Below are 72089 nucleotides of genomic sequence, written 5' to 3'. Positions count from 1 at the left end.
CTTTTCAGTAGCTAATCACAGATAAGTCAGTGCATTATTTATCATATGATTTGAATTGATAAAGATCTCAAAATGTTCATGATTTAGTTGTCAATTTCCTTCCGCCTTGCTTACGATGGGAAAAATTTGATTTGCATCGTCATATTGACTTTCTTCCTGTGCTTCTGGTGTTGTATTAGATGTCCTAATCTCATTATTTCTTCCTATCTGCAGCATGAAGGTCTTCATTTTATCAGGAATCAACATTACCTTCTGGATTTTAATCTAAGAAACTCAGAAAATAATGCTGCAAACTTTCTTTCGAGAATTGAATAAGAAGTCTTGCTACCCACTTCTTGTCTTCCTAAAGAGAATGAAATACTTATCTTTAATGTTCACTGGTAGAGATATATAATTGTCAAATTGATACAATTTCTTTAGTGTATAGATGTAACAGAATGTTATGTATATCTGTACTCTAAAACTGTACTGAACAGTCCTAACTAGCTAGATTCAGAAGAATTGGTCGATATGCATATTATCCATTTAATTGTATCTCTTGAATGTAATTTCCTATTAATCAATCATATCAGCAAAAAGACAAAGTAGGAAGACAAATTATGTACTATGTACTGTTCAGGACGACAAAACACCGACCACTTAGTACTGCAACCATAAATTACTGGTAAGTGAACATAGCAGCCTTTGACACGTTGATAACTAAGCAGTACAACTTATGAAACCCTGGCAGGTCAGAATGGCTGCTTGTGAAGCACCGGACACTGACCATGGCAGCTTATACAAGACCTGAGTGATGTAACTGATGAGACATTGGTAACTGAGCCTTCCACTTTGTGACCACAGGTTTCTGGGTGTCGTAACCAGTGAAACGCCAGAACGGAACGTTAGGATCAGTGACACTTTGTGACCACACGTTTCTGAGTGTCGTAACCTGTGAAACGCTAGAACGGAACGTTAGGATCAGTGACACAACCAACTGACCAACACTGTCTGTGAAAACACTGGCAGAATATTGTCTCATGTCACCATCTATATAGACCAGTGGACACTGAACGTCACAATGGGTGAAACTTGATAATGAAACACCACAACATGTGGAGGACTGGGGACTGACTGATACAACTGATCATCCGTTAGGCTGAGAAACTGACAGTTTAAGTCAAGAGTCACCATCTCTGAAGGCCCTGAGGAAAATACCATTCTACCTACAGTAGGAAGACGTAAAACATCAGAAACATTATCTGGCTTTTCTTAAGAAGCACCGAGATCTGATGACAGTTATCCTGTGTGTCGAAGACCTTACTTGATATATCTTCAAAGACCAGATTAAGTCGAGGAAATGAGACGTATAGAGGGATCACGGCTTTGATCCAGTATGCATGTAATTATATAGTATTACAACTGAATGATGAATGATTTACATCGACGAACTAGCTATATATATATATATATATATATATATATATATATATATATATATATATATATATATGTTTGAGATTGTGTTGAAGACGAACATATTCTATACCTCTATGAGTTGAAAAATACTTGGAACATCTTTAACGTCGCACTTCATGGCGGAACAGCGACCAGTAAACGGTGTTTTTTACATGTCTGGAAAGTTGGTCATTATGGAGAACTGTTCTGAAGTGTAGAAATCTTCCCCTCAGGCAGCTGCATTACGACGACATCAGCAAAACTAATATTTCTTGCTCAGGATCGCCTGCTGGTAGGTGGCTGCGCTATAATGTTCTGTTATATAGCCAGATGCGTCTCTCTCTCTCTCTCTCTCTCTCTCTCTCTCTCTCTCTCTCTCTCTCTCTCTCTCTCTCTCTCTCTCTCCCCGCTTCACCTCTCCATTCCTCTCTCTTCTCTCATTTCTTAACTCCTCCCTCCTCTTCTCTTGGTTGGGAGTTTGTCGTCATAATGTGGGTCACGCACGTCAGCTCCCACGGGTTCCTGGTGACGAGTTCTTGAATTAATGTAATTACGGCCAATTTTCCCGCTGGAGAAACTGTACTGTCTAGTTCGGACAAGGAAAAAAAAATTATCATTTTAGTTTTATGATATCAGTGTATCGATATGATGCACACACGCGCATACACACACACACACACACACACACACACACACACACACGCACACACACACACACACACACACACAAACACACACACACACACACACAAGAAAATGTATACATAAAATATACAACAATGATCAAATCACATTATCACGGTAGATTACCAAGTACGTGGCTGTGTGGGGATTGTATTTCACGAAATCAGATGTATAGATCTGCAGGAACAGTTGGATTTACCACACCCAGTCAGAACATTCTTGACCTTATGTGTTCATCTATATGGCTGACCAGTGCCCTCCACCCCAGCCTGTGTAAACCATTTGTCGTGACTCACAGTATGGTCACCTGCCACCTCCAGGACTCAACATCTGAGTCACAGTATGGTCACCTGCCACCTCCAGGACTCAACATCTGAGTCACAGTATGGTCACCTGCCACCTCCAGGACTCAACATCTGAGTCACAGTATGGTCACCTGCCACCTCCAGGACTCAACATCTGAGTCACAGTATGGTCACCTGCCACCTCCAGGACTCAACATCTGAGTCACAGTATGGTCACCTGCCACCTCCAGGACTCAACATCTGAGTCACAGTATCAACATCTGAGTCACAGTATCAAGACATATTGGCCAGTTACCTGTTGTACAATACGTCACTTTAGACTGTGTATAGTGCAGTATCCCCGGAGTGAAGTGCCAGGCGTGGATGACGTAGATACTGAGTGTGATAATTACGTCAGCACTATCAAGGAAATCTCCCATTGCTTCTCCCGGGAGAAATATTTAGAGGTAAGGGGAACAGGAAAACATGGAGATACCTCTTGAAAACAGGAGAACGGAGAGTACAGACTGTGTGATGCTGTTTCTAGAGAAAATTGCATTTGATGATATCGATCCTTGATATTCCTTGTTTATCGTTTTAGGATTCGTGTAGTTGTCAGAAAACCCCGCGACGTATGTATCACTAGACTTATGAAACGGTCTCTCAGTAGCTGCTCTCAGGTGTACAGGAGGCGATATGAGCATACTCAGCACCTCCACATAAACAGTGGGAACCACAAAACAAAACGAGAGAGGAAAATGACGCACTTCAGTTTGCTGACGTGATTGTTAGGTCAAAAACACAATTTTCTTGATAGTGAAGAGCGTTCCATACAGTAGAGCCTGCTACACCTCCTCAGTGATGGTACATTACTGGTGACTTTAACAGACACATGACTCGGCAAAGCTGAGGACAAAAGGCGATGCAACGTTGCCAAGCCTGACAAATGGTGTCATAACCTTAAACCCTCTGAGTTTTGGAACCCAGCTGATACCTGCAGTAGATGACGGCATCATTTCCTGCTGGTGGGAAGGAGGAAGATTCGTGCAGAGTATATCATGAAAGTGAGGTACTGGTTTGTCATGTGTGTTGTGGATTGGTCTTGACCTGGCCAGGGTCCGTCGTGGAGACTCAGTACTCCCGGTAGTGCAGGTACCATATCCCAGGTCACAGGCCTGGACTGCCCTACGTGAGATGTCAGTAGGTGTTCGTGTTCGGCGAGGGACCCGGACCAGCCCAGGTCCGTCGCGAACATAATGATTTTATCGTCGTACAAATGTTACGGAGGAGATGGCTGAGAGATCATGGTTATGGCCAGGACCGTCGCGACTGTATGACTGGCCAACGTGCCTTGGCCAGACGAGAACCATCCAGTGGCCAAGGTTCTGGCCAACGGCCTTTTGGGGTATGGGGCCATATGGAGCAGGAACAGGAAGTCTCGCCATTGTTGTGGTACTGGACATGAAATGTCGATCAATGGAACTTGGCCTGAATCAGTCCTCTGGTGGTGGTATCAGGTTAGAGAACGAGAGTTGGTCTATAAAGTTTCAGGCAATCACAAAGTGTGCCACCGTGATCACCAAAACACCCTCTATTACCCGATGAAATACGCCACACGTAATAAGAAAATAATCCTTCCCGAGCTACAAAATTCACCCCTGGCGACACTCTTCTCTCTTCCCTTAAACACGCACGTAAAACAGCTAAAAGAAAACCCTGAAAAGTCTTTAAGGGGTCAGTATATCATCCATAATTGTTCATGCTATGGACGACACTAGAAACCTTTCCCATTAAAGAATACCATTCTGGGAGCCACACTAGGCACAAATCTTGAGAGGAAATTCATATTTCTAAGTACATTATCATGTAGACATACGGCCATTTCTCACGGTATTGTGGTATATCACCTACGTGTTCTATTCACAACACTCAGGAGTCTGCCCTTCAGAAGACAAACCATGACTAAACACTCGTTCTAGAGAGCATGGAGGGAACAAACTTTTCTTCCTCTGAGATCTGATAGTTACCTAGAAGAAATGTCATGTTTTTCTCTGAACTTGATAAAGAATTATATCTTAATGTGGGAGGGGTTCATGATCGAACATGGGGCCACTCTTCAGTGGATCCAGGATCCCTTGGAAGATGTGTTGTGATAGCTTTGTAAAGTGAACAAACTCGAAGAACCAGAATTTGAATATGTTAGTTGATCTCCACACCAGTGAGATCCTCATATAGCATTTGGAAGAGAGAAGAATGCCACAAATGCAGACGCACGCAGAGAAACAAAGACAAAAACATAGAGAGATTGAGAAAGTTCAAAACGACACACACACACACACACACACACACACACACACACACACACACACACCCACGGCCTAAGACTAAGTATTTAAGCTACTTGGTGGACCAGAAGTTTTAGAGACGAGGTCCCGCGAGTTTAGAACTCTCTCTCTCTCTCTCTCTCTCTCTCTCTCTCTCTCTCTCTCTCTCTCTCTCTCTCTCTCTCTCTCCGCCCCGCGCACAGTACAATTAAGTAATTATGTATCTGGGCAGCAAATTACGAGTCAGGCTGTGAGAGGGGGTGGGGACTCAGGAGTTGACATCACGTCAAGTTTGTCACAAGAACATTACATAAGCTCCACAAATTATATCTCGGTCGTTGTCAAAAATTCCTTCGAGCATTTTGGCAGTGAGGAATTCAACAACATAGGCAAGATGTGTCTGGGACACAAGTTGGAGTGTGTCTCAACTAAAGACCTATAGAACTGATGAAACCCGTTAAAAGGAACCCGACGAATGATACAAGTTTTGAGTAAATTGAGCTATAAGGTAAGGAATGAAGTGTTTGATCTGCCTACTTTGAAACAAGTAGGGTAAGTGAAGACAAGATATCACATAGAATCGTAAGAGGCTGTAACGACGTTTGCATGGAACGGCACTCTTAAATCAGAAAAGAAAACAGAATATGAGGACATTACTGAAAGTTGGGTAAGAAGAGTATGAACAAAATGTGGAAGAGTTCCCTCCTCAGTAGAGCTGCGAAGAAAATGAGATTGCGAAAAGTACTGGAAAACCAAGAAGCTATGTGACAGAAAAAAGCAATAGCCAGAAGTGAGGCTCAGGAGAGTCATGTAAGATGGTACTCATATAAGAGGTATCAGTCATTTTGGACGTCACCCATCTCTAGTATTTAACATATGCCAAGTGATTTAAAAGAGTTAGAATAACCTATTTGGTAACTAAACCAGACGCCATATAGTTACAAGGAAGAATGAGGGAAGTCTACGCTCCAACGCGTTTCCGTATACCACGCAAAAGGTCCTCGGTTCGAATCCTGGCCGTTGGAGTGTATGATATGTGATGTACGCATATGTATACTTGATGTGTTAAAGCAGGAAAGGCGTAAAGGCCTGTCTACACGAGCGGGCCTGATCGGCGGGCTTGCCCGTTAACGGGCAAATTCTGGCGGGCCTGCCCGTGAATGTTGTCCACACGACCGAAGTGATGAACAGCCGGGCCTGCCCGACGATGTTGCCAGTAGCGGGTGGAGTGCGGTACGAGAACCATGGTGCCTAGCATTGTCAAGAAAAAGATTTTGTGCTCTATGATAATAGCTTTGTGTCTCAAGAAGAAAAAGAAGAAAAGGATATGGTGTAAAGATACATGAGTTATCCTGGGCTGCCATCGTTAAATGTTCACTGTGCTACTATGCCGTGGGATGAAGGCCCGATGTGGGTTCACGATATTATCTTGCGTCTGGCAGGGTAGAAACTCCAGCTACCGGGCACCAGCTCAGTGATTTCGCTCGGCGGGCTTTCGGGCAATTTGATCGTTTGCCCGTCAAATATGCCCGTTAACGGGCAAGCCCGCCGATCAGGCCCGCTCGTGTAGACAGGCCTTAAGACTAGGAAGGTGACACATATTCAGTGGCAACACTGGAAAAAGGATGAGCTCTAGGAGTAAACATATGGAAATGAGAATGTGAACTGTTCGATGTCAAGTTCAGAATAAAGATGATGATCTTGAACAGTTAAATCGTTTTGTATAACAAGGATCGAGACTTTACTATAGTTATTGTTATCATAAGTTATCATTATCGTAAGGATTGTTATTATTATTGTTATTATTATTATCATTATTATTATTACTGTTATAATAATGATAATAATAATAATAATGATAATAATAATAATAATAATTGTTATCGTTATTATTATTATTATTATTATTATTATTATTATTATTATTATTATTATTATTATTATTTTCATCATCATTATAATCATTATTATCATTATTATTATTGTTAACATTAGTATTATGATTATTATCTTTTATTATTCAACTAACTTTTGAGTAAGTCGTTGAGAAGTTTAACTACAGGGAATCGTGAAGCTGGATGACAGTATAGGCCAAGAGGCATGGTGTGTACCCAAACATATATCCTGCTTCATTAATAGACTCCTGTGATCACCCGACCAAAAGCGTCATTACATTGATGAGGTAAAGTGTTTGTGACACCAGACTCTAATACAGCCACACCGTAAGGTGAATGGCCCCTCTCTGGCGTCTGAAGACCCCGTAATTCTTCCTAAGTGGTGGTGCATCGCCCGGGAGGTGAGTGGCCCCTTCCTCGGTGTCTGTAGCCTCCATAAGTCTTCTCCAGTGGAGGTACATCGCTCGGGAGAGGTGAGTGGCCCCATCCTGGCTCTCTGCCGACATTGAGCTGCGGACACAAAACGCTGCCTCAGGTTAAACATATGTTGCCATTAGCATAAACTTACTGCTGGAGCTGCAGTAGTTGACGATGATGCTAGATCCTGGGAAGACGAAGTGGGTGAGTTACTGGCCGATCAGAGGTGATGGTTGAGGTGTCTTACCAGGGCTACATACATCTTAGCAGGACTAGCTAGATCCGTCTTGCAGGTCTTATATCTGGTACTGAAAGCGCTGCCTGAGGAGTCTTGACTTCCAGTTCGACCGTTCTGCTTGAGGTGTCAACATAGCAGTTAGTCGATGAGTTAGTTGAGTGTTCTTGGTCTCTTGCAAGGAGGGTGTCATGCGAGGGGTTCTTGTCCAGGTCTGGATCATGTCATCACTGTTGCCACCAACAGTTATGGGATTGGTGGCCAGAGTTCTCAGCCAAGAGAGAACTTTCATAACGATGTTGTGACCACCGGTAAGGGAGGTGATGGTCGAAGTTGTGACCTGGACAATACCGTCTTGGCGACAAGCGCAGACCAGGGGGTCTTGGTGTTTACCGTCCCCTTCATACCAGAGTCAGAGGGCAAAGGTGGGCTTATGAAACCAGTAATTACGCCCCAGATAGCCACAAAGTGGGCCCCCCTGAACACCAAAATGCTCCCTATTACGAGGCAAATTACACGCTTCATCTTACCAAAATGCTTGCTCTTGAAATGAAAAATACCTTCCAGGGAACAGGAAAATTACCTAATATTCTCATTTAAACTTGGCTACAGAACCTCTCTCACACCAGTTGTTGATCTGATCCATATTGGGTTGTGCTTCCCTGGGGGAGGGAAAGGTCAGGATCCGTCTGACACGCCTGTTTGAAAAGCACAAAAGGCTCTGTCGTGCGAAATGAAATTCTTATCTTCACTCTTTTCCCACCTGAAACATAGCTGCGATCCTTGGTAAATCCTGGAAGCCCAGTACGTCAACAACGTACGAAACATTCTGACAAGTTTTGGTCCAAGAGAGTCTGGTGAGGACGAGTTGTCCTCTCTTCCTGTGTTATAACGTGTGCTCTTAATGTGCATTTTGCAGGACCTGGGGCTCATGATTATGAAGATGAAAGGCAGGAAACGTTCGTCAAAGAGGAAATATTTACGTTCCATAAGCCTATCAACGTAATCTTGCATTAGAGATTTTCATCATCTGATTGCGGATGCGACGTACAAAGCGTGGAACCACCATTAGCGTCTTGTTAAAGATTTTAGAATATTTGCGTTTTATATTTTCCATTTTTTTTTCGTAAGCGGGTAACAGGTACGTGAGCTGAGATCTACTTGTAGATCTATTTTAGACTTAGAGATAAAAAGAAACTTTAAAGTCATTAAAGAGATGCAGAAGACTGCTGTAGTCAGTTTATATATATATATATATATATATATATATATATATATATATATATATATATATATATATATATATTTTTTTTTTTTCTTTTAAACTATTCGCCATATATATTTTTTTTTTCTCTCTCTTTCAAACTATTCGCCATTTCCCGCATTAGCATGGTAGCGTTGAGAACAGAGGACTGGGCCTCTGAGGGAATATATATATATATATATATATATATATATATATATATATATATATATATATATATATACATATATATATATATATATATATATATATATATATTTTTTTTTTTTCTTTGTCGCTGTCTCCCGCGTTTGCGAGGTAGCGCAAGGAAACAGACGAAAGAAATGGCCCAACCCACCCCCATACACATATATATACATACGTCCACACACGCAAATATACATACCTACACACCTTTCCATGGTTTACCCCAGACGCTTCACATGCCCTGATTCAATCCACTGACAGCACGTCGACCCCGGTATACCACATCGATCCAATTCACTCTATTCCTTGCCCTCTTTTCACCCTCCTGCATGTTCAGGCCCCGATCACACAAAATCTTTTTCACTCCATCTTTCCACCTCCAATTTGGTCTCCCACTTCTCGTTCCCTCCACCTCCGACACATATATCCTCTTGGTCAATCTTTCCTCACTCATTCTCTCCACGTGCCCAAACCATTTCAAAACACCCTCTTCTGCTCTCTCAACCACGCTCTCTTTATTTCCACACATCTCTCTTACCCTTACGTTACTTACTCGATCAAACCACCTCACACCACACATTGTCCTCAAACATCTCATTTCCAGCACATCCATCCTCCTGCACACAACTCTATCCATAGCCCACGCCTCGCAACCATACAACATTGTTGGAACCACTATTCCTTCAAACATACCCATTTTTGCTTTCCGAGATAATGTTCTCGACTTCCACACATTCTTCAAGGCTCCCAGATTTTCGCCCCTCCCCACCCTATGATTCACTTCCGCTTCCATGGTTCCATCCGCTGCCAGATCCACTCCCAGATATCTAAAACACTTTACTTCCTCCAGTTTTTCTCCATTCAAACTTACCTCCCAATTGACTTGACCCTCAACCCTACTGTACCTAATAACCTTGCTCTTATTCACATTTACTCTTAACTTTCTTCTTTCACACACTTTACCAAACTCAGTCACCAGCTTCTGCAGTTTCTCACATGCATCAGCCACCAGCGCTGTATCATCAGCGAACAACAACTGACTCACTTCCCAAGCTCTCTCATCCACAACAGACTTCATACTTGCCCCTCTTTCCAAAACTCTTGCATTCACCTCCCTAACAACCCCATCCATAAACAAATTAAACAACCGTGGAGACATCACACACCTCTGCCGCAGACCTACATTCACTGAGAACCAATCACTTTCATCTCTTCCTACACGTACACATGCCTTACATCTTCGATAAAAACTTTTCACTGCTTCTAACAACTTGCCTCCCACACCATATATTCTGAATACCTTCCACAGAGCATCTCTATCAACTCTATCATATGCCTTCTCCAGATCCATAAATGCTACATACAAATCCATTTGCTTTTCTAAGTATTTCTCACATACATTCTTCAAAGCAAACACCTGATCCACACATCCTCTACCACTTCTGAAACCACACTGCTCTTCCCCAATCTGATGCTCTGTACATGCCTTCACCCTCTCAATCAATACCCTCCCATATAATTTACCAGGAATACTCAACAAACTTATACCTCTGTAATTTGAGCACTCACTCATATCCCCTTTGCCTTTGTACAATGGCACTATGCACGCATTCCGCCAATCCTCAGGCACCTCACCATGAGTCATACATACATTAAATAACCTTACCAACCAGTCAATAATACAGTCACCCCCTTTTTTAATAATATATATATATATATATATATATATATATATATATATATATATTTTGAAAGGGTGTTTTGAAATGGTTTGGGCACATGGAGAGAATGAGTGAGGAAAGATTGACCAAGAGGATATATGTGTCGGAGGTGGAGGGAACGAGGAGAAGAGGGAGACCAAATTGGAGGTGGAAAGATGGAGTGAAAAGGATTTTGTGTGATCGGGGCCTGAACATGCAGGAGGGTGAAAGGAGGGCAAGGAATAGAGTGAATTGGAGCGATGTGGTATACAGGGGTTGACGTGCTGTCAGTGGATTGAATCAAGGCATGTGAAGCGTCTGGGGTAAACCATGGAAAGCTGTGTAGGTATGTATATTTGCGTGTGTGGACGTGTGTATGTACATGTGTATGGGGGGGGTTGGGCCATTTCTTTCGTCTGTTTCCTTGCGCTACCTCGCAAACACGGGAGACAGCGACAAAGTATAAAAAAAAAAAAATATATATATATATATATATATATATATATATATATATATATATATATATATATATATATATATATATATATATATATATATGTGTGTGTGTGTGTGTGTGTGTGTGTGTGTGCGTGTGTGCATATGTTATGAGTCTAGGATGTGTTGTGTTCATGACTATCCTGTATGTTGTGTCTTTTCTACCCAGTCACCTTACAGTTTAATAGCAGTTAACCAAACCTTATGACATCATTGCTCTTACATTTCCTTACCTCCAGAACTTTATTATGTTCAAAACATTATCATCATGACTCTCTCGTTGCCTTAAAGACATATCTACCGATATGTAACTATTCTCCAGTGTTCTGAATATCACGAATATCAAGAACTCATTTGGCCGTCTTGTCATCGTCATCAGTGTCCCAGTGTGAATAAGTTTTGAGGTAAATGCTACTGACAGACTCAAATAGTCGAGATTTTTTTTTTTATATATATATATATCAACTGTTCTGTGTACGTTTTGTTCCTTTACTTAACCGAAACGTGTTATCACGACTGCCTCTACATGAGATGTACCTCCACTGTGGATCATTGTGTCAGAGAGGGTGTACAAGAGTGTGAAAGATGTTTCTTATGGCCTTTATTAATGACCAGTACTAAATGGACGCTACGTAAGACTCTCTATCTACTTCCTGTGTTACGTTACATGATCTCCAGGTACAATGAAGAGCAGAAGTTGGGCTATATGATAACGGTACGGAATCTAATCATAATTTTCAGTGTGACTGTGAGGTAAAATCTTTACGCTAGCACGAGGCCAACTTTAAAGCCAACATGATGAGCAACTATTTCATGATTAACTTTAAATTAAATAACATACACATACCAGCAGGTCCATGTAGGAGAATATATCATATTATTATCTTTTTAATGTTGTTAGCTATATTTTATTTTAAACTTTCAAGAGTTCTTTAGTTATAGGACCATAACTTCATTTTCTGTCCCAGCAAATGTGTATGTCAACTTTTGGTTACACATAGTTACTGTAATGATTAGTTTTGTCACTATTGTTTTATGCTGTTCATTAATCAGCTGTGTTTAACATCTATTTCAAATGCCTTAGATTATTCTCTCTCTCTCTCTCTCTCTCTCTCTCTCTCTCTCTCTCTCTCTCTCTCTCTCTCTCTCTCTCTCTCTCTCTCTCTCTACGTCATTTCAGGGTTCATGTCTTACTTTTCACGTGTTTGGGACTTCGAAGTTAATCCTGGTCGATAGATGAATAATGTAACATTTGCTTCTTGATCCATCAGCAAAATCACCTTTAACTTGAATCTAATGTTTATAACATCTGTAACCTGATGATGTGTGTCTATATGTTGTGTGCTGGAAGATTGTCCTCGCTCCCAATGAACATATCAACCTTTACATTTATTAACATGATATCTTTCATCACAGTTCACTGTACAGAAACAATCTTTGGCTACGAGATGAAGGGCACTACTACATAGTGTTATCAGGTTACATCGACAATGATAGTCCATCTTGAATGTAAACTCTCAGTATTCTATCATCTGTTCTCTTTTTTCCTATCACTGAACTGTGGCCATATACTTGGTATCTTGTTCTTAGAAGAACCTCAAGGCAACGTAATTTCTTTGTCTACTTTATTTCTAATGTGTTCAGCTGTGCCTACCACTCGCTTTATGGAAATGAAGCTTGTACGTCCATTAACAATGACAGATTTTCCAATCATGATTGCTGTGTTAAAGGTATCAGTTGTTCGAATCTAATTTGGCTGTAGATATTGAATGGAGATCATGTACGTAATGATTTCTACATCATTACACAGGGATAGCATTATATCTATTTCAGTCATGATGATGTGAGACATTTATATGATATATTCTGATTAAAGAAGTATATTACTATGATAGTTTTGTGCTCTGACTCACCATCACTGTAACCGGTGGTCAGAAGTGTTGGACGCTCTCCTAGATAAATTTCTATGTACCATGCTTCTGCCTGGTGATAAAAATTGTGTTTATAGTGTCATGGCAGGTAATAACAGCCTGGTTTGACGCATAAAAGCTGGCGAGTAAAACCAGGATGATAAAAGAAAGTTCCTTTATACACGAGGCATTGTATAACCATAAAGATGTAAAAGCATTATTTCGATTAATGGGTCTCTTTACTGTAAAAGAGGGTGTAAAAGATACATATTTACAACACCCATATACACAATAATAGGCACATGTACACACATATACATAAACACAAACACATACACACACACACGCACACGCACACACACACACACACACATATATATATATATATATATATATATATATATATATATATATATATATATATATATATATATATATGTGTGTGTGTGTGTGTGTGTGTGTGTGTGTGTGTGTGTGTGTGGAAATAAAAAGAGTGTGGTTGAGAGAGCAGAAGAGGGTGTGTTGAAATGGTTTGGACATATGGAGAGAAAAAGTGAAGAAAGATTGACAAATAGGATGTATGTGTCAGAGGTTAAGGGAAGGAGAACCGGGAGACCAAATTGGAGGTGGAAGGATGGAGTGAAAAAGATTTTGAGCGATCGGGGCCTGAACATACAGGAGGGTGAGAGGAGTGCAAGGAATAAAGTGAATTGAAACGATATGGTATACCGGGGTCGAAGTTGTGTCAGTGGACTGAACCAGGGCATGTGAAGCGTCTGGGGTAAACCATGGAAAGGTCTGTGGGGCCTGGATGTGAATAGGGAGCTGTGGTTTCGATGCATTACATATGAAAGCCAGAGACTAAGTGTGAACGAATGTGGTTTTTTGTCTGTCTTCCTGCCGCTACCTCGTTGAAGCAGGGAGAGAGAGAGAGAGAGAGAGAGAGAGAGAGAGAGAGAGAGAGAGAGAGAGAGAGAGAGAGAGAGAGAGACAGAGAGAGAGAAAGAGAGAGAGAGAGGGGGGGGGGGGGGAGGGAATGCTACCTCCTGTGTGGCGCGGTGGCGACAGTAATGGATGAAAGCAAGGCAGGTATGAATATGTACATGTGTATATATGTATATGTCTGTGTATGTATATGTACATGTTGATATGCATTTTTTGTATATGTGTGTATGGGCGTATTATTCTATTTCTCATTATACTTTGTCGCTGTCTCCCGCGTTAGCGAGGTAGCGCAAGGAAACAGACGAAAGAAATGGCCCAACCCACCCCCATACACATGTATATACATACACGTCTACAGACAGCACATATACATATCTATATATCTCAACGTATATATATATATATATATATATATATATATATATATATATATATATATATATATATATATTTTTTTTTTTTTTTTTTTGCCGCTGTCTCAAGCGTTTGCGAGGTAGCGCAAGGAAACAGACGAAAGAAATGGCCCAACCCACCCCCATACACATGTATATACATACGTCCACACTCGCAAATATACATACCTACACAGCTTTCAATGGTTTACCGCAGACGCTTCACATGCCCTGATTCAATCCACTTACAGCACGTCAACCTCGGTATACCACATCGATCCAATTCACTCTATTCCTTGCCCTCCTTTCACCCTCCTGCATGTTCAGGCCCCGATCACACGAAATCTTTTTCACTCCATCTTTCCACCTCCAATTTGGTCTCCCACTTCTCTCGTTCCCTCCACCTCCGACACATATATCCTCTTGGTCAATCTTTCCTCACTCATTCTCTCCATGTGCCCAAACCATTTCAAAACACCCTCTTCTGCTCTCTCATCCACGCTCTTTTTATTTCCACACATCTCTGTTACCCTTACGTTACTTACTCGATCAAACCACCTCACACCACACATTGTCCTCAAACATCTCATTTCCAGCACATCCATCCTCCTGCGCACAACTCTATCCATAGCCCACGCCTCGCAACCATACAACATTGTTGGAACCACTATTCCTTCAAACATACCCATTTTTGCTTTCCGAGATAATGTTCTCGACTTCCACACATTCTTCAAGGCTCCCAGGATTTTCGCCCCCTTCCCCACCCTATGATCCACTTCCGCTTCCATGGTTCCATCCGCTGCCAGATCCACTCCCAGATATCTAAAACACTTTACTTCCTCCAGTTTTTCTTCATTCAGACTTACCTCCCAATTGACTTGACCCTCAACCCAACTGTACCTAATAACCTTGCTCTTATTCACATTTACTCTTAACTTTCTTCTTTCACACACTTTACCATGTTTACCAAATGGCGTCCTAGCTTCGTCTCTTAGATGAATATAAACTGACTGTTATATTTCTCTCTGGTGTCTCCTCTGATGATGTGATTATTACACGAAATTGCACTTGGGAGCTTTTCATGTTTCATTTTCCCCGTGGACTCATAGGAATATCTTGATCAAACGCAAAATTGTGATCCTTTCCAACATATATATATATATATATATATATATATATATATATATATATATATATATATATATATATATATATGTATATATATATATATATATATATATTTATTTATTTATTTTCCTTTCTCGCTGTCCCCCGCGTTAGCTAGGTAGCGCAAGGAAACAGACGAAAGAATGGCACAACCCACCCACAAACACATGTATATACATACACGTCCACACACGCAAATATACATACCTATACATCTCAATGTATACATATATATATACACACAGACATATACATATATACACATGTACATAATTCATACTGTCTACCTTATTCATTCCCATCGCCACATTGCCACACATGGAAAAACAACCCCTTCCCCCTTCATGTGCCCGAGGTAGTGCTAGGAAAAGACAACAAAGGCCCCATTCGTTCACACTCAGTCTCTAGCTGTCATGTAATAATGCACCGAAACCACAGCTCCCTTTCCACATCCAGGCCCCACAGAACTTTCCATGGTTTAACCCAGACGCTTCACATGCCCTGGTTCAATCCATTGACAGCACGTCGACCCCGGTATAGCACATCGTTCCAATTCACTCTGTTCCTTGCATGCCTTTCACCCTCCAGCATGTTCAGGCCCCGATCACTCAAAATCTTTTTCACTCCATCTTTCCACCTCCAATTTGGTCTCGCACTTCTCCTCGTTCCCTCCACCTCTGACACATAAATCCTCTTGGTCAATCTTTCCTCACTCATTCTCTCCATGTGACCAAACCATTTCAAAACACCCTCTTCTGCTCTTTCAACCACACTTTTTATTACCACATATCTCCCTTACCCTATTATTACTTACTTGATCAAACTACCTCACACCACATATTGTCCTCAAACATCTCATTTCCAACACATCCACCCTCCTCTGCACAACTCTATCTATAGCCCATGCCTCGCAACAATATAACATTGTCGGAACCACTATTCCTTCAGACATACCCATTTTTGCTTTCCAAGATAATGTTCTCGACTTCCACACATTCTTCAACGCTCCCAGAACTTTCACTTCCTACCCCACCCTATGATTCACATCCGCTTCCATGGCTCCATCCGCTTCCAAATCCACTCCCAGATATCTAAAACATTTCTTCTCCAGTTTTTCTCCATTCATACTTACCTCCCAATTGACTTATCCCTCAACCCTGCTGTACCTAATAACCTTGCTCTTATTCACATTTACTCTCAACTTTCTTCTTTCCCACACTTTACCAAACTCGGTCACCAGCTTTTGCAATTTCTCACACGAATCATCCACCAGCGCTGTATCATCAGCGAACAACTGACTCACTTCCCAAGCTCTCTCATCCATAACAGACTGCATACTTCCTCCTCTTTCTAAAACTTGCATTCACCTCCCTAACAACCCCATCCATAAACAAATTAAACAACCATGGAGACATCACACATCATATATATTCCCTGCGTGTCGTAGAAGGCGACTAAAAGGGAAGGGAGCGGGAGGCTGGAAATCCTCCCCTCTCGTTTTTTTTTTTTTTTTTTTTTTTTCCAAAAGAAGGAACAGAGAAGAGGGCCAGGTGAGGATATTCCCTCAAAGACCCAGTCCTCTGTTCTTAACGCTACCTCGCTATCGCGGGAAATGGCAAATAGTATGAAAGAAAAGATATATATATATATATATATATATATATATATATATATATATATATATATATATATATATATATATATATACACACATGTACATAATTCATACTGTCTGCCCTTATTCATTCCCGTCGCCACCCCCCACACATGAAATGACAACCCTCTCCCCCCGCATGTGCGCGAGGTATCGCTAGGAAAAGACAACAAAGGCCACATTCGTTCACACTCAGTCTCTAGCTGTAATGTATAATGCACCGAAACCACAGCTCCTTTTCCACATCCAGGCCCCACAAAACTTTCCATTGTTTACCCCAGACGCTTCACATGCCCTGGTTCAATCCATTGAAAGAATGTCGACCCCGGTATTCCACATCGTTCTAATTCACTCTATTCCTTGCACGCTTTTCACCCTCCAGCATGTTCAGGCCCCGAACATTCAAAATTTTTTTCACTTCATCTTTCCACCTCCAATTTGATCTCCCACGTCTCCTCGTTCCTTCTACCTCTGACACATATCTTCTTTGTCAGTCTTTCCCCACTCATTCTCTCCATGTGACCAAAGCATTTCAAAACACCCTCTTCTGCTCTCTTAACCACACTATTTTCATTACCACACATCTCCCTTACCCTTACATTACTTACTCGATCAAACCACCTCACACCACATATTGTGCTGAAACATCTCATTTCCAGCACATCCACCCTCCTCCGCACAACTCTATCTATAACCCACGCCTCATAACCGTATAACATTGTTGTAACCACTATTCCTTCAAACATACCCATTTTTGCTTTCCAAGATAACGACTTCCACAAATTTTTCAAGGCTTCCAGAACTTTCCCCCCTCCCCCACCCTATGATTCACTTCCGCTTCCATGGTTCCATCCGTTGCCAAATCCACTCCCAGATATCCAAAATACAGCAGCGCTGTATCATCAGCGAACAACAACTCTCATCCACAATCAGCTCTCATCCACAACAGACCGCATACTTGCCCCTCTTTCCAAAACTCTTGCATTCACCTCCCTGACAACCCCATCCATAAACCATTTAAACAAGTATGGAGACATCACTCACCCCTGCCCAAACCTACATTCACTGAGAACCAGTCACTTTCCTCTCATCCTACACGTACACATGCCTTACATCCTCGATAAAAACTTTTCACTGCTTCTAACAACTTACCTCCCACACCATATATTCTTGATACCTTCCACAGAGCATCTCTATCAACTCTGTCATATGCCTTCACCAGATCCATGAATACTACATACAAATTCATTTTCTTTACTAAGTATTTCTCACATACATTTTTCAAAGCAAACACCTGATCCACACATCCTCTACCATTTCTGAAACCACACTGCTCTTCCCCAGTCTAATGCTCTGTACATGACTTCACCCTCTCAATCAATACCCTCCCATATAATTTCCCAGGAATACTCAACAAACTTATACCTCTGTAATTTGAGCACTCGCTCTTCTCCCCTTTGCCTTTGTACAATCGCACTATGCAAGCATTCCGCCAGTCCTCAGGCACCTCACCATGAGTCATACATCAAATAACCTTACCAACCAGTCAACAATACAGTCACCCCCTTTTTTTGATAAATTTCACTGCAATACCATCCAAACCTGCTGCCTTGCCGGCTTTCATCTTCCGGAAAGCTTTTACTACCGCTACTCTGTTTACCAAATCTTTCTCCCTAACCTTCTCACTTTGTACACGACCTCAACCAAAACACCCTATATCTGCCACTCTATCATCAAATACATTCAACAAACCTTCAAAATACTCACTCCATCTCCTTCTCACATCACCACTACTTGTTATCACTTCCCCATTAGCCCCCTTCACTGATGTTCCCATTTGTTCCCCTCTCTTATGCACTTTATTTACCTCCTTCCAAAACATCTTTTTATTCTCCCTAGAATTTAATGATACTCTCTCACCCCAACTCTCATTTGCCCTCTTTCTCGCCTCTTGCACCTTTCTCTTGACCTCCTACCTCTTTCTTTTATACATCTCCCAGTCATTTGTATTATTTCCTTGCAAAAATCGTCCACATGCCTCTCTCTTCTCTTTCATTAATAATCTTACTTCTTAATCCCACCACCCACTACCCTTTCTAATCTGCCCTCCTTCCACGCTTCTTATGCCACAAGCATCTTTTGCACAAGCCATCACTGCTTTCCTGAATGCATCCCATTCCTACCCCACTCCCCTTACGTACTTTGTTCTCACCTTTTTCCATTCTTTATTCAGTCTCTCCTGGCTCTTCCTCACACAAGTGTCCTTCTCAAGCTCTCTTACTCTCACCACTCTCTTCACCCCAACATTATCTCTTCTTTTCTGAAAACCTCTACAAATCTTCACCTTCGCCTCCACAAGATCATTAATGATCAGACATCCCTCCAGTTGCACCTCTCGGCACATTAACATCCAAAAGTCTCTCTTTCGCGCGCCTATCAATTAACATGTAATCCAATAACGGTCTCTGGCCATCTCTCCTACTAACATACTTATACTTATGTAGATCTCTCTTTTTAAACCAGGTATTCCCAATGACCAGTTCTTTTTCAGCACATGAATCTACAAGCTCTTCACGATTTCCATTTACAACACTGAACACACCATGTACACCAATTATTCTCTCAACTGTCACATTACTCACCTTTGCATTCAAATAACCCAACACTATAACCCAGTCTTGTGCATCAAAGCAACTAACACATTCACTCAGCTGCTTCCAAAACACTTGCCACACATGAACTTTCTTCTCATGCCCAGGTGCATATGCACAGTGATCCCCCCATCTCTCTCCATATACTTTCAGTTATACCCATATCAATCTAGTCTTTGCGTTCTTACACTTTATCACATACTCCCATCACTCCTATTTCAGGAGTAGTGCTACTCCTTCCCTTATTCTTGTCCTCTCACTAACCGCTTACTTTACTCCGGAGTAGTGCTACTCCTTCCCTTAATCTTGTCCTCTCACTAACCCCTGACTTTACTCCCAAGACATTCCTAAACCACTTTCCCCCTTTACCCTTGAGCTTGTTTCACTCAGAGCCAAAACATCCAGGTTCCGTTCCTCAAACATACTACCTATCTCTCCTTTTTTCTCATCTTGGTTACGTCCACACACATTTAGAGACCCCAATCTAAGCCTTTGAAGAGGATGAGACTCCCCGCATGACTCATTCTTCTGTTTCCCCTTTTAGAAAGTTAAGATACAAAGAGGGGAGGGTTTCTAGCCCCCCGCTCCCGTCCGCTTTAGTTGCCTTCTCCGACTCGTAGAAGGCGATTATATAAAGTTTTTATCGAGGATGTAAGGCATGTGTACGTGTAGGAAGAGAGGAAAGTGATTGGTTCTCAATGAATGTAGGTTTGCGGCAGGGGTGTGTGATGTCTCCATGGTTGTTTAATTTGTTTATGGATGGGGTTGTTTGGGAGGTGAATGCAAGAGTTTTGGAAAGAGGGGCAAGTATGAAGTCTGTTGTGGATGAGAGAGCTTGGGAAGTGAGTCAGTTGTTGTTCGCTGATGATACAGCGCTGGTGGCTGATTCATGTGAGAAACTGCAGAAGCTGGTGACTGAGTTTGGTAAAGTGTATGAAAGAAGAAAGTTAAGAGTAAATGTGAATAAGAGCAAGGTTATTAGGTACAGTAGGGTTGAGGGTCAAGTCAATTGGGAGGTAAGTTTGAATGGAGAAAAACTGGAGGAAGTAAAGTGTTTTAGATATCTGGGAGTGGATCTGGCAGCGGATGGAACCATGGAAGCGGAAGTTAATCATAGGGTGAGGGAGGGGGCGAAAATTCTAGGAGCCTTGAAGAATGTGTGGAAGTCGAGAACATTATCTCGGAAAGCAAAAGTGGGTATGTTTGAAGGAATAGTGGTTCCAACAATGTTGTATGGCTGCGAGGCGTGGGCTGTGGATAGAGTTGTGCGCAGGAGGGTGGATGTGCTGGAAATGAGATGTTTGAGGACAGTATGTGGTGTGAGGTTGTTTGATCGAGTAAGTAATGTAAGGGTAAGAGAGATATGTGGAAATAAACAGAGTGTGGTTGAGAGAGCAGAAGAGGGTGTTTTGAAATGGTTTGGTCACATGGAGAGAATGAGTGAGGAAAGATTGAGCAAGAGAATATATGTGTCAGAGTTACAGGGAAAGAGGATAAGTGGGAGACCAAATTGGAGGTGGAAAGATTGAGTGAAAAGATTTTGAGTGATCGGGGCCTGAACATGCATGAGGGTGAAAGGCGTGCAAGGAATAGAGTGAATTGTAACGATGTGGTATACCGGGATCGACGTGCTGTCAATGGATTGAACCAGTGCATGTGAAGCGTCTGGGGTAAACCATGGAAAGTGTGTGGTGCCTGGATGTGGAAAGGGAGCTGTGGTTTCGGTGCATTATTACATGACAGCTAGAGACTGAGTGTGAACGAATGGGGCCTTTGTTGTCTTTTCCTAGTGCTACCTCGCACACATGAGTGGGGGAGGGGGTGGTTATTTCATGTGTGGTGGGGTGGCGATCGGAATGAATAAGGGCAGACAGTATGAAATATGTACATGTGTATATATGTATATGTCTGTGTTTATATATATATGTATTAGTTGAGATGTATAGGTATGTATAATTGCTTGTGTGGACGTGTATGTACATGCATGTGCATGTGGGTTGGTTGCGCCACTCATTCGTCTGTTTCCTAGCGCTACCTCGCTAACGCGGGAGACAGTGACAAAGCAAAATAAATAAATGAATATATATATATATATATATATATAATTTTTTTTTATTCTTTTTCTAACTTTCCAAGAGAAGGAACAGAGAAGGGGGCCAGGTGAGGATATTCCCTCAGAGGCCCAGTCCTCTGTTCTTAACGCTACCTTGCTAATGCGGGAAATGTGGAATAGTTTGAAAGAAAAAAAAAAAAAAAAAAAAAATATATATATATATGTATATATATATATATATATATATATATATATATATATATATATATATATATATATATATATATATATATATAAATATATATATATTACCTGGGGATAGGGGAGAAAGAATACTTCCCACGTATTCCCTGCGTGTCGTAGAAGGCGACTAAAAGGGGAGGGAGCGGGGGGCTGGAAATCCTCCCCTCTCGTTTTTTTTTAATTTTCCAAAAGAAGGAACAGAGAATTGGGCCAGGTGAGGGTATTCCCTCAAAGGCCCAGTCCTCTGTTCTTAACGCTACCTCGCTAATGCGGGAAATGGCAAATAGTTTGAAAGAAAAGAAAAAGAAAATATATATATATATATATATATATATATATATATATATATATATATATATATATATATATATGTATATATATATATATATATATATATATATATATATATATATATATATATATATACGTGTATGTATATACATGTGTATGGGGGTGAGTTGGGCCATTTCTTTCGTCTGTTTCCTTGCGCTACCTCGCAAACGCGGGAGACAGCGACAAAGCAAAACAAAAAAAAAAAGAAAATATATATATATATATATATATATATATATATATATATATATATATATATATATATATATATATATATATATATATGAGAGAGCAGAAGAGGGTGTTTTGAAGTGGTTTGGGCACATGGAGAGGATGAGTGAGGAAAGATTGACCAAGAGGATATATGTGTCGGAGGTGGAGGGAACAAGGAGAAGAGGGAGACCAAATTGAGGTGGAAAGATGGAGTGAAAAAGATTTTGTGTGATCGGGGCCTGAACATGCAGGAGGGTGAAAGGAGGGCAAGGAATAGAGTGAATTGGAGCGATGTGGTATACCGGGGTTGACGTGCTGTCAGTGGATTGAAGCAGGGCATGTGAAGCGTCTGGGGTAAACCATGGAAAGCTGTGTAGGTATGTATATTTGCGTGTGTGGACGTATGTATATACATGTGTATGGGGGGGGGTTGGGCCATTTCTTTCGTCTGTTTCCTTGCGCTACCTCGCAAACGCGGGAGACAGCGACAAAGTATAATAAAATAAATAAATAATATATATATATATATATATATATATATATATATATATATATATATATATATATATATTGGAAAGAATCACAATTTTGCGCGTGATGAAGATATTCCCAAATGCACTTTCATGTAATAATCACATCATCAGGGGCGACACAAGAGAGAAATGTAACAGTCAGTTGATATACATCGATGAGACGGAGCTAGGACGTCATTTGGTAAACATGCGACAATCGCATGTTTACCAAATGGCGTCCTAGCTTGTGTGTGTGTGTGTGTGTGTGTGTGTGTGTGTGTGTGTGTGTGTGTGTGTGTGTGTGTGTGTGTGTGAGAGAATGTTTCCTGGCGCTACCTCGCTGGCGCGGGAAACAGCGATTAATTATCATAAATGAAATGATAAATAGACAAATTAATTTTTTTCCCATACATGTTCGCCTTTTCCCGAATCAGCGAGGTAGCGTTAAGAACAAAGGATTGAGCCTCATAGGGATTATCCTTACTTGGCCCCCTTCTCTGTTCATTCTTTTGGAAAATTGAAAAAAGAGGAGGGGAAGATTTCCAGCTCCCCTCTCCCTCCCCTTTTAGTCGCCTTTTATGAAACGCAGGGAATACGTGGGAAGTATTCTTTCTTCCCTATCCCCATGGATAATGTATGTATATATATATATATATATATATATATATATATATATATATATATATATATATATAAAGCAGGTAGAGCTAAACTTCCTCGAAGGCCTAGGTAAGAGTATCTAAATTATGTAGATGTAAGCAAGATGAAAAGAAAGGTGAGATGGTTAGTATTGTTTGAAGATATAAGCCTGGGCGTTCGGGTTCTGAGTGAGCGATCCAGGGTAAAGGGGAAGACTGGCTTGGAAATGGTTTAAGAGAAAAGGCAGGGGTTGGAGAGATGACAAGAGCTAAGGAAGGGGCACCACTACTGCTAAAGCAAGAGTTGTGGGAGTGTGTGACTTAGTGGTAGGAAGTGAGCTCTATAGTGATTTGGGTAGAAATGAAATAGGATTGCGATAGACTGCTGATCATTAGTGCTTATGCACCTGGCCATGAGAAAAAAAATCACTAAAGGCAAGTATGTTGAGAGTAGCTGAGTAACTATGTCAGTAGTTTTGATGCAAGAGACCGGGTATTTGTAATGGGTGACTTGAATGCGAAGGTGAGCAATGTGGCTGTTAAGGGTATAATTTGGAGGCATGGTGTATTCAGTATCATGAATGGGAATGGTGAACAAATTGTGGTGTTGTGTGAGGATAAAGGAATGATAATTGAGAATACCTGGTCTAAAAAGAGGGACATACACAAGTAATCGTATGTGAGTAGGGAAGATAGCCTTTGAGAATTATTGGATCATATACTCATTGACAGGCGTGCAAAAGAAAGGATTTTAGATGTGAATGTACGGAAAGGGGCAATTGAGGGAAGTCTGATCATCATCTTGTGGATTCTGGGAAGATTTGTAAAAGTTTTCGCAATAGAAGAAACATTAGGGTGAGTTGAGAGTGCCAAGAGTTAGTGAGCTTGAAAAAGAGACCCGCATGAAGAAACACCGGGAAAGATTGAATGTAGAATGGCAATAGATAAGAGTTAAGGAAGTTAGGGTAGTGGGTAAGGAACAAGAGATATTTAGGAAGGGACGCTGGTATGTGCAAGAGATGCTTGTGGCATGCGTAAGGTGGGAGGTGGGCACATTAGAAGGGGTATTGAGTGGTGAGATAGCGAAGTACAGTTGCTAAAGAAAGAAAAATAGATGATTACAGGGAAGTAGTGCAAATGACTGACAGATGTATAAGAGAAAGCGGCAAGAGGTAATGACGAAGGTGTAGGAGTTGAAAAAGAGGGCAAATAAGAGCTGGGGTGAGTGAGTTTCAGTAAACTTCAGGGATAACAAGATGTTGCGGAAGAAGGTTAATAGTGTGCGAAAAACAAGGGAAGAAATGGGAACATCGGTAAAGGAGGCTGATGGGGAAGTGGTAAAAGGTAGTGATGAAGTGAGTGGGAGATGAAGTGAGAATTTTGAAAGACTTTTGAATGTGTTTCATGATAGGGTGGCAGATGTAGGGTGTCTGGGTCTGGTGAAGGAGTCGGGGAGAGTGGTTTGGTGAAGAAAAAAGGTAGTGAAAGCCTTATGTAAGATCAAATGTGGCAAGAAGGCTGGATTGATGGGTGATGCAGTTGGAAGGGGGTGACTGCGTTGCTGATTGGTCATTTAAGATTTTCATTGTATATATGGATCCTGGTGAGGTGCCTGAGGGTTGGTGGAATGCATGCATAGTTCCACTGCATAAAGGTAAGTGGGATAAAGGTAAGTGTTCAAACTAGGGAGGTACAAGTTTATTGAGTGTACCTGGTAAGTTGTATGAGGAAGTAGTAGTTGAAAGGGTGAGGGCATGTACAGGGCATCATACTGGGAAGGAACTAAGGAATACGTAGGTTAGGTGTTTGCTTTAAAGAATGTGTGAGAAATACTTATAGAAACAGAAGGTTTTGCATGTGGCACTTAGGGAGATGGAGAAAGCATATAATAGGGTTGATAGAGATGCCTTGTAGAAGGTCTTAAGAATATATGGTGTCGAAGGAAAGCTGCTAGTAACAGAGAAGCTTTGTCAGGGGTGTAGGGCATGTGTGCGAGTAGGAAGAGTCATGTTGGCAGCGATGCACGTCCACCTCTAATTCTCGACACCAGAACCTAGAACCTGGGTAAATTAACGAGTGAAACTCCAGCCAGAGCTTCTCTCGGGGTTCATTGCTCTCCCTGATGGTTCTTGATGCTAAGATTCACCAGGACGTTTTTGATCATATTTTTTTTCCTATTCATAACTGGTATCAATAATTAGCTTCGTCAGTTGAGGCACTCCCAGTTTTGCTGCTGGAGAGTCCAGAGGGGTTGATGAGGAAGGAGACCTAAAGTGGAGTAAGTTCATAAGTACAGTCGCTCTCGATATTGAATGACAAGTAGCCTCTCCGTGGATCTTATGTTCTCTTACAGGAGGAGAAAACATCTGCGGTGTTATGTTCTCAGTCAGTACTGCCTCGTGTTGGTGAAATTCAAGCAGACTTGTGTAGAATGTCACTCCAAAACACTTCACATACGGATATGGAATATCGCAGGGTTGTTTATGATGATGTGGGGTTGCACTGTCTTCCTCTGGGGTTTTAACAGTGAAAGACCAATATGTCTTGCTAGTCTTATGCCCAGTGTATGTCAGGAGTCAGCCTCTTGGGGGTTTGGGAATGTTCTGTTACCAATTGCAATATACCAGTGGGAGGCCAGGGGTCGGTATAACATGAATGCTTAGGGTATATTCCTGTTTACCATTAGCGATATACGGTGTCTAGTCGGGGCCAGGGCGTTGGTATAGCACAGAAGGCTAGGGTATGTTCCTGTTACCACTGGCAATATACCAAGAGGAGACCATGGTGTTGGTATAACACGAAAGGTTAGGGTATATTCCTGTTTCCACTGACAGTATACGGTACTTAGAGGGTGCTAGAGTGTTAGTATAACACAGAAGACTTGGATATGTTTCTGTTACCACTGGCGATATACCAATGGTAGGACAGGGAGATGATATAACAGCAGTTGGGTATGTTCTTGCTACCATAGGCATTATAACCCGGGAGGGCTAGGATGACCTTATGACAAGAAAAGAAGGTTCTTATCTTCTATTGAGTTTTCTGTGTCTGGAAAAGAACTCTTATGTGGTTCTTTGCTATTTTCAAATATCTTATCATGCAGTGGCGCATGACACACTTCAGAATGAGTGTATGCTGTATGAAGCGTGAGGTGGGAGCGTGTGAACCCAGCCTTGTACCTACATCATATATTTGTGACGATGTCTCTCCTATATAGATCAAATTTAGCGTTACCTTCTGCTCGACTCATCAGATAGATCCTTAACGTGTAATTCAGCTAACTCAAATATTCCTGAGATTAGAAATACTGATAAACAAATGTGGTGAAGAATGAGACCCTAATAATGTCAAGCTTGCGTGAATATTTTGTAACTGCGGGACTCTTATGTCAAGCTTACTCGTGTTCCTCATGAATGTGGAACTCTTACATTAAGCTTACCCTTGTAGTCTAAAAATACAGCAAGAGATTGTGCAGGATTCATGGACGACATATCTCATGATCCCTGACCTGGTGCTTCACCTACTTTATTTTATCAAAGTTTCCCACAGAACAGGAGAATTACCATGTTACCCTGTTGCTCCGGTTATGGAACATAGAGCATGTGAGGCACCATGTTACTCTGTTGCTCTGGTTATAGAACATAGACCATGTGAGGCATCATGTTACTCTGTTGCTCTGGTTATAGAACATAGACCATGTGAAGCACCATGTTTGACCATGTGAAGCACCATGTTACTCTGTTGCTCTGGTTATAGAACATAGACCATGTGAAGCATCATGTTACCCTGTTGCTCTGGTTATAGAACATAGACCATGTGAAGCACCATGTTACTCTGTTGCTCTGGTTATGGAACATAGACCATGTGAGGCATCATGTTACTCTGTTGCTCTGGTTTAATGACACATTTCCCACAACTTTATAAGGGACTGGAAGTTCAGGTTGTTACAATCAAATCTGTTTGGTTTGGATCGTATGAGATCAAACGCTTTCCTAAAAACCATATCATTACTGTGACCTGTACTAATATCATGGGGATTAAAGTCAGTGAAACTACTAAGATAATCCCTGGCTTTAAACCTTAATGAATGACACAGTCACCTAACTTTTTTTGTGCCCACCTAGCCAATGTGTTCTTTTATATATATGACTCATTCAACAAGGACGGGTTAAAGTGTTGAGATAGATAGGTATAGATAGATAGATAGATAGATGGATAGAGAGAGAGAGAGAGAGAGAGAGAGAGAGAGAGAGAGAGAGAGAGAGAGAGAGAGAGAGAGAGAGAGAGAGAGATCAAATCATCCACATGGGTATAAGACATACGAACCTGTCTTATATCGGAGAGATCAACTCATCTGCTGCAGAAGTGATCACAATAATGATCTTTTCCTCTGACAAGGCAGATCAGCAATCACAGTCCATCTGCTCCGAAGCCTCACAACTATTCATTGCTTAACATTAGATACATTTCTTTTAATCTTTGTTCTGCCTCTACGCTGACCGGCAACATGATTGGTTCAATCAAATTTCAAAAGAAAATTATTAATAGAGTTTTTGTATTGGAAGCTGCTCTCCTTTCCTGGCCACAGAACCAGAGTGTCATGTTCTACAAGCTTGGCAGGCGAATACATAACAGGTTAGAAGGCAGCATCGGAAACCGAAAGCAAAAGCCAAGAAGTTCTTCATCTCAACTCGTTTCGACAACGTCTTCTTTAAGAGAATGATACATTGTCACTCACATGTCACAAGGCAGCTGTTCTCACAAATACTGTACATTCTGGTAAATAAGTCAGCTGTGGTTCAGGGACTTTCATCTCACCTTCCTCCCGACCCTTCGGCACGAGGCTTTGAATGTGACTTTGTGCATCAGTACTCCTATTGGTCTCGGGCCACCCTACCAATCGTCCTGCACTGGAAATGTGCCAGCTTTTACTCTGTTCTTATATTTCTAGAGGGTAACTTGTGGTTTTAGCTATTCAACTTGTTTTCCCAGCTTTAACAGGTCCGGAACTTTGTTTCCACTGCATGAAATGCTGTGTAGCATGTATACCAAATTTTATCGTCATCGCTGGAAAATTGTGAGTGTGACTACCTATTTGTATCTATCTACATGTACTACACGGGGAGGGAGTTTCACACTCGTGGGACCCCATGTCTTGATCTGGAACCCCCAGTATGTGTGAAATTACCTATTTGTACTGTCCATGTAATTACGTATAGGGCTCCATCCCCGGAACATGCCTTACTATTGTACATCTGAAAATATTATTTCGCTCAGACAGGAACAGGCTAGAATTTATTGAACTGTTAAGTGGTCTTAGGAAATGTGTTTTGGTGGGGAACTACAGTCGCTGCCTCAGCTGTACCTTATTGTTATTTGAACTGCAATTGCCGAATGTTACTGTCATGACGACATTTTTTAAAGGAAAACTGAATTTCAAGGCACTGGAGAATTCCTGAACCTATGACGCACCTTGCCGCTCCAAGCGAAATGTGTTATACATTTTATCTAAGGTGCTTATATGGTGTATGTGTGTGTGTGTGTGTGTGTGTGTGTGTGTGTGTGGGTGGTCATTAGTCACCCCTGACGGACGACATGGCTCAGGTCAGCTCGTCATCTTCCTGCGTACAGTTGACCTGTGTTACTGTTGCCGCCGATGAGCCTGAGGGTCGCCTTACGCCGCCTCCCTGGCCCCTGGTGTGTATCCAGTGGACACAGGCCACAAACTTCTCCGCCAGATGGAGACTCATGGTCTGGATGGGGCCTCAGCCACTCGTGGACTGGAGCCACTCGGAGATCCCGCACTCACAGCTAGTTTTGCATTGGCTTGATTTCCCACGAAGACCAATGATTGTGGGGAAGAGTTAGAGCTGATCTTCCATCTTGAAAGAGAAGCTATAGCAGACGGTCGACGTCTGTAAGGCCAGTAATGCTGCTGGAGACGTCACAATAGGTGAACTGCTTGCATTGGCAAGGGAGAGGAGCTGTAACACAGTTTCACTTGACACAACTCCGATTCGACACCCTCGACATATCATAAGACTGTTATCTTGAATTTACATTATTCTGTTCCAATATTGTCATGGGAACGCATCAGGGTGCTATAACTCATACCTAATACACAATTCTCTCAGTAGAGCCACCAGGCGTGAAACACAAATTGATTTTACCATATCATTAGGCGTGAAGCTGGTGGGAACATTAGCCTCCTTGGAATCCCCAGGCGTTGTACTACACCATCAATAACAACAACAACAACAACAACACTGAAAGGATCAAAGAACCGCAGACCTCCACAACAACACCAACAAAAGCGATCAAAGTCAGTTAATGGGTCATTACCCAGGGTGATGGAACTACAGCACGAACGACCACAAGAGCAACCGCACGTGTGAGCTGGAGAACGTTCATGTTGAGTGATTCATGCCCTTGTGTCACACCATAAGAACAACGTCGAACAATACTTTCCATCATACCACACCTTAGTGTACGGCAACTTCAGCTAAACATATATCAGCGACCTAGAATAATCAGAAGGCATTATTGGCAATGATTGAGCGACGGTCAAAATTTCAACAGATACGATAACAGTAAGAGTATCAGTCGTCCCAGGGTCATGACGTGGAGGATGAGGAAGAGCAGCAGTACGAGAAGAGGACCCACAGTACAAGTTGAGGAAACCAAGTTACCTCCAACCTCTCCGTGCACTGGTGGTACCTGGGTAGTTAGTATGTGTAATGCTCAATAAGGCAAGAACTAGAATTTTGTTTTTTCTTACTTGCTTGACAAAAACGGCACTAAATTCGACCAAATCTAACGTGATCAAAGCTAAATTTCATTGCGCAACATTTTTCAGTTTAGTAAAACCACTCTAGCTTATGTTTAACAACTTATACTGAATCACCAGGAGTACTCTCATTCGCTAGTTTTGGGACTACCTGCCTCCATTTTCATTGGTTGCCATCGATTTCTTTTTGTTATAATAAGAAAAACGAAACGTGAGTGTCTGTTGGTATACTGTCATAGACGTGTGCCGGAGGTAGAGGGGTACTGTCCACATGACAGAATTTGCTTTCCGCGCAGTTCATGGAGAAACTGAAGGAATGATTTATCAGAAGATTTGGAAAGTAAAGTTTTTAGTTTTGCCTTTTATTTCCCACATCTTAAAGTGTGACTTTCCTCTTCAGTGATCGCAAGGACAGCACTTGATGCTCCATCTGTCATATCGCAAAGTTTGAATTAAGTCACAGAGACGAAAAATTAGATAATTAATCTTTGACCACTCTTTTCAGTAAGTTACTTTCTACGGGAAAAGTTGCAAATGAATGGAAGTTTGCCAAAAAAATGGTGATAAGTCACTGCCTTGTAATTATCGTCCAATTCACTTAACTTTTTCAGTTGGAAAACTTCGATATGGAATCGTAAACCATTTAGAGGAACACCACACGATACAAGATTCTCAACATGGTTTTTGACGATATATCTCATGTTTGATAAAACTACTAGATTTCATTTATATTATAATCAACATGTGCGACGAGAGTGAAGCAGCAAAGGTTACTAGCAAAAATTAAGTCACATACGATTAATGGGGTTGCATCTCGCTGGCTAGAAAAATGGTTGACTGGCCGTAAACGTAACAAGTCGAGTGCTACAAAAACCAGTCGTAGCACCGGTCCTCTTCCTCATATATATATATATATATATATATATATATATATATATATATATATATATATATATATATATATATATATATATTTCTGATATTGATGATGAGCTGCATTGCATGATATCAAAATTTGCTGATCTTACAAAGCTGAGAGATAGACATATATATATATGAGCTTGAACTTTCCAGCCTCAAACTGACATAGACAAACTGATGGACTGGGCTTAAATGTGGCAAATGAATTCTGACGTCTTTAAGTGCAAAGTTTTTCAAATCGGCAGTAGAATCGAAAAGGGAAACTACGCCATGGATTTTGCTGAACTGCAGAAGGTAGATGAAGAAAACGATTTAGGCTTAATAATCTCTGGTGACCTAAAGCCAAGTAAGAAGTGCACAGAAACAGTGAAAACAGCGAACAAAATTCTTGGATTCATACTCTTCACATGTTATTGGTTCGTCCACATCATGAATGTTATGTTCAGTTTTGGTCATCCTACTTAAAAAAAGAGACAGAATAAAGGATATGAAGTGTTTATCTGCCAAGATGATCCTCGGGATGAGACACAGATCCTTCCAGAACAAATGAAACAACAACTTAGAAAAGAGAACGTTAGGACGTGATATTATACAAGTATTCAAAGTGATCAAAGACTTAGATTTTGATATATTAGGTTACTTAAGACTTGATTTGTCTGATTTCACTCATCGTAATGGGTATAAACTCGTGAACCAAACGTTTTACCTCGAATGAGATAAAGTACTTTTTCTTCAACAGGATTGTTAACATGTGGAATGATTGCTCAATTAGATTTGTTGCAAGCATTACTTTAAATGCATTTCAGGATAAATTTGGCAAATATCTTGCTCGAAGTCCACAACTTATATCATTTGCACCTCCATAGTAAAGATGACATTTTGTAGATTATTTTGTCTGAATTATCTGAATGCCTTCTGACTTTCACTACACTAACTTGTGAGTTTCTGATATTTTCCACTATCGCAAACAGCCCCGAAAGGACCCAGTGGTCTGTTGTTTGAATTCCTCTGTATCCCATTAAAAGTCAGCCAGGTGAAGGTTGAGGAGGGGGGATTATGATATGACCAGCGGCACACACTAAGGTGAAAGTTGAGGAGCTAGGAGAAGGTAGTACAGTATGGTATGACCAGCATCACACATTGCCAAAGTGGGAGTTAATGACATGGGAGGTGGAAGGTGGGAGTAGAACATGGCCAGCAGCATGCATTACGAAGGTGAAGGTTGAGGAGGAGAGACAGGAATACAGTATAATATGACCAGCAGCATACATTGTCAGGCCCCAAAAGGGCATCATAACCCACCCTGGGACCGTTCCTTGCCCACTTACCATACACAACTCCTGAAGAGGAAGTAATGCGGCGCCACACGGCTTTATGTGCCTCAATAGTTGTATGTTCTTGACCTGTGTTGACCTTCACCGCTCTAGAGATATGATATTAGATACTTGTTAGGTTGTACCAAGACCTGGGTAATGTTGGTTACATGTTAGGTTGTACCAAGACCTGAGTGATGTTGGCTAGTGTTAGGTTATACCAAGACCTGGGTGATGTTGGCTAGTGTTAGGGGCACCAAGACCTGGGTGATGTTGGTTACATGTTAGGTTGTACCAAGACCTGAGTGATGTTGACTCTTGTTAGGTTATACCAAGACCTGGGTGATGTTGACTAGTGTTAGGGTGTACCAAGACCTGAGTGAAGTTGACTAATGTTAGGTTGTACCAAGACTTGGATGATATTGGCTATATGTTAGGTTGTAATCAGATCTGAGTGATGTTGGATTCATGTTAGGTAGTTCCAAGACCTGAGTGATGTTGGCTAGTGTTAAGTTGTACCAAAACCTGTGTGATGTTGGCTAGTGTTTGGATGTACCAAGACCTGCTTGATGTTGGTTACATGTTAGGTTGCACCAAGACCTGGGTGACGTTGGCTATATGTCAGGTCGTAGAGTCACGGTCTAAGGTTCGCAGAGACAGACCTGGAGGTGTATGAAGTCTGAATCTCTAGGCTTTTGAGTCTGAAGCTTCATAAGAAAGTTAATCTGTTTACCAGATGATGGCGCGCTTCCCTGAGTAGGTTTCGGTGTGTGTGTGTGCGTGTGTGTGTGTGTGTGTGTGTGTTTGTGTGTGTGTGTGTGTGTGTGTGTGTGTGTGTGTGTGTGTGTGTGTGTACAGTTATAATAGATTAGATCATATCGATTATATTTGACACATGTATATGAACCGTAATGTCTGAACTTGTTTATCAAAGAACATTGAATTTGGTATATGATAAGTTTCTTTGCAACATTATAACCCGATGCAAATGTTGAATACAGAACGAGGTTCTAACAGCTAACAAACGATAGCTGGGTCGATATGTGTGTGTGTGTCTGTGTGTGTGTGTGTGTGTGTGTCTATGTGTGTGTGTGTGCAGGAAGAAAGAAGCTGTTTGTGCATAATAATTAATGATACTCTAAGCCGCTATGTTTGTGAAAGGATCATACTATGATATAGAGAACGTGTGGATTATGTATGTATATGTAGTTATGTAACCTGATGCCTCCCTCCCTTCTTCTCTAAGGGAGACGGTGAGGGTTGGGTGTGGATTAACTATGCAAACACAGAACTCACTCAGAATGATAGAATAACTAACTTATGATAGAAAGACGATGGAGGAAATTTCCATATATTTGTATTCTGGATTCAAATTTCATTTACTGATGATGTATCCATGTGAAATATCACTTCCTCAATATATATATATATTTTATTTCATTTATTTTATATATTTTGTTTTGTCGCTGTTTCCCGCGTTTGCGAGGTAGCGCAAGGAAACAGACGAAAGAAATGGCCCAACCCACCTCCATACACATGTATATACATACAAGTCCACACACGCAAATATACATACCCATACATCTCAATGTACACATATATATACACACACATACACATACATATATACACATGCACACAATTCACACTGTCTGCCTTTATTCATTCCCATCGCCACCTCGCCACACGTGGAATAACATCCCCCTCCCCCCTCATGTGTGCGAGGTAGCGCTAGGAAAAGACAACAAAGGCCCCATTCGTTCACACTCAGTCTCTAGCTGTCATGCAATAATGCCCTAAACCACAGCTCCCTTTCCACATCCAGGCCCCACAGAACTTTCCATGGTTTACCCCAGACGCTTCACATGCCCTGATTCAATCCTCTGACAGCACGTCGACCCCAGTATACAACATCGATCCAAGTCACTCTATATATATATATATATATATATATATATATATATATATATATATATATATATATATATATATATATATATATGTATACGTTGAGATTCATAGTTATGTATATGTGCGTGTGTGGACGTGTATGTATATATATGTTTATGTGGGTGGGTTGGGCCATTCTTTCGTCTGTTTCATTGCGCTACCTCGCTGACGCAGGAGACAGCGACAAAGTAAAACAACAAAAATACACACACATACACACACACACACATATATATGTATATATATATATATATATATATATATATATATATATATATATATATATATATATATATATATATATATATATATATATATATGCATCATATTAATACAGTGGGATGGGAAAAATATATCTCGTTTATTTTTCTAAACTGAACATCTTTTGTTTGACAATTGTTATGCAGGTGGCTGCACGAGTTATGGTGAAATATTTATTATTAGTGACATACAATAAAGTATAATAATTGATGAAGTGGAACAGGGTTTTGAATTATATATCGTTAAAGTATTCGAGCATATATATATATATGTATATATATATATATATATATATATATATATATATATATATATATATATATATATATATATATATATTAATATATATATATATATATATATATATATATATATATATATATATATATATATATATATATATATATATATATATATATATGTATATGCTCGACAGGAGACAGGAGACAGCGACAAAGTAAAACAAAAAAATACACACACATACACACACACATATATATATATATATATATATATATATATATATATATATATATATATATATATATATATATATATATATATATATGCTCGAATACTTTAACGATATATAATTCAAAACCCTGTTCCACTTCATCAGTTATTATACTTTATTGCATGTCACTAATAATAAATATTTCACCATAACTCGTGCAGCCACCTGCATAACAATTGTCAAACAAAAGATGTTCAGTTTAGAAAGATAAACGAGATTTATTTTTTCCATCCCACTGTATTAATAGGATGCATGTTATGCCCTTTGGGTCTGGAATGTGATATGTATCGTTCATGGTGACCAGTAGAAGCTTCCGTCGACCCCTATGGCCTAATACTCACAGTGGCCCTCTTTTACTTACCCAGAGATTCACATGAACGTGCATGATTGTTTGCAAAGTGAGCAGCGACACCATCTTTAAGTAAAGAAAAAGGGATAATTTAACTCTTCTCGTCTGATATGTTTAGAGGTCATTATTGTATTGAGTCCTTTCATGATAGGAAGGAAGAGAAGTTGATATTACCCAAAATGAACAATGTGTTTATATTATGGTGATCAGTAGCCACTGTCCAGAGAACATTTGAGTCACGCACGTAATACGTTGTCTGATGAAAGTGATATATTTACTGCGTTTGCGGCTTACGTAGTTACCAACGTTTTATGTCCCGTATTAGAACAATACATTAACGAATGGCTTATATTGTCTTTATTATTAACATCAGTTGTCGGCTTCAGGATCACAAAACACACACACACACACACACACACACACACACACACACACATATATATATATATATATATATATATATATATATATATATATATATATATTTTTTTTTTTTTTTTTTTTTTTTTCTTAATTTTCCAAAAGAAGGAACAGAGAAGGGGGCCAGGGGAGGATATTCCCTCAAAGGCCCATTCCTCTGTTCTTAACGCTACTTCGCTAATGCGGGAAATGGCGAATAGTATGAAAAAAGAAATATATATATATATATATATATATATATATATATATATATATATATATATATATATATATATATATATATATATTCACTCCAAAAGTCCCCCATTTTCCTGCCACTGGATACTTAGCACAACCTTCAACCTACAAGATGTCCTACAAAAGAGGTCTTGAAATAAAATCAGGTCCCTTTAAAAAAAAAGGGTTCCCTCCACCTCTGATACATATATCCTCTCTGTCAATATTTCCTCACTCATTCTCTCCATGTGTCCAAACCATTTCAGTACGCCCTCTTCTGCTCTCTCAACCACACTCTTTATTACCACACACCTCACTTACCCTTTTATTGCTTACTTGATCAAACCACCTCACACCACATGTTGTCTTCAGGCATTTTCATTTCCAATTTGTTCAACCTCCTCCGCACAACTCTATCTGTAGCCCATGCCTTGCAACCTTATAACATTGTTAGGACCACCATTCCTTCAAACATCATTTTTTGCTCTCCGAGATAACGTTCTTGCCTTCCACACATTCCTCAACACTTCCAGAACCTTTGCCCCCTCCCCCACCCTGTGACTTACTTCCACTTCCATGGTTCCATCCGCTGCTAAATCCACTCCCAGATATCTAAAACACTTCACTTCCTCCGGTATTTCTCCATTCAAACTTACCTCCCAGTTAACTTGTCCCTCAACATTACCGAACCTAATAACCTTGCTCTTATTCACATTCACTTTCAGCTTTCTTCTTTCACACACTTTACCAAACTCAGTCACCAACTTCTGCAGTTTCTCACCTGAATCGGCCACCAGCACTGTATTATCAGCAAACAATAACTGACTCATTTCCCAAGCTCTCATCCACAAAAGACTGCATACTTGCCCCATTCTCCAAAACTCTTGCATTCACCTCCCTAACCACCCCATCCATAAACAAATTAAACAGCCATGGAGACATCACGAACCCCTGCCCCAAACTAACATTCACTGGGAACCAATCGCTTTACTTTCCTTCCTAGTCATACACATGCCTTACATCCTTGGTAAAAACTTTTCACTGCTTCTTGCAACTTACCTTCCACACAGGCTATAGATATGGTTGTGTGGAGGAGGGTGAATGTGTTGGAGGTGAGATGCTTGAGGACAGTATGTGGTGTGAGGTGGTTTGATTGAGTAAGTGGTGAGGGGTGAGAGAGATGTGTGTAAAAAAAAAAAAATGTGTGGTTGAGAAAGCAGAGGAGGGTGTGTTGAAGTGGTTTGGTCACACATGGAGAGAATGTGAGGAATGACTGACAAAGAGAATATATGTGTCAAAAGTAGAGGGAAAGAGAAGCGGGAGACCAAATTGGAGGTGGAAGGATATAGATATGTATATATATATATATTTTTTTTTCTTTTAAACCATTCGCCATTTCCCGCGTTAGCGAGGTAGCGTTAAGAACAGAGGACTGTGCCTTTTTTGGAATATCCTCACCTGGCCCCCTCTGTCCCTTCTTTTGGAAAAAAAAAAAGGCGAAGGGGATAACAGTGAGTGCTCAAATTACAGAGGTATAAGTTGGTTGAGTATTCCTGGCAAATTATATGGGAGGGTATTGATTGAGAGGGTGAAGGCATGTACAGAGCATCAGATTGGGGAAGAGCAGTGTGGTTTCAGAAGTGGTAGAGGATGTGTGGATCAGGTGTTTGCTTTGAAAAATGTATGTGAGAAATACTTAGAAAAGCAAATGGATTTGTATGTAGCATTTATGGATTTGGAGAAGGCATATGATAGAGTTGAGAGAGATGCTCTGTGGAAGGTATTAAGAATATATGGTGTGGGAGGCAAGTTGTTAGAAGCAGTGAAAAGTTTTTATCGAGGATGTAAGGCATGTGTACGTGTAGGAAGAGAGGAAAGTGATTGGTTCTCAGTGAATGTAGGTTTGCGGCAGGGGTGTGTGATGTCTCCATGGTTGTTTAATTTGTTTATGGATGGGGTTGTTAGGGGGGTGAATGCAAGAGTTTTGGAAAGAGGGGCAAGTATGAAGTCTGTTGGGGATGAGAGAGCTTGGGAAGTGAGTCAGTTGTTCGCTGATGATACAGCGCTGGTGGCTGATTCATGTGAGAAACTGCAGAAGCTGGTGACTGAGTTTGGTAAAGTGTGTGGAAGAAGAAAGTTAAGAGTAAATGTGAATAAGAGCAAGGTTATTAGGTACAGTAGGGTTGAGGGTCAAGTCAATTGGGAGGTGAGTTTGAATGGAGAAAAACTGGAGGAAGTGAAGTGTTTTAGATACCTGGGAGTGGATATCTGGGAGTGGAACCATTTAAGCGGAAGTGGATCATAGGGTGGGGGAGGGGGCGAAAATTCTGGGAGCCTTGAAGAATGTGTGGAAGTCGAGAACATTATCTCGGAAAGCAAAAATGGGTATGTTTGAAGGAATAGTGGTTCCAACAATGTTGTATGGTTGCGAGGCGTGGACTATGGATAGAGTTGTGCGCAGGAGGATGGATGTGCTGGAAATGAGATGTTTGAGGACAATGTGTGGTGTGAGGTGGTTTGATCGAGTAAGTAACGTAAGGGTAAGAGAGATGTGTGGAAATAAAAAGAGCGTGGTTGAGAGAGCAGAAGAGGGTCTTTTGAAATGGTTTGGTCACATGGAGAGAATGAGTGAGGAAAGATTGACCAAGAGGATATATGTGTCGGAGGTGGAGGGAACGAGGAGAAGAGGGAGACCAAATTGGAGGTGGAAAGATGGAGTGAAAAAGATTTTTTGTGATCGGGGCCTGAACATGCAAGAGGGTGAAAGGAGGGCAAGGAATAGAGTGAATTGGACCGATGTGGTATACCGGGGTTGACGTGCTGTCATTGGATTGAATCAAGGCATGTGAAGCGTCTGGGGTAAACCATGGAAAGCTGGGTAGGTATGTATATTTGCGTGTGTGTGGACGTATGTATATACATGTGTATGGGGTGGGTTGGGCCATTTCTTTCGTCTGTTTCCTTTCGCTACCTCGCAAACGCGGGAGACAGCGACAAAGCAAAAAAAAAAAAAAAAAGATATATATATATATATATATATATATATATATATATATATATATATATATATATATATATATATATATACATATATATATATAAATATATATATAAATATATATATATATATATATATATATATATATATATATATATATATATATATATATATATATATATATATATATATATATATCCCTGGGGATAGGGGAGAAAGAATACTTCCCACGTATTCCCTGCGTGTCGTAGAAAGCGACTAAAAGGGGAGGGAGCGGGGGGCTGGAAATCCTCCCCTCCCATTATTTTTTTTTTTTTAATTTTCCAAAAGAAGGAACAGAGAAGGGGGCCAGGTGAGGATATTCCCTCAAAGGCCCAGTTCTCTGTTCTTAACACTACCTCGCTAACGCGGGAAATGGCGAATAGTTTGAAAGAGAAAGATATATATATATATATATATATATATATATATATATATATATATATATATATATATATATATATATATTTTTTTTTTTTTTTTTTGGTTTGTCGCTGTCTCCCGCGTTTGCGAGGTAGCGCAAGGAAACAGACGAAAGAAATCGCCCAACCCACCCCCATATACATGTATATACATACGTCCACACACGCAAATATACATACCTACATAGCTTTCCATGGTTTACCCCAGACGCTTCACATGCCCTGATTCAATCCACTGACAGCACGTCAACCCCGGTATACCACATCGATCCAGTTCACTCTATTCCTTGCCCTCCTTTCACCCTCCTGCATGTTCAGGCCCCGATCACACAAAATCTTTTTCACTCCACCTTTCCACCTCCAATTTGGTCTCCCACTTCTCCTCGTTCCCTCCACCTCCGACACATATATCCTCTTGGTCAATCTTTCCTCACTCATTCTTTCCATGTGCCCAAACCATTTCAAAACACCCTCTTCTGTTCTCTCAACCACGCTCTTTTTATTTTCACACATCTCTCTTACCCTTACGTTACTTACTCGATCAAACCACCTCACACCACACATTGTCCTCAAACATCTCATTTCCAGCACATCCATCCTCCTGCGCACAACTCTATCCATAGCCCACGCCTCGCAACCATACAACATTGTTGGAACCACTATTCCTTCAAACATATGCATTTTTGCTTTCCGAGATAATGTTCTCGACTTCCACACATTCTTCAAGGCTCCCAGGATTTTCGCCCCCTCCCCCACCCTATGATCCACTTCCGCTTCCATGGTTCCATCCGCTGCCAGATCCACTCCCAGATATCTAAAACACTTTACTTCCTCCAGTTTTTTTCCATTCAAACTCACCTCCCAATTGACTTGACCCTCAACCCTACTGTACCTAATAACCTTGCTCTTATTCACATTTACTCTTAACTTTCTTCTTTCACACACTTTACCAAACTCAGTCACCAGCTTCTGCAGTTTCTCACATGAATCAGCCACCAGCGCTGCATCATCAGCGAACAACAACTGACTCACTTCCCAAGCTCTCTCATCCCCAACATCCCCAACTTGTCTCCCACACCATATATTCTTAATACCTTCCACAGAGCATCTCTATCAACTCTATCATATGCCTTCTCCAGATCCATAAATGCTACATACAAATCCATTTGCTTTTCTAAGTATTTCTCACATACATTCTTCAAAGCAAACACTTGATCCACACATCCTCTACCACTTCTGAAACCACATTGCTCTTCCCCAATCTGATGCTCTGTACATGCCTTCACCCTCTCAATCAATACCCTCCCATATAATTTACCAGGAATACTCTACAAACTTATACCTCTGTAATTTGAGCACTCACTCTTATCCCCTTTGCCTTTGTACAATGGCACTATGCACGCATTCCGCCAATCCTCAGGCACCTCACCATGAGTCATACATCCATTAAATAACTTTACCAACCAGTCAATAATACAGTCACCCCCTTTTTTAACAAATTCCACTGCAATACCATCGAAACCTGCTGCCTTATATATATATATATATATATATATATATATATATATATATATATATATATATATATATATATATATATATATATATTACCCTTGATTGCCGTTCCCTGCGTTAGTGAGGCAGCGCCAGGTACATGGGAAGAAAGATCGCATCAGCTCACATTCATTCTCCAGCTGTCATGTGTAATGCACCAAAACTCCAGCTCCCTATTCATAACCATGCACCCCGGACTTTTCCATGGTTTTTCCAGGACGTTTCACATGCCCTGGTTCAGTCCATTGACAGCACTTCGACCCTTTTATACCATATCGTTCATGTTCGCTCTTTACCTTGAACGCCTGTCACCATCCTGCATGTTTAATCCCCGATCGCTCAAAAATTTTTCTATTCCACCCTTCCATATCCAGTTTGGTTTCCCCGTTCTCATTGTTCCCTCCACTTCCGACACATATATAATCTTTGTCAACCTTTCCTCACTCAATCTCTCCATTTGTCCAAACCATTTCAACACACCCTTTACTGCTTTCTCAACCACACTCAACCACACATTTCCACACATCTCTCTTACCCTTTCATCACTTACTCGATCATATCCAGAACATCCACCTTCATCCGCACAGCCTTATCTATAGCTCATGCCTCTCATCCATACAAAATTGGTTGGACTACTGTACATTTAAACATAACGATCTCTAGATATTCTTTAGCGCCCCCAGAACCTTCAGTCCCTTACCCACCCTATGACTCACCTCCACTTCCATTGTTCCATTCGTTGCCATGTCCATTCCAGTATACCTAAAACATTTTATTTCCTTCAGTTTTTTCTAATCACACTCACATCTCAGCTAACCTGCCCCTCAGCTCTGCTAAAACTAAAAATATCTGCTCACTTTGTATGGTTGAAAATTATTATCAAAGATATTTGATGTTTTGCTTTTTGGTTTTGTAATATCGTTTTGTAAATCTGTCGTTATCAAACACGTCCACCAGTCGTTTTAAGGCATTTTTCAGTTTTTTTCAGACCGATGTATTTGTATAAACTGTATATATTTTTTCATAATTTTTTTATCAATGTTGTGATTCATTTGTATACCCATGGGTAACTATTCAGACAATCATTTGTCATTAAATGTTTCAATAGGTATGAAAATGTGTGACATGTTGTTTCATTGTTATTGAAATCAGTATGCTGTTCACCCTCCATGCGAGTCAGCAATATTATCAAATCGTGTTGGCAGCGAACTGACTAAATCGAGGCAGATATTTGGACGGTGTCTCATTAACTCCCATACCTTCCCTGCATTATTTACTGTGGTTTGTGTGTTCTGGGCCTCTCCCACTCCCGACACATAATAACCCACAGGTTTTCGATAGGGTTCAAGTCACGCTCTTTACTTGGCCAATCAATCAGCTCTGTGTCCGGATGATGAGATGCCCAATCCTTAATTGTATCGCTCATATGAAGCGAACTTCTGTCATGCCCCAATGTAATGAGATTTGGCTGTGGGATCGCCACAGTTCTCACTGTCGACTGTAGCACATCCTCATGTATTTCAACATTGTTCCTGTGAATCTTCGGTCCATTGTAACGAGCTCCGTCAACCTATACGGCCACATCCATCATCAACATGAAGTGTTTATTCTCAAGTATTGTCGTGCTCCAGCCTTCACAGTTGTGAGAAACGTCTCTGTGAATGTAATAGTTCTTCAGCAGTTAGTGTCTACGCCGTGATGCCATATGGCGAGCACCAGACAGGTATCCGTCTGCACCTTTGCGAGCTGGTCTTTTCGTGCCGGGATGTGTTAGTGTATGTTAGTGTGGTGGAGGTGTCGTCTGGTCGGTCGTTGATAGGAAGGTCACGTGTAAGCTGCGCAGCTAAGGTCAGTTGCCGTTGTTGTATTGATGCCTTCATAATCCTCTGATCGCCCTCACGCGTCGTTGTACGTGGTCTACCGCTGAGTATATTGTAATAATATATATGAAGAGCACATGGTAAATAATCATGTTACCTATCAGAACACTTATAACCCTTCCTCCTTACTATTCAATTCTAGGCTGACAACTGTATGGAGTGTGATATTCCTGGTGTGGTGTCACCTCGCTTCGCCCTTACAGCCCCCTGCAAAACACACACACACACACACACACACACACACACACACACACACACAAAGTTTGTCTCATTTAACGTTCATCATATGTTAGAAATTCGTTCTTCGTGTATTACAGCTAATTACAGTGTTACTCCGGAACAAATCGTATACATGCTATTTTTGTCTTTTGACGCACGCGTTTTGAGATTAAGGTTCATATACATACGTTATTATAACCAACATGGTCTACTCTGTTGTATCTTCATCTACACACGCACCTACGCACTTTCATGCACGAACACACGCATATACACCTACTGTGAGAAGCACGCCTTCAGTCACGAAGCAGATTAACTTGTTTATGAAGATTCAAACTTCTAAGCAGGGAGATTCAAAATTCATACACCTCCAGGTCTTTCTCTGCGAACTTTACTCCGTAACTGTACCAAGAACTGGGTGATGATGGTTATAGGTTGTACCAAAATCTGGGTGATGATGGTTATATGTTAAGTTGTACCAAGATCTGGTTGACGTTGTCTGTATGTTAGACTTTACCAAAACCTAGTAGTTGTCTGTGTGTTAGAAACTGGGAGTCCCGTTTAGACGTCGATTCTTCTCATCTGAGCAGTTGCTCCGTTTATACAGTGGATTGATTCGCCCTCGTATGAAGTACTCCTTTTACATCTGGGGTGATTCTAGCTCTGCTTCTTAACTTGAGAGTTGGGTGGAAAGCGGTCCGACATATAAATTGGCTCAGGGTAACTTCCAAACTTGACCCCTTGCCCTATGCCGCAATGATGGTTCACTTTCCCCTCTTCTGTAGGTATCATTTTGGTTTATGCTCTCGAGAGCTGGCTGCTTGTGTACCTCCACCACTAGGTAGACCACGCAATACTCGGCAAGCTGCTGCCTTACATGATTGTTGTGTGGCCATCGGCAACTCAAGGATGGACCGTTTGATACCTACTTTTTTCCCTACACGTCGAAGCTCTGGAACTCTCTACTCTCTCAAGTCTTTCCCAGTTACTATGACGTAACACATTTCAAAAGACAGGTCATTCACTTTCTCAAAAAAAATCGTAAATACTTTCCCTTGTCTTTTCCTTTTCCGTGTCATATTTTTGAGTTTCAATTAACGCCCAGTCTTGATGTGGATTTTGTCCGTAACTAGGTGATGTTGTCTATATGTTAGGTCGTACCAAGACCTGGTTGATGATGGTTATACGTTGGGTAGTACGAAGACGTGGGTGATGTTGGGTAAATGTTAGGTTGTACCAAGACTTGGATGATGTTGGCTAAGTGTCATACTGCTTCCGAGCATTAATGCTGTTAGGTTTACTATAAATAACACTTAAGGAAAAAGTTTGAAAAATCAATCTAAATGAACTGTGATAATATTTTCGATATCTAGATTAGTATTTAATGTTTATGACCTCAAGAGTGCGGTTTCATGATCAGCTTAAGCCTAAATAGTTTTTTGTGAGGGAGCGACGCTGCAACATCTTCGGAAATGGATATTGTATCAGTAACATCACAGATGATCTGTATACACACACACACACACACACACACACACACACACACACACACACGCACCAGACGTCCCCACAGTCACCAGCATCATCTTGACAAAGCAGTATTCTCCCATGGGTCAACATAGTATTCTGTTATGTGATAAGTAATTGAATAATGAAACTAATGAATCGTCAGATACTTATGGAACCAAGGATGTTTGGGTTGTTAGTTATTAGAGACACATGCCTAACATCTGAAGAAAGTAAATCTTGAAGAGTCTCTGACTGATATAAAGCGATGAATGAACATACACAACAAACCAGGGGTGAACGATCCTCAGTGACACCCTTCCTCACGAGGGATTCGTCTTCATTCATAATGTATCGGTCTTGATAAATGAAACACCTTTGTTACGTATTTTCCGGAGGGACTTGATATTTTTAGAAGGATGAAAATCATCAGCAATTATTCTCATTAGAATTTCTTATTTTGTTGCCGTTTTGAATGTGGAGTTAATCTTCGCTGACAATCTGTTTGGAATTTGTCGGAATTTCCAAACTAAATATATTCAGGCTCTGCTCTTGCTAAACACACTCCATAAAAAAAGTAATGTGTGGATAATCTGACATATGTATTATAGCAACACCTTAGAGCTTATGTATGTGACAGTTATTATAGGGCCAGCTTGTCCTTAGGAATTTCAGCATCATTAGACTTCTAATCTGATCCAAAATACGTTATGTGCTGACAGTTATAACGAAATATCACAAAGAACCATCTGCAATTTAGAATTCCTATTTGTGATCGAGGACATTCATTTAAAGGATAGGTGTGACAATTTAAGTAATTTTTGTTTCCTTTTACGTTTTCTTTCCTTCTATGACGACTGAGGTTGTAATAACGTTGAAGATACACATGCTGATATTACTGGTTATGTTTATTCAGGAAATAACTAAGGTAAATAAGATGAAAGAAGAATAATATCCTTATCTTCAAGGATATATTGTCTACATATTAAGATTTCCAAGTTACTGGGAAGAAATTTATGTAATTTCACATACAATAAGTTTCCATCTAAACAGTTTATGAATGACTGGAAGCATAAGTCCTCTTTAGCTATTCACTTGTGACCCCGAGACCAATAGGATGGAAAAAGACAAAGTCCTATGTTCGATCCCTCATTCTTTCTCTCGACGGATTCGAGAAACGTCGCCCATAATACATACAAACATACACGAAACAATGGTATTACGAGTAGTGCTAATGGTCTCTTTCCTCTTTGTTTTACTGGTATCTTTTCTCTCTATTTTTTTCCTTTTGTTATTGAAGGGGAAGCTGTTGTAAAGGAAACACACATACGAGTATTATTGTGGCAGCAAACATTATATGTATTAGATATGTCCATTGCACATGACAGCTAGAGAATGGATGTGGGCGAATGCGGCCTTTTCTTCGTCTGTTCCTGGAACTACCTCGCTGACGCGGGGAACGGTGGATACTAAGATATATATATATATATATATATATATATATATATATATATATATATATATATATATGTATATATATATATATATATATATATATATATATATATATATATATATATATATATATTATCCCTGGGGATAGGGGAGAAAGAATACTTCCCACGTATTCCCTGCGTGTCGTAGAAAGGCGACTAAAAGGGGAGGGAGCGGGGGGCTGGAAATCCTCCCCTCCATTATTTTTTTTTTTTTAATTTTCCAAAAGAAGGAACAGAGAAGGGGGCCAGGTGAGGATATTCCCTCAAAGGCCCAGTTCCTCTGTTCTTAACACTACCTCGCTAACGCGGGAAATGGCGAATAGTTTGAAAGAGAAAGAAATATATATATATATATATATATATATATATATATATATATATATATATATATATATATATATATATATATTATATTTTTTTTTTTTTTTTTTTTTTATACTTTGTCGCTGTCTCCCGCGTTTGCGAGGTAGCGCAAGGAAACAGACGAAAGAAATGGCCCCACCCCCCCCCCCATACACATGTACATACACACGTCCACACACGCAAATATACATACCTACACAGCTTTCCATGGTTTACCCCAGACGCTTCACATGCCTTGATTCAATCCACTGACAGCACGTCAACCCCGGTATACCACATCGATCCAGTTCACTCTATTCCTTGCCCTCCTTTCACCCTCCTGCATGTTCAGGCCCCGATCACACAAAATCTTTTTCACTCCACCTTTCCACCTCCAATTTGGTCTCCCACTTCTCCTCGTTCCCTCCACCTCCGACACATATATCCTCTTGGTCAATCTTTCCTCACTCATTCTTTCCATGTGCCCAAACCATTTCAAAAGACCCTCTTCTGCTCTCTCAACCACGCTCTTTTTATTTTCTCACATCTCTCTTACCCTTACGTTACTTACTCGATCAAACCACCTCACACCACACATTGTCCTCAAACATCTCATTTCCAGCACATCCATCCTCCTGCGCACAACTCTATCCATAGCCCACGCCTCGCAACCATACAACATTGTTGGAACCACTATTCCTTCAAACATACGCATTTTTGCTTTCCGAGATAATGTTCTCGACTTCCACACATTCTTCAAGGCTCCCAGGATTTTCGCCCCCTCCCCCACCCTATGATCCACTTCCGCTTCCATGGTTCCATCCGCTGCCAGATCCACTCCCAGATATCTAAAACACTTTACTTACTCCAGTTTTTTTCCATTCAAACTCACCTCCCAATTGACTTGACCCTCAACCCTACTGTACCTAATAACCTTGCTCTTATTCACATTTACTCTTAACTTTCTTCTTTCACACACTTTACCAAACTCAGTCACCAGCTTCTGCAGTTTCTCACATGAATCAGCCACCAGCGCTGCATCATCAGCGAACAACAACTGACTCACTTCCCAAGCTCTCTCATCCCCAACATCCCCAACTTGCCTCCCACACCAAATATTCTTAATACCTTCCACAGAGCATCTCTATCAACTCTATCATATGCCTTCTCCAGATCCATAAATGCTACATACAAATCCATTTGCTTTTCTAAGTATTTCTCACATACATTCTTCAAAGCAAACACCTGATCCACACATCCTCTACCACTTCTGAAACCACATTGGTCTTCCCCAATCTGATGCTCTGTACATGCCTTCACCCTCTCAATCAATACCCTCCCATATAATTTACCAGGAATACTCTACAAACTTATACCTCTGTAATTTGAGCACTCACTCTTATCCCCTTTGCCTTTGTACAATGGCACTATGCACGCATTCCGCCAATCCTCAGGCACCTCACCATGAGTCATACATCCATTAAATAACCTTACCAACCAGTCAATAATACAGTCACCCCCTTTTTTAACAAATTCCACTGCAATACCATCCAAACCTGCTGCCTTACATATATATATATATATATATATATATATATATATATATATATATATATATATATATATATATATATATATATATATTTTCTTTCTTTTAAACTATTCGCCATTTCCCGCGTTAGCGAGGTAGCGTTAAGAACAGAGGACGGGGCCTTTGTGGAACATCCTCACCCGGCCCCCCTCCGTTCCTTCTTTTGGAAAATTAAAAAAAAATGAGAGGGGAGGATTTCCAGCCTCCCGCTCCCTCCCCTTTTCGTCGCCTTCTACGACACGCAGGGAATACGTGGGAAGTATTCTTAATCCCCTATCCCCAGGGATAATATATATATATATATTACCCTTGATTGCCGTTCCCTGCGTTAGTGAGGCAGCGCCAGGTACATGGGAAGAAAGATCGCATCAGCTCACATTCATTCTCCAGCTGTCATGTGTAATGCACCAAAACTACAGCTCCCTATTCATAACCATGCACCCCGGACTTTTCCATGGTTTTTCCAGGACGTTTCACATGCCCTGGTTCAGTCCATTGACAGCACTTCGACCCTTTTATACCATATCGTTCATGTTCGCTCTTTACCGTGAACGCCTGTCACCATCCTGCATGTTTAATCCCCGATCGCTCAAAAATTTTTCTATTCCACCCTTCCATATCCAGTTTGGTTTCCCCGTTCTTATTGTTCCCTCCACTTCCGACACATATATAATCTTTGTCAACCTTTCCTCACTCAATCTCTCCATTTGTCCAAACCATTTCAACACACCCTTTACTGCTTTCTCAACCACACTCAACCACACATTTCCACACATCTCTCTTACCCTTTCATCACTTACTCGATCATATCCAGAACATCCACCTTCATCCGCACAGCCTTATCTATAGCTCATGCCTCTCATCCATACAAAATTGGTTGGACTACTATACATTTAAACATAACGATCTCTAGATATTCTTTAGCGCCCCCAGAACCTTCAGTCCCTTACCCACCCTATGACTCACCTCCACTTCCATTGTTCCATTCGTTGCCATGTCCATTCCAGTATACCTAAAACATTTTATTTCCTTCAGTTTTTTCTAATCACACTCACATCTCAGCTAACCTGCCCCTCAGCTCTGCTAAAACTAAAAATATCTGCTCACTTTGTATGGTTGAAAATTATTATGAAAGATATTTGATGTTTTGCTTTTTGGTTTTGTAATATCGTTTTGTAAATCTGTCGTTATCAAACACGTCCACCAGTCGTTTTAAGGAATTTTTCAGTTTTTTTTCAGATCGATGTATTTGTATAAACTGTATATATTTTTTCATAATTTTTTTTATCAATGTTGTGATTCATTTGTATACCCATGGGTAACTATTCAAACAATCATTTGTCATTAAATGTTTCAATAGGTATGAAAATGTGTGACATGTTGTTTCATTGTTATTGAAATCAGTATGCTGTTCACCCTCCATGCGAGTCAGCAATATTATCAAATCGTGTTGGCAGCGAACTGACTAAATCGAGGCAGATATTTGGACGGTGTCTCATTAACTCCCATACCTTCCCTGCATTATTTACTGTGGTTTGTGTGTTCTGGGCCTCTCCCACTCCCGACACATAATAACCCACAGGTTTTCGATAGGGTTCAAGTCACACTCTTTACTTGGCCAATCAATCAGCTCTGTGTCCGGATGATGAGATGCCCAATCCTTAATTGTATCGCTCATATGAAGCGAACTTCTGTCATGCCCCAATGTAATGAGATTTGGCTGTGGGATCGCCACAGTTCTCACTGTCGACTGTAGCACATCCTCATGTATTTCAACATTGTTCCTGTGAATCTTCGGTCCATTGTAACGAGCTCCGTCAACCTATACGGCCACATCCATCATCAACATGAAGTGTTTATTCTCAAGTATTGTCGTGCTCCAGCCTTCACAGTTGTGAGAAACGTCTCTGTGAATGTAATAGTTCTTCAGCAGTTAGTGTCTACGCCGTGATGCCATATGGCGAGCACCAGACAGGTATCCGTCTGCACCTTTGCGAGCTGGTCTTTTCGTGCCGGGATGTGTTAGTGTATGTTAGTGTGGTGGAGGTGTCGTCTGGTCGGTCGTTGATAGGAAGGTCACGTGTAAGCTGCGCAGCTAAGGTCAGTTGCCGTTGTTGTATTGATGCCTTCATAATCCTCTGATCGCCCTCACGCGTCGTTGTACGTGGTCTACCGCTGAGTATATTGTAATAATATATATGAAGAGCACGAGGTAAATAATCATGTTACTTATCAGAACACTTATAACCCTTCCTCCTTACTATTCAATTCTGGCTTGACAACTGTATGGAGTGTGATATTCCTGGTGTGGTGTCACCTCGCTTCGCCCTTACAGCCCCCTGCAAAACACAAACACACACACACACACACACACACACACACACACACACAAAGTTTGTCTCATTTAACGTTCATCATATGTTAGAAATTCGTTCTTCGTGTATTACAGCTAATTACAGTGTTACTCCGGAACAAATCGTATACATGCTATTTTTGTCTTTTGACGCACGCGTTTTGAGATTAAGGTTCATATACATACGTTATTATAACCAACATGGTCTACTCTGTTGTATCTTCATCTACACACGCACCTACGCACTTTCATGCACGAACACACGCATATACACCTACTGTGAGAAGCACGCCTTCAGTCACGAAGCAGATTAACTTGTTTATGAAGATTCAAACTTCTAAGCAGGGAGATTCAAAATTCATACACCTCCAGGTCTTTCTCTGCGAACTTTACTCCGTAACTGTACCAAGAACTGGGTGATGATGGTTATAGGTTGTACCAAAATCTGGGTGATGATGGTTATATGTTAAGTTGTACCAAGATCTGGTTGACGTTGTCTGTATGTTAGACTTTACCAAAACCTAGTAGTTGTCTGTGTGTTAGAAACTGGGAGTCCCGTTTAGATGTCGATTCTTCTCATCTGAGCAGTTGCTCCGTTTATACAGTGGATTGATTCGCCCTCGTATGAAGTACTCCTTTTACATCTGGGGTGATTCTAGCTCTGCTTCTTAACCTGAGAGTTTGGTGGAAAGCGGTCCGACATAGAAATTGGCTCAGGGTAACTTCCAAACTTGACCCCCTTGCCCTATGCCGCAATGATGGCTCACTTTCCCCTCTTCTGTAGGTATCATTTTGGTTTATGCTCTCGAGAGCTGGCTGCTTGTGTACCTCCACCACTAGGTAGACCACGCAATACTCGGCAAGCTGCTGCCTTACATGATTATTGTGTGGCCATCGGCAACTCAAGGATGGACCGTTTGATACCTACTTTTTTCCCTACACGTCGAAGCTCTGGAACTCTCTACTCTCTCAAGTCTTTCTCAGTTACTATGACGTAACACATTTCAAAAGACAGGTCATTCACTTTCTCAAAAAAAATCGTAAATACTTTCCCTTGTCTTTTCCTTTTCCGTGTCATATTTTTGTGTTTCAATTAACGCCCAGTCTTGATGTGGATTTTGTCCGTAACTAGGTGATGTTGTCTATATGTTAGGTCGTACCAAGACCTGGTTGATGATGGTTATAAGTTGGGTAGTACGAAGACGTAGGTGATGTTGGGTAAATGTTAGGTTGTACCAAGACTTGGATGATGTTGGCTAAGTGTCATACTGCTTCCGAACATTAATGCTGTTAAGTTTACTATAAATAACACTTAAGGAAAAAGTTTGAAAAATCAATCTAAATAAACTGTGATAATATTTTCGATATCTATATTAGGAATTAATGTTTATGACCTCAAGAGTGCGGTTTCATGATCAGCTTAAGCCTAAGTAGTTTTTTGTGAGGGAGCGACGCTGCAACATCTTCGGAAATGGATATTGTATCAGTAACATCACAGATGATCTGTATACACACACACACACACACACACACACACACACACACACACACACACACACACACGCACCAGACGTCCCCACAGTCACCAGCATCATCTTGACAAAGCAGTATTCCCCCATGGGTCAACATAGTATTCTGTTATGTGATAAGTAATTGAATAATGAAACTAATGAATCGTCAGATACTTATGGAACCAAGGATGTTTGGGTTGTTAGTTATTAGAGACACATGCCCAACATCTGAAGAAAGTAAATCTTGAAGAGTCTCTGACCGATATAAAGCGATGAATGAACATATACAACAAACCAGGGGTGAACGATCCTCAGTGACACCCTTCCTCACGAGGGATTCGTCTTCATTCATAATGTATCGGTCTTGATAAATGAAACACCTTTGTTACGTATTTTCCGGAGGGACTTGATATTTTTAGAAGGATGAAAATCATCAGCAATTATTCTCATTAGAATTTCTTATTTTGTTGCCGTTTTGAATGTGGAGTTAATCTTCGCTGACAATCTGTTTGGAATTTGTCGGAAATTCCAAACTAAATATATTCAGGCTCTGCTCTTGCTAAACACACTCCATAAAAAAAGTAATGTGTGGATAATCTGACATATGTATTATAGCAACACCTTAGAGCTTATGTATGTGACAGTTATTATAGGGCCAGCTTGTCCTTAGGAATTTCAGCATCATTAGACTTCTAATCTGATCCAAAATACGTTATGTGCTGACAGTTATAACGAAATATCACAAAGAACCATCTGCAATTTAGAATTCCTATTTGTGATCGAGGACATTCATTTAAAGGATAGGTGTGACAATTTAAGTAATTTTTGTTTCCTTTTACGTTTTCTTTCCTTCTATGACGACTGAGGTTGTAATAACGTTGAAGATACACATGCTGATATTACTGGTTATGTTTATTCAGGAAATAACTAAGGTAAATAAGATGAAAGAAGAATAATATCCTTATCTTCAAGGATATATTGTCTACATATTAAGATTTCCAAGTTACTGGGAAGAAATTTATGTAATTTCACATACAATAAGTTTCCATCTAAACAGTTTATGAATGACTGGAAGCATAAGTCCTCTTTAGCTATTCACTTGTGACCCCGAGACCAATAGGATGGAAAAAGACAAAGTCCTATGTTCGATCCCTCATTCTTTCTCTCGACGGATTCGAGAAACGTCGCCCATAATACATACAAACATACACGAAACAATGGTATTACGAGTAGTGCTAATGGTCTCTTTCCTCTTTGTTTTACTGGTATCTTTTCTCTCTATTTTTTTCCTTTTGTTATTGAAGGGGAAGCTGTTGTAAAGGAAACACACATACGAGTATTATTGTGGCAGCAAACATTATATGTATTAGATATGTCCATTGCACATGACAGCTAGAGAATGGATGTGGGCGAATGCGGCCTTTTCTTCGTCAGTTGCTGGAACTACCGCGCTGACGCGGGGAACGGTGGATACTAAGATATATATATATATATATATATATATATATATATATATATATATATATATATATATATATATGTATATATATATATATATATATATATATATATATATATATATATATATATATATATATATATTATCCCTGGGGATAGGGGAGAAAGAATACTTCCCACGTATTCCCTGCGTGTCGTAGAAGGCGACTAAAAGGGGAGGGAGCGGGGGGCTGGAAATCCTCCCCTCTCGTTTTTTTTTTAATTTTCCAAAAGAAGGAACAGAGAATTGGGCCAGGTGAGGGTATTCCCTCAAAGGCCCAGTCCTCTGTTCTTAACGCTACCTCGCTAATGCGGGAAATGGCGAATAGTTTGAAAGAAGAAAAGAAAAATATATATATATATATATATATATATATATATATATATATATATATATATATATATATATATATATATATATATATATATACTTTTCTCCAATATGACAAGAAAAGCATACTTACAGACACCATGATACAAAGGGAATGATACAACATTCATTTGTAAACACTGATAACGTGTCATGTTTTTGAACTAGAGTTTCACAAAGACATTGTCAATTTGTATTTTGCGTTATGGGCATCTGAGACAAACCAGCAGCCAAGTGATATGAAAACATTACCTTGTGTTCCCAGACAGTCTTTGTTTTGGTTCTTGCAGAGAACGACGAAAAACTTGCATAACCATGAAACTTATGGGTTATAAGTGACGTCTGAGCATGGTGGGTGGTGAAGGTGGTGGTGCTCAGGGGTGTGGGACCTGATGGTATGGTGGGTGGTGAAGGTGATGGTACCAGCTCAGGGGTGAGGGACCTGATGGTATAGTAGGTGGTGAAGGTAGTGGTGCTCAGGTGTGTGGGACCTGATGGTATGGTGGGTGGTGAAGGTGGTGGTGCTCAGGGGTGTGGGACCTGATGGTATGGTGGGTGGTGAAGGTGGTGGTACCAGCTCAGGGGTGAGGGACCTGATGGTATGGTGGGTGGTGAAGGTGGTGGTACCAGCTCAGGGGTGAGGGACCTGATGGTATAGTAGGTGGTGAAGGTGGTGGTGCTCAGGGGTGTGGGACCTGATGGTATGGTGGGTGGTGAAGGTGGTGGTACCAGCTCAGGGGTGAGGTACCTGATGATATGGTGGGTGGTGAAGGTGGTGGTACCAGCTCAGGGGTGAGGGACCTGATGGTATAGTAGGTGGTGAAGGTGGTGGTGCTCAGGTGTGTGGGACCTGATGGTATGGTGGGTGGTGAAGGTGGTGGTACCAGCTCAGGGGTGAGGGACCTGATGGTATGGTGGGTGGTGAAGGTGGTGGTACCAGCTCAGGGGTGAGGTACCTGATGGTATGGTAGGTGGTGAAGGTGGTGGTGCTCAGGGGTGAGGGACCTGATGGTATGGTGGGTGGTGAAGGTGGTGCTGCTCATGAGCAACAGACGATTTTAAAGTTTTCTTTCCTTCTATGACGCCTGAGGTTGTAATAACGTTGAAGAAATACATGCTGATATTACTGCTTATGTTTACTCTGTTAGACAGATACATATATATATATATATATATATACATATATATATATATATATATATATATATATATATATATATATATATATATATATATTTTTTTTTTTTTTCTTTTTTTTTCATAATATTTTGTCGGTCTCCGGCGTTAGCGAGGTAGCGCAAGGAAGAAGACGAATGAATGGCCCAACTTTCTCACATACACATGTATATACATACACGTCCACACACGCACATATACATAACTATACATTTCAATGTATGCATATATATATATATATACATACACAGAGATATACATATATGCACATGTACATAATTCATACTTGCTGCCATTATTCATTCCCTTCGCCACCCCGCCACACATGAAATGACACCCCCCTCTCCCACAAAACTTTCCATGGTTTACCCCAGACGCTTCACACGCCCTGGTTCAATCCATTCGCAGCACATCGACCCCGGTATACCACATCGTTCCAATTCACTGTATTCCTTGCACGCTTTTCACCCTCCTGCATGTTCAGGCCCCGATAGCTCAAAATCATTTTCACTCCATCCTTACACCTCCAATTTGGTCTCCGACTTCTCGTTCCCTCCACCTCTGACACATGTATCCTCTTTGTCAATCTCTCCTCACTCATTCTCGCCATGTGACCAAACCATTTCAATACACCCTCTTCTGCTCTCTCAAACACAATCTTCATTACCACACATCTCTCATACCCTTTCATTACTTCCTTGATCAAACCACATATTGTCCTCAAATATCTCATTTCCAATACATCCACCCTCCTCCGCACTACCCTATCTATAGCCCATGCCTCACAACCATATAACATTGTTGGAACCAATATTCCTTCAAAAATACCCATTTTTGCTTTCCGAGATAATGTTCTCGACTTCCACATATTTTTCAACGCTCCCAGAACTTTCGCCCCCTCCCTAACCCTGTGACTCACTTCCGCTTCCATGGTTCCATCCGCTGCCAAATCCACTCCCAAGTATCTAAAACACTTCACTTCCTCCAGTTTTTCTCCATTCAAACTTATCTCCCAATTGACTTGTCCCTCAACCCTACTGTACCTAATAGCCTTGCTCTTATTCACATTTACTCTCAGTTTCTTCTTTCACACACTCAACCAAAGGAAAGGATCACAATTTTTCCTATGAGTCCACGGGGAAAATGAAACACAATAAGTTCCCAAATGCATTTTTATGTAATAATCACATCATCAGGGGAGACAAGAGAGAAATATAACAGGCAGTTGATATACAACGAAGAGACGTAGCTAGGACGCTATTTCGTAACCATCCGATTGTCCAAAACAGACAACGAGTGTATCATAAACTTATTATGTGGACAAAAAGGTGAATTGTTTACAAATTATCAACAATAAAGATATCCAATTTGTATAGACCATCACTGATATTAAGATTATAATTCTTTGTATATTCAATAATAGAAGATTCAATGATATTTCTCGTGGTAATGGAGTTAGAGTTAATAACTGAGATGGCATTACTCCAGTAAATACAATGATCATAGTTTTTAAAGGGATTAAACAAGGCATATGATTCTTGTCCCGTTTTTATACTATATTTATGTTGCTTAAGTCTAACAGAAAGATCCTTACTAGTCTGCCCAACATAAAACGTATCAATTTCTACATGGCACTTAATAGATGCACCCAGGAGAATTTTATGGGGAGTTTCTGATTAAGATATTCTTTATAGTACTATTGTTGCTGAAGGCAACATTTACATTAAAGGATTTAAACCACATGGGAAGTAAAGTAAAATTATCATCAAAGGGAGAACTAAAAGATTCTTGGTGTCGTTGGGAGGTTTGGGCTCAACTCTATAAACTGATTTAGATCCAATAGAATACATCTTCTCAAACTCATCATCAAAATACTCTGGACTACAAATACGTAATGCCCTAAGGAACATAGATTGAAATGATGATATTTTAACTTTGGCGTGTTAAGATGGGTAATAATGGATAATGAGCATACATTGGTGCGTTTTCTGTATATGCTAAAGTTAAACTTGTTTCCTTGCCTATGGATCATGCAATCTAAAAATGGTAACATACCATTATTTTCATTTTCTACAATAAATTTGATGGATGGTACTAAGTTGTTAAGTAAGGGGAGAAACATTTGTATATTTTCATTTGTTTGCCAAACACAAAGAACATCATCTGCAAAACAAACACAAAGAACATCATCTACATACCTAAACCAAACTGTATTAGAAGATAAGATATCCTTTAGTAATTTTTTTCGAAAAATTCCATATAAAGATTACTTAGTACAGGTGAAAGAGGGTTACCCATTGCCATACCAATTTTTTCAGCATAATTTTCTCATTGAATTGAAATACACAGTCTTTTATACACAATTTCATCAGTTCAGTGAAAACAGACTTTTAAACAGGTAAATGAATATCATCCAAGACATCAAATAGATATTCTGAAAGGTTATCAATTGGAACTTTTGTGAAAAGTGAGGAAACGTCAAAGCTATCAAAATCTAATATCATGAACAATGTAGATTTAGTTAATAAGCTTAACAATATCAATGTTAATTTTGATTTCAAACTTGTTATTATGTGGACAAGAAGGTGAATTATTTACAAATTTTATCAACAATAAAGTTATCCAATTTGTATAGACCTTCACTAATATTAAGGTTATAATTCATTGTGTATTTGATAATAGAAGATTCAGTGATATTTCTCGTGGTACTGGAGTTTGAGTTGATAACTGAGATGGCAATACTCTAGTCAATACAATGATCATAGTTTTTAACGTGATTAAACAAGACATTTGATTCTTGTCCTGTTCTTATACTATATTTATGTTGCTTAAATCTAACAGAAAGATTCCTTACCTGTCTGCCCAACATAAAACTTATCACAATTTCTACATGGCACTTTATAGATGCACCCAGGAAAATTTTCTGATGAGTTCTCATTAAGATATTCTTTATAGTATTATTGTTGTTGCAGGCAACATTTACATTAAAGGATTTAAGCAACATGGGAAGTAAAGTAAAATTATTATTGAAAGGGAGAACTAAGAGATTCTTGGTGTCATTGGGAGGTTTGAGCTCAAATCTATAAAATGATCTCTTTGCTAACTTAAGGGATTTATCAATGAAAGATCTAGGATACTTTAACTTAGATTCAGTGAAATGAATATATCTTCTTAAACTCATCATCAATATGTTCTGGACTGCAAATCCGTAATGCCCCAAGGAACATAGATTGAAATGATAATTTAACTCTGTCATGTTGAGATGAGTGATAATGGATATATGAGCATACATTGGTAGGTTTTCTGTATATGCTAAACTTAAACGTGTTTCTTTGCCTATGGATCATGCAATCTAAAAATGGTAACATACCATTATTTTCATTTTCTACAATAAATTTGATGGAAGGTACTAAATTGTTAAGTAAGGGGAGAAATTATTGTAGATTTTCATTTGTTGGCCAAACACGAAGAGCATCATCTACATACCTAAACCAAATTGCTTTAGAAGGTAAGATATGCTTTTGTCATTTTGTTCCAAAGAATTCCATATAAAGATCACTTAGTACAGGTAAAAGAGGGTTACCCATTGCCATACCAAATTTTTGAGCATAGTAATCTCCATTGAACTGAAATACACAGTCTTTTATACACAATTTTATCAGTTCATTGAAAACGGACTTTAAAACAAATGAATATATATATATATATATATATATATATATATATATATATATATATATATATATATATATATATATATATATATATATATACATATATATATATATATATACCTCGCAAACGCGGGAGACAGCGGAAAAAAAAAAAAAAAAAATATATATATATATATATATATATATATATATATATATATATATATATATATATATATATATATATATATATATGGATAAGATTAGACGTAAACTATGGTTTCATTTCCCATATATTTGCTGGGATGTTATGTCGCTAAGGCAGCAAGAGGCTAGTGTTTATGTAGCTGCAAAGTGTTGGCGAAAATGTGTTTCCTGCGGCCACTGCTGCCGTTGTACCAGCCGTTTCTTATTAATATGTGAATTGGAAATACGTAATGTCGCTGATATGACTATTTACGTTATTCATCGAAAATCTGAATATCAAAACATTTGTGGTTTCCAGAACGCCTGACCCACCTTACCGAACACACAAAACAAGCGACGTGTCTCAAATGCATTACCTGGCGTGCACAGGCGGGGAAAGTTTTGGCAACATTACTCTGTGAGAAATGGTAACGTACCGGATGGTGGTGTGAGGGGAGAGGGAAGGAGGTGCAGGGTAAGGGAATTATAAGGAGATTGTCTGTCACTGTGTTATTAAGACTCCGTCTGGCAGCGTGTGGGAGAAACAGCTTACTGAAGAGGCCGAGTATGTGGGAGAGAAAGCTTATTGAGGAGACTGTCTGGCAGTGTTTGGGGAGACGCGTCTTTGGAAAGACCGAATATGCGAGAAAGACAGTTTACTGAGGATACGATTTGTCAAGTTGTAGACTTGCATGGGCTCCTCACTTTAGCCGTGGGCCTCAACTTGGCAGCGTTCCTTGTCTTTAGGCGGCCTGTCAGCCCTTTACTCCAGTGCCTAAGCCTGACACGAGCCTTTCTCTATAGACAACCCGTCCAAACTTTGCCCGTGAATTCATGGTCTATCCAAGTGTTTCTTCTTAGTCCAGACTAGTGTTGATCTGCCACGATGAAGGTGTTGATCACGCCATCCACTGATATCGGCATCAAGTTTTGCTTCTGTGAAAGACCTACAATGATGTCCAAATCTGTAGCACAGACGAAAGTAAAGGACTTAGAATTGCAGGTGCAAGGTGCAGTTGATTTTTAAGATTGCAATCTTTATCATCGTCTCTGCATCTCATTACTGCAAAGTCTAGAATGCAAAGAGTAACAAAAATAATTAAGTCCCTTGATTAATATGTGTGATGACAGAGATTAATTCCGCCTTGGAGAGCTTGAGTAAACTAGTGTTTCTTTTTCTACCATAAAGACAAACGTAACGTATTTACTCCTCACACCTGTGGTCACTCCTGCACCACTCAAGATGTAGGAGGAAATTGGCTATAGAGATATACGAGTATAACAGCTCATTACACAACCAAGAAGGTATCCGGACGTGTGGCTTGGTTGTGATGCTTTCCAGGGAAGCAATGACAATCGTCCAGCGTCTGGAAAAGGTTAGAATCTCTGATTCCGGGTAATCACTGGTGCAAGGACTGGCAGAAATTGACCCAGAACTTGTGATTGGCCAGGTTATTCTCCTCTAAGGGCGTAATATTGACCATGGTATTGTAGTCTCTAGTTGTACTTGAAATAAGAAAATTTGCACAGTGACTGAAGTCACTGTTTATTTACCTACACTGACTGAGGACCCTGTACATTTTCCATGAGGTTTATACTCATCTCCGTAATGCATAAGACAAGGATCATTATCATATAAGTCATATTGGTTATTCTTGTTGTTAGAGGGTTCATTCCTTTTCCATTTCAGTAAAACAGTTTGATAAGACAACAATATAATCATGTCAGTGACAACACCGGAGGAGGACCATATCCACTCATACTTGACCATCAGCACAATCTCACGTGTATGTATGGACGTCTTCAGTGGCTATTGATTATGTGGTCATCAAGCCAGAATCATTTTCATGCATATTCTATATGTCTTCCTCGCAGTCAGTGGTTAGTGGTCGTAAAAGTAGTTAAGTATAGGGACTGTGAGAGACGACGTCAATTGCGGGCTCAGTAAATGATAGAGATAATAGCGAGGTTTGAGGTAGATGGCGTTACGGGTAAATGATATTGTTAGTGTCAGTAGTGAAGGTAGATAGATGGTGATGGCGTCATCATCTTCACCGCTCCGGAGCAACCAGTGGACACACTCTCAACCCTCCCTGTGTAGGAATTAACATTTATAGATATCTGGGAAATAGAGGAAAAAAGTCCCTGTCTGATAATATGTCATCTTAGTATTCCAAAAGTTGTAATGTTCCAGAAGTAAATTTACGATTAATTGTGCATGTGGCGGTATAACGAAAGAGCTCTCCCCATTGTCACGTTTTCCAGAAACTCTGAACAAACACAGAGGCTGTTGACGAACCCCATCGGCTTTAGGAGCTATTAGCTAACCACTCGCAGCTAAGGGGACGATGATGGCAGTTAGTAAAGCCAGTTAGCGTAGGGTGGTAGGGGGAGTTATGTCAAATGTAGACCGTCAAATGCAGGAAGATGGGGTGGTGATGGATGGTAGAAAATCATCTGTCGCTGGGTCTGGTACTCATAGGGTGGTGTTGGTGGAGAGTTATGGTAGCTACGAGAAAACGTAGGCAGGTGCATGACCATTGTAGGGAAGACTTCAGGTCCCGCGGTGACCAATGGTCCTTCCCAGGTGCCTGGGTGATCATCATGTTGGACATAGGCAGCAGCAGGCGTTCTCAGGTCCCGGAGTGATCTTTATGTTGAACGTAGGCAACAGGAGGTTCTTAGCCCAGTAGTGATCTTGTTGGACATAGGCATCTCAAGAACGAGAGAAAGTGGATGAACAAGTGAGAGTCACCCTTGCACACTGGGAGTCACCCTTGCACAGTGGGAGTCACCCTCGCACAGTGGGAGTCACCCTTGCACAGTGGGAGTCACCCTCGCACAGTGGGAGTCACCCTCGCACACTGGGAGTCACCCTCGCACGGTGGGAGTCACCCTTCGTACAGTGGGAGTCACCCTTGCACGGTGGGAGTCACCCTCGCACGGTGGGAGTCACCCTCGCACAGTGGGAGTCACCCTCGCACAGTGGGAGTCACCCTTCGTACAGTGGGAGTCACCCTCGCACAGTGGGAGTCACCCTTGCACAGTGGGAGTCACCCTCGCACAGTGGGAGTCACCCTTCGTACAGTGGGAGTCACCCTTGCACGGTGGGAGTCACCCTCGCACGGTGGGAGTCACCCTCGCACAGTGGGAGTCACCCTCGCACAGTGGGAGTCACCCTCGCACAGTGGGAGTCACCCTTCGCACTGTGGGAGTCACCCTCGCACAGTGGGAGTCACCCTCGCACGGTGGGAGTCACCCTCGCACAGTGGGAGTCACCCTTGCACAGTGGGAGTCACCCTCGCACAGTGGGAGTCACCCTCGCACAGTGGGAGTCACCCTCGCACAGTGGGAGTCACCCTTGCACAGTGGGAGTCACCCTTGCACAGTGGGAGTCACCCTCGCACAGTGGGAGTCACCCTCGCACAGTGGGAGTCACCCTCGCACAGTGGGAGTCACCCTTGCACAGTGGGAGTCACCCTTGCACAGTGGGAGTCACCCTCGCACAGTGGGAGTCACCCTCGCACAGTGGGAGTTACCCTCGCACAGTGGGAGTCACCCTTGCACAGTGGGAGTCACCCTTGCACAGTGGGAGTCACCCTCGCACAGTGGGAGTCACCCTCGCACAGTGGGAGTCACCCTCGCACAGTGGGAGTCACCCTCGCACACTGGGAGTCACCCTTGCACAGTGGGAGTCACCCTCGCACAGTGGGAGTCACCCTTGCACGGTGGGAGTCACCCTCGCACAGTGGGAGTCACCCTCGCACAGTGGGAGTCACCCTTGCACAGTGGGAGTCACCCTTGCACAGTGGGAGTCACCCTCGCACAGTGGGAGTCACCCTCGCACAGTGGGAGTCACCCTCGCACAGTGGGAGTCACCCTCGCACAGTGGGAGTCACCCTTGCACTTATCTTCCTGTCTATATTCACTGCTTCATCAAAATGTCCACAAACAAACAGATTCCATAGTAATAACTACACGAGATAAGTCCGTCATGAGTTAGCTTTACCATGGTTAAGTGTCACGACCTGTTGTCATCATCACCATCACTATGACGTGTTCACAGCCTCTCTCACACACTGTAACTGTTGTCATCATCACCATCACTATGACGTGTTCACAGCCTCTCTCACAATGTAACTGTTGTCATCATCATCACCATCACTATGACGTGTTCACAGCCTCTCACACACTGTAACTGTTGTCACCATCATCACCATCACTATGACGTGTTCACAACCTCTCTCACACTGTAACTGTTGTCATCATCATCACCATCACTATGACGTGTTCACAGCCTCTCTCACACTGTAACTGTTGCCAGCAACAACGTCACCACCAACATTTGGTCCAGAACTTAAGTCAGACTTTAGCCTCTGACACCACTACCAACACCACTAATGTACATGGTTCCCACCTCACCCACAGTACATAACTACCTCGACACCAACACCACTTTCACTCAGCTGTAAATATCTTATCTGAATATCAGTGAACATAACCTTTAAAACCATCATTGATATTTAGACTATGGTGAATAGAACAGATGATATCATCTTACCACTGTACATAAGATAGTTCAGTCCTTCAAATGCATTTCTCACGCGTAGATGTTAAGAAATGTAAACATATATTGGAAAGGAACTGCATTCGAAGCAAGTTATATCGACCTCTGTCCCACTCTCTGAGGGAATATCTGTACAGCACTTTCAGTCAGACAACTCGGAGGAGGTGGAAGCTTGGGACGTGGGTGGCGGACATATAGACCAGAATATACAAGTATAAAAGCACTCGTGACCTTCCACTTTTGTAAACTCGTCTTTAGCATATGCCTTTCCGATACAACGACTCAGTAGGAAGCAGATGTTGATAGCAATGACCAGTTCTCGAAGATTTAGCTCTTTTGTTTTGTTTTCCATGGATACGTGTGTGTGTAACTTTTCTTTTTTAGATAATGCTGGGCATAGATTACTCAGACAGTCTGCCGGTGCCTGTACTGGTGCAGACTTTGGCCCTCCTATTCACAGGACAATGGTAATACGTGGACTCCATCTCAAATATATGTTTCACAGACGTCAAACAAAGCAGCCAAACGGCACTAGTGCCTGCTTTGCCCGCCAACATATTAGGATGTAAATCAAGTGAATAAATTAGTTCATTACGTACTGGTTTTATCAGTCAAGTAATATATGGTGAAAGTTCTTGCTTTCCAACGAAAATACTTCTATTGTTATGCTTAAGGCTTACCAACTTACTGTCAGTGAACTAGAAAAATTGTAACCAGATTTGCTTGAAGAAAAATTCATTTCAAGGGCAATGGGAACGAGAGGAGTCACACTCCTTACCTTCCCGTGCCTGACAACGTATCCTGGAAGTATATTTCTATAAAGGTTAGATCAGTATGGTTAGGATCTGATAGAGAGACAGATAGCCTAAGGCTAAATACACTTTCAGAATGAAGATAGTTCCCCATGCCACATATAGGCAGAAAAATAACGTCACACCAGAGTTTGGTTGACCTGACATTTTGGCAAAAAAACAACATTGGCAAGGTTTTTGACTAGCAAAAAGGTCTCTTTAATTTTATCATCACTTACAGACGTATCTAGCATTAGACACTTGGAAATACTTTGTAGCCATTCGTCAGCGTCTAGTGTTGTCATCACGTTTGTGAGTTGGTTAAAACTTTGTGAAGTGTTGTTAGCTTTCTAAACTGTACAGACCAGTATTGTGCTACTGTGTGGGAGTGTCATCTGCCCTACCAATCCATGCCATGTAGTCCCAGAACGCTGCTCGCTTGCTGCAGACGGCACCACATCTGCAGTGTTGACAGTGTTAATAGATGAGGCTGGCTGCCCTCACGTCCCCTAATCCACCTAAAGTCGTCCATATTGTATCCCCAACTCATCATTCCTACCCAGAACCTGAAGCTATTTTATGAAGATCTGGAAATTCTTAAAGCATACGCCGGTAACCTTGAGATCCGTTGCAGAATGTTAGGATGTGTTAACTATTCTTTCAAGACAATTATCTTCTACAGCTGCATTAAAGATTCTTCATATATCATGAATATTAAAGTGTGAAACACACACCCTCATGAAATTACTTTCAGACACCGATGCCTTCCAGTGTAATTGAAACGAAAATTTGTATACCTAATCTTTTATCCAGTTTCCCTGGGGGGATACAGTAACACATTGTACATGTTAATTAAAGCTCCTGTTTACCATACACACGTCATTTGAGTGTTACCGGCTTTTATACTGCAGGCGTATCAACACAACACAACTTTCTGTTTATATATCACTTCTTGTGTTCACACTACCATGACTCATTCTCCATTACAATATTTTTTTTTCTCTTCATCTCAGATTGTTTAACCTTGTATACAACCAACCGGGCAAAGACAGTTACAAAAGTATAGGCTTCATCTGGCCGTAATGCTTCTCACCAACACAATGGTTTATTCATACTGCCAAGCCGGACCAATATAAGTGTAAACTGTTATATTTGGTTAGGGTTTCAATGGACACTTTAACAGTAGCATGTGATGATAAAAGAGATTCAGAGTTACAAATACGCTATAAATGATTGTGGCTACAGTCAACCACTTCCATTACTTATCATTGCTTACGTTCTAAAGACCTAATCCCCCAATGGTAATGAACCATTACCCAGAAAGGGATCATCAATAGGTGACTTGTAATGGTGTTTAACTGACCTTCTCTACACGACAACTTTATGTATCATACATTTGATTTATGTACTGAAGTGTTTAGCAATCTAGAGCCAATATATCAGACTACGTAAAACATACAGGCTATATGTGTATCGCTACGGGATCTGGTCTTACGGAACTTCTAGCAGTCTGCAGCTATTCAGTCTAACAGAACACCTACGTAGATATTTATCATCTCAACTCCTTAATTGACATGGGTTGCATCAGGTGCACATGGCGTCTTAATTCACTCACACATATCATGTCCATTGTGTTACAGGGAACAAACTCTTACATTCTACTGCCACTAATTTTTCTTAAAATGTTTTAGGTTCAATTGGTAGATAGATAAATCACAAGCCTGTTAAGATAAGGTTATTGAATAATTCATACTCAGAATTACTTTTTTGTTTCACTGTCGAAAATTGAGGTTACGTGTAAATTGGAGACAAAGATTGAACTGAATTCCTCCTAAACAGCTCGTTGATACCTCTCAGTCATTTTTTGGGAGTCTGGTAAAGAACGAGGAAAGAAACTTCATTGTAATTACGAGTCTGAGCTTGGCAGTACATACAGTGAAGCTTTTTACTGGAAATGAGATTTTCCTTCCCCAAAATATCAGTCTGCAAAAGGAAAGGAGCAAACATTATAAGATATTGCAGTATTTTGTGATAAAATCTGATAGAAACAATTAATCTGTGAATTAGAAAAGTAAATTTACGTTTTATCTCATAATGCTCCAGCCATCTCTCTCAATAGTTTTGCCTATTCTCCTGTGGCTAAACATCTTCCACATTAATTATTCCACTGTTACTTTTCATTTTCCTCAGGAATGTTCCTGTTATCCATCTTAATATTGACATCACCCTTCTCTCACAGTGACTTCCTGTGCTCCACGTCACCCAGGTTTTTGCCGCTATAAAATCGTCATAAAACAAAACTGTTCTTATCTTTGTTTTATGGACCATAACTTTCAATTTTAAGACCATCTTCCTGTCACATATGATACACCATTTTCTTTTTAAAGCTTGACCTTATTTTCTTTTTTAAGATAGACTTTCGTGCTTTCTGTTCCCATCGACCTACAATCTCCACTGCTTTATTGAACGTCCGTCATTCTCTGTGATCTAAACCATATGACCTGCTTCTCTGTCTTATTCTACAGCTTCGTCTTTGTCTATTTTACAGCTTCGTCTTCTTTGTCTTATTTTACAGCGCCGTCTTCTTTGTCTTATTTTACAGCGCCGTCTTCTTTGTGTTATTTTACAGCGTCGTCTTTGTCTTATTCTACCTCCATCGTTTTCTAAATTTTCCTGTTCTCTTATGCCTTCTTGAACCACCTAGGTTTCAGTTCACATCCCTAACTTGCCGGAAAAGAGGATAATTCCCACTGATGCAATAGCGGAAAAGCCAGTATCTTAGGGTAACAAAGCAATGTGCAATAAAAGGCTCTTACCAAGCAACATTTTATGATATCCATAAACAAGGATATTCCAGTGCACTTTTTTTTCAGTCTTGTGGCATTTCTTGTGTCTGATTCTCCATCAAATTCCGGCCACACTCTCACATGTGGTCCCCGCGCTGCCTCATTCATTTCCCCTGTCTCTCCCCACCAACTCCGCATTTCAGATTTCCCTCTTGACGCAAGTGTCCTTAATCTTACATTCTGTTTTTATTTTCGTTTTCATCTTTCTAGTCTAATGCACACATTACGTTCTCGTTTTGTAAATATCATAGGTTTCCTAATCATCACTCTATTTGATAATAATAATAATGATGATAATAATAATAACAATGATAATAATAATAATGATAATAATAATAATAATAATAATAATAATAATAATAATGAAAATGATAATAATAATGATAGTAATGATAATAGAATAGTGATGATAATAATACAAAAATGATAATGATAATAATACAAAGATAATAATGATAATAATAATGATAATGGGACGCAGACTGCTTTTAAGCTCGGTGCTTCCGAACAACTATTCCTCTTACCCCAGAGGTAAGGAACAATATTTTAGGGGTAAAGTAGCGACTTACGGTGATAGCAGCAAAACGTCTCCGTGGTCAGTAATGATAATGATAAGATGTGATAATAATGATAATGATAACGGTACATTTGCTCAGGATAAAGATGATTATGACTTCTTGCTGTTTTAGACTTACGACAGCTTTCCTCTCACAATTCGTAACACCTCATGTCTAAAGATTCTTCGGTTTAGCTTGGTTTTTGTTAATGAAGACGTCTAAATATTGTTTGAGCAGATATCGTAGGCGTGCAAGAGATAAGAGCTGGTATCGGCCAGATTGTTCTACTGCGTCCATTGTTAGCTCTATATCCAGCCTTGTATGGAAGGCCAAAAAATTGAACCGATAAAGTATGACCTCTTATCACAGTAGTGAATATCTTGCTCACTTACGACTGGAAGTTGTCACTCGTGCACCTTGCTGTAACCTGTTCTTTTGAAACAGTTTCTGGTATAAGAAGGCCTCTATGTAAACTAAGATTTTCTGATATGAAGAGGTTGAGCTGTATATCCTGATATAAGTTGCTGCCAGACATTTGGGACTTTGTTTAGAGAGTTTGGGTGGTAATTGTATCCCACGGATTTCAGTGTCCCTTGCCTCTTGCTGTCCTGCAGGACCGAGGCTGAGGTTCACAGGTGTGGAAGATCAACTCCCACAAATGATTCGTGGCTTTATGTATACTTGATCTGTGTGGTGTTGATCCTTCCTACCCGTCATGGTGTTGTGTGGAGCATGCCACCTTGCATCACCAGCACCACCCATGTAGTGTTGATCCTTCCTATCCGTCATGGTGTTGTGTCGATCATGCTACTTGCACCACCAACACCACCCATGTAGTGTTGATCCTTCCTACCCGTCATGGTGTTGTGTGGATCATGCCACCTGCACCACCAAGATCACCCATGTAGTGTTGACTCCCCTCAGCTGTAGCTCTGCCTCCTCACACTCGTGCCTCACGTCCACCGCCTCATAAAACATACTAATCCGGCCAAAGCCGCTGATATTGCTTCCGCTCTTGTAATTTCCGTTCTGCTGGGCTCTGTGTAGGTCGATTTCCCCTGTGCATTTTTTGAAAATACTTTCGTTTGTTACTGTAAAAGATTTAGATTAATCTATAGATTTTGCACTTCATGATTAAGTGATATCACTACACGTGCCGTCGTTTGATTTAGGAGCCTCTGTGGTGTAGGGGTTAGTCCTCATGCTTATGAATGCTTTTGGAATCATAATCAAATCATGGACGCGGCAGCTGGCTCATGGCCACCCTAAAATTTCTTACTCATATTTGGGAAGAAGCAAGAAATATATATATATATATATATATATATATATATATATATATATATATATATATATATATATATATATATATGTACATATATATATATATATATATATATATATATATATATATATATATATATATATATATATATATATATATATATATCACATATCACATGAGTTTTAAGATGATTCATATACATGCACGTTCATGTTTACGAACATGTTGTTATTGCTATTAATATTGCCTCAGAACCCCTTTATGAAAGTGTCCTCATATTACTCTAGGACCCTCTTCCAGGGGTTCCTGCAGCCATAAGACTGCGCCGTGGTCATTATCAGGGACAGGAGGTACGCGTTTAGGATAAGATGTTCTTAGATAAGACTGTACTCCTTTTCGTCAACAGATGAAGCTAAACCCTAGCCAGAGATGAATTTTTCACATAAGTGGATTGAAATAAACACACAGAAACACACACACACACACACACACACACACACACACACACACACACACAGACACACACACACACACACACATACACACACACACAAACAAACAGTAGTGTAGTAGTTAGCGTTACTGGTACCGAATCAGTTGAGGTCAGCCCGAGCTTGGACCTTCATGGGTTCGAATCCTTGGCATGGCAGTCGGCTTACGCCCAACCAAGTGCTCATTACCCCCCCCCCCTCCCCCCAAAGCGATTTTATCGAGGTCCTCTTGTTATCTTGGCTTATCTTTTTCAGTTTATATGGCATTGCCAAGCTTTGTGTCATCTGCAACTCTGGACACTTAAGTTATTCATTCCTACGTCAATATCGTTCATCTAAATGATGAAAGGAGAGGCCTAAGTAGGGATCCCTGGGAAGATCCCACTAGTAACGGGTGACCACGGTGATGATCCCTCATTCATCACAACCCTCTGCTTCCCAGCACGTAACTAGGCTTCTATACAGTTTCCTACGCGACCAGTAATCCCGAGGATCGGACTTCATGAATCAGTTTAACATAGAGGAATTTGTCGAATGCTTTCTGGAAGTCTAGAAATATATGATCTCATGCATCAGTCTAGTTGTGTGTACTGAATATTTCATGGTAAAATTCACAGAGATTTATAAGGCATGATTCACGCCTTCTAAAACCATGCTGTTTGTTACTGATCTGACTGTGTTATTCCATCTGGGCTACGGAGAGAGAGCGAGAGAGAGAGAGAGAGAGAGAGAGAGAGAGAGAGAGAGAGAGAGAGAGAGAGAGAGAAGAATTAATTCTCCATCTCTTACCTTCACGTTCCTTCCCTCACTGTCCCCCTCTCACCCTAAACCATTCTGAATATTCAGTGACTGACAGTAGGTAAGAGGGAAGCTGGGTAAGGGAAAGGCTGGATATGAAAAAGTTGGGTAAAGGAAGGGCTAGGTGAGAGAAAGTCTGAACATGGGAAAGGCTGGATGAGAGAAATATTGGTTAAGGGAAAGGCTTGGTAAGAGAATGTTTAGGAGTGGAAGAGACAGACTTAGAGAAAGACAGTGTGAGGGAAAGGCTGGGTGAGAGAAAAGATACGAAGAACGGAAGCAAAAGACAACAGAATGTGTGTAATGATCACATAGAGGGATGTCAGCAGCAGCTCGGTGGCTAAGTTTTCAAAAACAGAAAGTAAGACCAACAATCGTGACACAAAGGATGTATGATGGTTGTTGGAACGGCGTCAACACTCCTGAGTCGCGGGGACAGGACCTCCATGGGTGGCCTGTGAGTGAAGCTTACTGACAAGGAAGATGTAAGAGGATTCTGGACATCACTTCATCCCTTAAGTGAGGTGGGTAGTACTTCCCTCGGTGGTTGCCGTGTACACTTCACTGAAGGGTGTGGTGAAGAACGTTGTGAAATGAGGAAATGAACCATAGTTGGATGGCTTGATAAATGCATGTGTTGACCTGGATTATTAATAGGAAGGGTGGATGATTGTTATATAGAATGATAGCAAGATGTGAAAGGACAAACACCAAGCGTAGTGGTGGGTTGGTGATAGGTCGATTATAATAACATCATTTTGTTGAAAGAGTCAGCCAGAAAACTGTACATGAAGACATGAGCAGTGTGAGCGAGAAGTGTAGAAAAAGTAAAAGTGAAGGAATAGAGACAGCAATTTATGTGTACAGAGAACGTCATTATGTATGACTGTGTGGTCATGCACAGCCACCAGACACAGAGTTTGTGTTCGACATAGAAAGAAATTCTGAATGATCGTCAGTAATGAGTTGATTTATATAATGTTTTTTGTTGAGTTCCAGATGTTATACGGATGTCTGCCTTTTTACAGTATTTCACAGATTAAGTTTCTCACGTTTCCAAATATTGGAACTGCATATATGCATGTATGTATATGCGTGTATATATAGGGGGTTATAGCAATTACATCCGAGACTGTGTATTAGACAAGTTCCACATAGACAGTTATAGACGCCATTAAAAGAAAACGCCACAAAAGTCATGGGAATGATAGTGAGATTTCATATTTGCACAGAGTCATCAGTGATGATGACTGACGGATGACACACGGAACCGACTCATTGGCTCGTACTGAATCTTTTTATGATCAGAATGACATGGCATCCGCGATAGGATATGAGGTCGTCAGCCCCGCGACCCAGGATCTCATCTGGGAGGAAATGTCTGTGTTCAGATCTTATCACTGCGTCATGTGGATGATAGAGACAAATAGGCAACCTCCTTCCCTCTATCTCTATCTCCTCCCTGTAAAGACTCCGCTTCCTCTAGCTACCAGTGGCAGAGGTGGAATAAGATGAAAACAGCAAAATCTACCCCATCAGCCTCTGCCGTTAATGATATGATCGAAAAAGGAATTATCGAGCTTAGTACTTGAGCTGAA

The sequence above is a fragment of the Panulirus ornatus genome, chromosome 14, assembly GCF_036320965.1.
Source record: "Panulirus ornatus isolate Po-2019 chromosome 14, ASM3632096v1, whole genome shotgun sequence".
Taxonomy (NCBI): domain Eukaryota; kingdom Metazoa; phylum Arthropoda; class Malacostraca; order Decapoda; family Palinuridae; genus Panulirus; species Panulirus ornatus.
The sequence above is the reverse complement of the archived record's forward strand: the minus strand, read 5'-3'. Positions refer to the sequence as shown.